The 63,123-nt window shown below is 38.0% G+C and overlaps 2 protein-coding genes, 1 long non-coding RNA gene and 1 other non-coding gene across 4 annotated transcripts in view; 3 read left to right on the top strand and 1 right to left on the bottom strand.

Annotated features, from left to right (window-relative positions):
- Positions 1–5,672, bottom strand: part of LOC142164373 (uncharacterized) — a 6,502-nt gene extending 830 nt beyond the window's left edge. The window contains exon 1 of the long non-coding RNA XR_012695152.1: positions 4,988–5,672. This is a non-coding gene — a long non-coding RNA (uncharacterized LOC142164373). The remainder of the gene's footprint in view (positions 1–4,987) is intronic.
- Positions 5,673–27,182: 21,510 nt separating this feature from the next.
- Positions 27,183–27,286, top strand: LOC142164462 (small nucleolar RNA R71). Its single transcript, XR_012695230.1, has one exon. It is a non-coding gene; the product is annotated as a small nucleolar RNA R71 (small nucleolar RNA).
- A 7,480-nt stretch (positions 27,287–34,766) lies between these two features.
- LOC107797993 (pentatricopeptide repeat-containing protein At5g09450, mitochondrial) lies at positions 34,767–38,696 on the top strand. Its single transcript, XM_016620916.2, has 3 exons — positions 34,767–34,966; positions 35,075–35,348; positions 37,452–38,696. The coding sequence occupies exons 1-3, from the start codon at positions 34,932–34,934 to the stop codon at positions 38,349–38,351; spliced, it is 1,209 nt and encodes a 402-aa protein (XP_016476402.1). The 5' UTR covers positions 34,767–34,931; the 3' UTR covers positions 38,352–38,696.
- Positions 38,697–39,953: 1,257 nt separating this feature from the next.
- On the top strand, positions 39,954–56,091 carry LOC107797991 (uncharacterized). The gene is made up of 2 exons (XM_075222345.1): positions 39,954–40,854; positions 55,622–56,091. The coding sequence occupies exons 1-2, from the start codon at positions 40,021–40,023 to the stop codon at positions 56,027–56,029; spliced, it is 1,242 nt and encodes a 413-aa protein (XP_075078446.1). The 5' UTR covers positions 39,954–40,020; the 3' UTR covers positions 56,030–56,091.
- The last annotated feature ends 7,032 nt before the right edge of the window (positions 56,092–63,123 follow it).

Consider the following 63,123-nt stretch of genomic DNA (forward strand, 5'->3'; position numbering starts at 1 on the left):
ATGTGAGGAATCAAATAAGAAGTACTGAGACAGAGATTTCATACATGGATATGGCATCATGACTGAGAACATGTGTACAATTAAGGCAAATAGCTCAGAAACAACAAGAAAATGACCCTATCAAGTCTCAAACAAATAAAGCTTAGCCTAGACATGATGTGTAACATGAATTACAACTCAAATAATAAAAAAGTGGGGAAAATGCGGTTATAACAAAGTATGATAGCAAAACAAACCCGATAATGGCCTAAAGGCCTCCCCAAACCATGAACACACCGGTGTACGTACACACGCCTGTCACCTAGCGTGCACGTTATCCTAATATCTTTCATATAATGTAGTTCTTAGGATTAAATGCCCTCAAATTGAAGTTTAGATGTGTTACTTACCTCAAAATACGCAAATTAGTACTCCAAAAAGCCCTACCCACGAGCATCGGCCTCCGAATTACCAGAATCTAACCACAAAAACTTAATATCAACAAACAATGTCGTAGGAAATAACTTCAAATAATAAAGCTTCGTTCTTTATCAAAATCAAAAGGTCACCCCTGGGCTTGCACGAGTCCAACGTTACCAAAATCATCTAATTTCGACTCCAAATCGACCTTCAAATCCCCAAAATTTATTTTAGAAAGATTTCTACAAAATCCCCGTTTTCTCTACTTCAAATCACCAAATTAATGAACAAGTATGGAATCATGATAAATGAACAAATCCGAGTAAAAAATACTTACTCCGATCCAAGACGTGAAAATTCCATCCAAAATCGCCCAAAACCGAGCTCGACAACACAAAATATGATATAATAACTCAAACCCTCGAAATGGGATTATAACAGTCTATCCAGTCATTACTCTTCGCGATCGCGGAAAGTCCCTCACGATCGCAAAGAACAAAAATCACCCACTGCTCAATCCTCTTTCTCGAACACGATGCCCAACACTCAAAAGCTACGCGATTGCAGACCTAACCACGTGATCGCGATGAACAAACGCGTGACATACTTAGGCCCTCCATTACTTCTAAGCGAACACGTCTGATCACCTGCGTTTGCGATGAACAAAAACCCCCAAGGCTTCACGAACGCATCTAACTCCTCACGAACGCGAAGAACAAAGACTCACATGCCTGAAATTACTCTACGCGATCGTGACCCTATATTCACGATCGCGAAGAAGGAAACCAGAATCACAGATTCAGCAGTTCCTCAAGTCCAAAACATCATCCGACAACCATCCGAAACGCTCCCGGGTCCCCCGGGGACCCCATCCAAATACACCAACAAGTCCGAAAATACAATACGAACTTATTCGGAGCCTCAAATCACACCAAACAATACCGAAACCATGAATCACATATCAATTCAAGAATAATAAAACTTATAAACTTCCAACTTCTAAAACCAATGCCGAACTATATCAAATAAACTCCGAATAACCTCAACTTTTGCATGAATGTCCAAAATGACACAACTGACATATTCCAACTCTCGGAACCGAAATCTGAACCTGATATCAATACAGTTAACTCTCGGTCAAACCTCTCAACCTTCCAAACCTTCAACTTTCCAACTTTTGCCAAAAGCCTCAAACCAACCCACGAACCTCCAAATCAATATCCGGACAAACGTTGAAGTCCAAAATCACCATATGAAGCTATAGGAACCATCAAAACTCCATTCCGAAATCATCTATACAAAGGTTAAATTTCGGTCAACTTTTTCAACTTAAGCTTCCAACCTTTGGAATAAGTGTCCCAATTCACTCTGAAACTTCCCCGAAACTAGTCCAACCACCCCGAAAAGTCACATAACCACAAATAAGTATAAAAGAAGGCAATAAATAGGGTAATGGGGCTACAATACAAAAAACAATCAGCCACGTCGTTACATTCTCCCCTCTTAAACAAACGTTTGTCCTTGAACGGGTCTAGAATCATACTTGGAGTCTCAAATAGGTGAGGATAAATTCTCCGCATCTCCCGCCCGGTCTTCCAAGTAGCCTCCTCAATTGGCTGATCTCTTCATTGAACTTTCACTGATGCAATATTCTTTGATCTCAACTTTCAAACCTGCCAATCCAAAATAGCCACCGATTTCATATCATAAGTCAAGTCCCCATCTAGCTGTACTGTGCTGAAGTCCAAAACATGTGATGATCACCATAAAACTTTCGGAGTATAAAAACATGAAATACTGGGTGAATGCCGATAGACTAGGTGGTAATGTAAGTTTGTAGGCCACTTCCCCAATCCTCTCAAGCACCTTAAAAGGGCCAATATACTGAGGGCTCAACTTGCCCTTCTTCCCGAACCTCATCACACCCTTCATGAGCGATACTATGAGAAAAAACTTCTCACCCACCATATATGCAACATCACGAACCTTCCTATTAGCATAACTCTTCTATCTGGACTGCGCTGTACGAAGTCGCTCCTGAATAACCTTAACCTTCTCCATAGCATCACGAACTAAATCAGTTCCTAACAATCTAGCCTCCCCAGGCTCAAACCAACCAACCGCAGAATGACATCTCCTCCCAAACAAGGCCTCATAAGGAGCTATTTGAATATTCAACTAAAAGTTGTTGTTGTAGGCGAACACTACTATTGTTGTTGTAGGCGAACACATGCACGTAACATGTCCTCCAAGATCTGAATAGTGCGCTCAGACTATCCGTCCATATGAGGATGGAATTCTATACTCAACTCAACCCGTGTGCTCAACCCTCGCTGCAATACTCACCAAAACTGTGATGTGAACTGCGTGCCTCAGTCAAAAATATGTAAACGGGCACGCCATGCAAGCGGATGATCTCCCGAATGTAGATTTGAGCCAAACGCTCTGAAGAATAGGAAGTCGCTACCGGAATGAAGAGTGCGGACTTAGTCAACCGGTCCATAATAAGCCAAACTGCGTCATATTTCTTCAAAGTCCGTGGGAGTCCGACAATGAAATCCATGGTGATACGTTCCCACTTCCACTCCGGTATCTTCAGCCTTTGAATCAACCCTCCTGGTTTATGATGTTATTTTTCCACCTGTTGATAATTCAAACACCGAGAGGCATAAGCAACGATATCTTTCTTCATTCTCCCTACCAATAGTGCTGTTTCAAGTCATGGTATATCTTCGTGACACCTGGATGAATGGAATAGCGCGAATTGTGAGCCTTCTCAAGTATTAAATCTCTTAACCCATCAACATTTAGAACACAAATCCGGCCTTTAAGCTGCATAATACCATCATCATCAATCACAACCTCCTTAGCACCACCCCGATGCACCGTGTCCTTCAACACCAACAAGTGAGGATCATCAAACTGGTGAAACTTGATACGCTCCAACAACGATGACTGAGACACAACGCAAGCAAGAACACGATTAGGCTCCGAGACATCCATTCTCACAAACTAATTGGCCAAGGCCTGAACATCCATGGCTAGTGGCCTCTCTGCTATCAGTAAATATGACAAACTGTCCATACTTTCCGCCTTCCTACTTAATGCATCGGCCACCACATTGGCCTTCCTCGGATGATATAATATAGTGATATCATATTCTTTCAGCAACTCTAACCACCTCCACAGTCTCAAATTAAGGTCTTTCTGTTTGAACAGGCGCTGGAGACTATGATTGTCGGTATAGACCTCACAATATACACCATACAGATAGTGTCACACCTCCTTTTTCCCGAGGGATAGGGGAGTTTTTCTAATTAAAGTGAAAATATTCGAAATAATATTATTTATTTAATTAGAGTCGCCACTTGAGTTAATTATTATGGTGTCCCATGTCACTGGTTTATTTTAAGATCCCAAATCGAGGAAATTAACTCTATTTATGGTCTGCGAACACAGAAGATCGAGTAAAGAATTCTGTTAACTCGGGAGAAGGTGTGAGGCATTCCCGAGTTTCGTGGCTTTAGCACGGTCGCTTAACAATTAATATTTGGCTTAATTATCTGAATTATTATATGTTTTAGAGACTTTTATGCATTACCGCTTATGTACCACTTTAATTATTTTAAATAATTATAGAATTTATTTAAACAAGTCGCGATGTCGCGCGCTTGTTATTTTTGTACACACCGCAAATCACGCCTCGTGAAACATACCCGTGATTCACGACATATTTATCTTAATTATTTGAAGTTGGGGTCAAGTCGCGTGAAACGCGCACTTGAGTTGGGATTTATATATCACGACCATGCCACGAGAACCGTACCCATGGTCACGATAATTTATTAATCGCGCCTAAAGCAAACTACGATTGAATTATTTTTCTACTTTGAGATTATTGTATTGTGAGGCCGAGAGTTATGGAATAGTTGTGAAAAATATAGTACGATCTAATTATTAGGCTACCAATAAATATTTAAAAGAAAACTAAAACTCAAATACACTTTATTTCTAAATATTGTTTGGTCCAATTAGTTCCAACTATTCCTACAGTCAAACTATTTTCAGGATAAACTTTAGCCCAAACCAATTCTTTAACACTATGTCTAGCAATCTCGATGCCCATTTATTACCAATTAATTGATTTCAATGCGTTGAACCCATAGCTCGAATCCAGTTGTGTTTACCTAGAAATGCTATATTTCATTTTAAATCTATTTTGTGACCTTGCTTCAATAAATAAATATTAATAAATTATTAACAATATGATGAAGAAAATAAAGCAACACCATAATCTTACGTAATCACTTTAAGAAAATCTATAGGCCTACAAGGTCAATAACAATGAAAAGAAAAGTTGGAAGTGGACTAAATACTAACTCTCAAAGCAGCTTAATTTAGGCTATTAAACAAATTCACTCTAACCCACCTATAGGTTCATCTTTCTTACTTAATATAAAAACCAGAAAAAAAATTAATTTAACTAAATAAGAGCTACGAGGTACATTTCACGCAAGAGCTTCACATTCGAACATCAACAGGAACAAATCAAGGAATTAAAAATGCAGAAGAAAGTTTAGAATTGGACCTTCAATAGAGTAGAGCATTTCATATATTAATAAACAACTTCCAAACCAAGCTTTAGTACAACAATAACAATTTGTTTAGAAGAGCAAAGACGGAAACTTGGAGCTAATCCGAATCGAAGACTCGACAAGCGATCTCAACACTGACTGAAAAATTTGAATCCACTTTGTCTAGATGCGTTTTGGGTTATTTCAGATAGTTTTTGGGGAGGTTTTGGATCTGATTTCGGACTAGTTTTCAGTTGGTTTGCATGGCTGATTTTGCTGAGTTTTTGGCTGGAAAACATAGCGTGTTTTTGCTGGGTTTTAAAGCTAATTTTTGGGAGGCTTTTCAGCTGGATTTGGTGTTGATTTTGGAGCTGATTTGAGGTGTTTTGGGGTTGGATTTTGGGTGTGTTTGGGATAATGTTTATGCTGTTTTTTGTGAAGCTTTTGGCTGTGTTTCCATGGCTAGCTTTGGAGGACAATTTTTCCTAATTGAAGAAGAAAGGGCTACTGCTTTTTTCTGTTCTCTCCCTCCTTTGCTCGCCTATTTGGTGGCCCTTTTATTTTGCCTTCCCACGATCTCCCCCTTTTTCTTGTGTGTCTGTGTGTGTTTGGAGGGAAGAAAATGTGAGCGGGGGACATGGGTGGTGAAAGTGGGAGTGTGAGAAGTGGGAAGTAAGTGAGGGAAGTGGAAGTTAGGTATTGGGGAGATGAGTGGGGAAAGTGGGAAGTGAGGCATTGGTGAGATGAGTAGGAAAAAATTCAAGCACGGTAAAAAATTAGGTGCTCACAGATAGTGCCTCCAAATCTTCAATGCATGAATAATGACCACCAACTCTAAGTCATGCATAGGGTAATTATTCTCATGAACATTCAACTACCAAGATATGTAGGCAATCACCCTACCATCCTGCATCAACACTGCGCCAAGCTCAATACATGACGTATCACAATACACGGTGTAAGATCCCAAACCCGCAGGCAACACCAACATTGGGGTTGTAATCAATGCAATCTTGAGCTTCTGGAAGCTCACCTCACACTCCTCAGACCATCTGAAAGGAGCACCCTTCTGGGACAATCTAGTCAAAGGTGTAACAAATGGACGAGAAACCCTCAACAAATGGGCGATAATAGCCTACCAAGCCAAGAAAGCTCCGTATCTCAGTAGCTAAAGCCAGTCTAGGCCAACTCTAAACTGCCTCAATCTTCTTCAAATCCACCTTGATCCCCTCACTAGACACCACGTGGCCCAAGAAAGCCACTGAATCAAACCAAAACTCATACTTGGAGAATTTAGCATATAGCTTCTTCTCCCTCAAAGTCTAGAGTACGATCCTCAAATGTTGCTCATGATCTTCCTAGCTGCGTGAGTACAACAATATATCATCAATGAATACTCTCACAAAAGAATCAAGATACGGCTGGAACACACTGTTCATCAGGTGCATAAACGTTGTTGGGGCATTAGTCAGCCCAAAATACATCACAAGAAACTCGTAGTGATCATAACGGGTCCTGAATGCCATCTTTAGAATGTTCAAATCTCGGATCTTCAACTGGTGATACCCAAACCTCAAATCAATCTTAGAGAATACTCTAGCACCGTGAAGCTAATCAAATAAGTCATCAATATGCGGTAGTGGATACTTGTTCTTAATTGTAACTTTGTTCAAATGCTTGTAATCAATACACATCTGCATAGAACCATCCTTCTTCTTCACAAATAGAACCGATGCACCCCAAGGCGACACACTAGGCCGGATGAAACCCTTATCAAGTAACTCTTGAAGTTGTTCCTTTAACTCCTTCAACTCTGCGGGTGCCATATGATATGGTGGAATAGAAATGGGCTGGGTGCTTGGCACCAGGTCAATACCAAAATCAATATCCATGTCGGGTCGCATGTTAGGTAGATCTGTTGGAAACACATTAGGAAAATCTCTCACTATCAAAACTGACTTAACGGTAGGAGTATCAACACCAACATCCCTCACGAAGGCCAAATATGCTAAAAATCCCTTCTCAACCATCCATTGTGCCTTCAAATGTGAAATCACTATTAGGAACATAATCCAGAGAACCTCTCCATTCTAGCCTCAGCACCCCCAACATCGCCAATGTCACGGTCTTAGCGTGACAATCAAGGATGGCGTGATATGGCAATAACCATTCCATGCCTAATATCATGTCAAAATAAACCATGCCGAGCGATAAAAGGTCAATTCTCGTCTCAAAACTCCCAATAGTCACCAAACACGAATGATAAACATGATACACAATAATATAATCACCCATAGGCATAGATACATGAACATGCATAACTAAAGAATCACGGGGCATATCCAAATAACGAGCAAAGTATGATGAAAAAAATGAATAAGTGGAACTAGGGTCAAATAATACTGAACCATCCCTGTGGCATAGTGAAACAATACCTGTGATCACATCATCGGAAGCAACTTCCTCTAGCCTAGCAGGAAAATCATAGCATTGAGCGTGCCCACCATCTGTCTGACCTCCCCCTCTAGGGAGACCTCGACCCGTACGTCCTCCACCCCGAGCTGGCTGAGCGGGTGGTGTAACAACTAGTGTAGGGGTAATAGACTTGCCTCCTTGCTGCACTGGACCTCTATAATGACAGGGACAATACTTCCTCACATGCCCCAACTCTCCACAGTTATAACAATGTCGAGGTGGGAATGACGATGGGGCATGCATCGGACCCCCGGAACTAGAATAGCCACTGGAAGAACCCAGTACTAATGAACCTTAAACTAATGAAGCACGGTACGAGCTCTGATCTGGAAGTGTACTGAAAGATGATTGAACCAAACGAGTACAGTATGAACCATGGCTAGTGATGTACCACGATAAACCAGACGATCCATTTGAGCGAGTCTGTAAGGACGACCTCTGTTGTGATATGACTAACCTCCAAATGCGGTACCATTGGAACCACCTGAAACACATGGCCTCTCGTGCTCCCGCTCCTCGCGTTCAAGCCTGCGAACCGACTCCAAGCGCCTAGCAATCTCGACCACCTGGTCAAACCTAACATCCATCTCAGCCTCTCGAGGTAGACTGTAATGTAAACCATGGTTGGGGCCATCAATGAACCTCCCGATCCTCTCTCTCTCTCGTTGGGAACCAACCATATAGCATGGCGGGCCAAATCTGCGAACATCTTCTCATACTAAGTCACAATCATCACCCCCTGGCGTAGCTGCTCAAAATCTCTACGCAGCTCCTCTCTGCGAGTATGTGGAACAAACTTCTCTAGAAAGAGAATGGAGAACTCATGCCATGTAAGTGGCGCAACGCCAACCGGCTTGCTCAACTTATAGGCCTGCCATCATCAGTAGGCTGCCCCTGTCAACTGAAAAGTAGTAAATGTAACTCCACTGGTCTCCAAAATACCCGCTGTACGAAGAATCCGCTGACACCGGTCTAGAAAATCCTAAGCATTCTCTGACTCCTCCTCGCTGAACTCTAGAAGCTTGAGCCTCCGAACCGCTCCAATATCTTCTGCTTCTCATCACTCATAGGTGGTCCAACCGCAGCCTGAGCAGCAACAACTAGCTGAATTGGTAGTTCCCCTAGTGTCTGATGGCCCGGAGCCAGTTGCTCTGGAGTACGGGCAGCAGGAGTCTGAGCCTGTGAGGTAGCTGGTGCAGCTGGAATCGAAACCGCCTGGCCAGGCTCGTACATACCATCAAAATATGGGCTAAAGCCTCCTGAAGGCCAGGAATAATGTCACGACTCAAAATCCCACCACATGAGTCGTGATGGTACCTAGTCTCTAAGACTAGGTAAGCCGATTTCCATTGCATTTTTGAAGCCATTTTTTTTAATTAAATAAATAATCAAAACTAACAGCGGAAATAATTACAATATAGAACCTCCCAAGACTGGTAGTACTGAATCACGAACTCTAACTGAATACATGGAATGATCACGAGGACCGAATATACAATACTGTTTGATTACAAATTAACAGTACAATGAAATGAAACGACTCCAAGGGACTGCGACAACCAAGCAGCTCTACCTTGAATCCTTATGACCCCGCTTTAATTCTGCTTAAGTCCGTTATCTTCAATACCTGGCTCTACACAAAAATGTGCAGAAGTGTAGAGTGAGCACACCACAGCGGTGCCCAATAAGTATCAATACTAACCTCAATGGAGTAGAGACGAGGTACAGTCAAGACACTCACTAGTCTAATAACCTGTGCAATATAATATACAAAATAATAAGAAATAAATAATAATAAGGGCAGGATAAAACAACCAGTGATATGTACAACAGACAACAAGAATACCATTAATATCACTCAAGAATACAAAATTACACCCAATTACTTCAAATAAATGTCTTTCACATATAATTCTTCCAGATAACTCTCTTTCAAATATAATTTTCTCAAATAATAACAATTATTGTTTTTTCAAATATAATTCTTTCAATAAATCTTTTCAAATATAATTTTCTCAAATAAATATCTTTCAAATACAATTCTTTATTTTTAAAAAAAATATAATTCTTTCAATAAATCTTTTCAAATATAATTTCCTCAAATAAATATCTTTCAAATACAATTCTTTCATGATAAAAACCTTTCAAATATAAAATTTTCAAATAATTAGCCTTCAAACATAGTTCTTTCAAGATAAATACTTTTCAAGTATAACCCTTTTCAATTAAATATCCTTCAAACATAGTTCCTTCAAGATAAATACTTTTCAAATAATATCCTTCGAGTATAAGTCACCCTGTGACACCTAAGCATGGAAGATTAGCAGCTCCGAACACAGATATAACCACAGGGGAATCTACCGGGATACCGTCCCGTAGTCCCGAATTAATTATGCAGTACGAGGGGGATCTCCCGGAATACGTCCGTAGTCCCAAAATAAATATGCAGTGCTGGGGGATCTCCCGGAATACGCCCGTAGTCCCAAAATAAATATGCAAGACAGGGGGATCTCCCGAAATACGTCCGTAGTCCCAATTTAAATATGCAGTGCTGGGGGATCTCCCAGAATACGTCCATAGTCCCAAAATAAATATGCAAGACAGGGAAATCTCCCAGAATACGTCCGTAGTCCCAATTTAAATAGGCAGTGTTGGGGGATCTCCCGTAATACGTCTGTAGTACCAATTTAAACATGCAGCGCAAACAACAGAGATAACAACTATAACACGACAGAAACCTCGTACATCACCACAGCAAGTGCAAAAGCAACAATGACAGAGATGCAAAGTACGGTGAACAAATCAACTCAAGAACTTAAATCACAATAACGGTGGAACTCATTCACAAGGAATAACCACAGTAAAGAATGCTAGGCACAAGGAGAACAGCTTAACAAGGGAAAACAAAACAAAATGTAGCAACGATTCCACAATATTCAAGTCAACAATAAGAAGCCAACACGACAAATAATATCAAATAATGGCAAGTCAACTAGGATATAGGTTATCTAAACTCCTTTTGAGGTTGAGCAATTACGAGGAATATTCAACAATTCAAGTAAGTATTTAGGCACGACAATTAGATGATTAAATATATACCAACAATTACCCAATTTAGCACACAATATGCTCAGGACTTTAACTCAATAAACTTTACACATATAAGCCAAGTACGTACTCGTCATCTCGCATAAATGGTTTTCAATTACACAAATTGCACATAAGACTCAATGCCTAAGGGGTAATTCTCCCACTCCAGGTTAAGCAAGACACTTACCTTTTTGAAGTTAGGTTGATATTCCAAAATAGCCTTCTTGCTTGAATTGACCTCCGGACAGCTCAAATTTATCCAAATTAATTGTATAACTTCATTAAAATTCATCGAAAATAATTTCGGATAATAATGCGTCGACATAAAATTTTATTCCAAAAAGTCAACAAAAGTCAACGCGGGGCCCGCCCCTCAGAACCCGACAAAATTTTTATGAAATCCGAACACCCATTCCGATACGAGTTCAACCATACCAATTTTATCGAATTCCAATAATAACTCGACCTCCAAATCTTAATTTTTCGTTTTCAAATCCCTAAGTTCAAACCCCCGATTTACATCTCAAAAACATATAATCCAATCGGATTATTTGATGATAATTCAATATTATGGAGTAGAAATGATCATAAGGGACTTACCTCAAGTTTTTCCATAAAAACCTTGCTCACAAATCGGCCAACCCGAGCTTGAAATGCCCAAAAATGGTAAAAGCTCGGAACCCCTCTGTTTTTTTATTGCCCAGGGATTTTCGCATCCGCGGTGATTTCTTCGCACCTGCGGTAAGTTTTTCGCACCCGCGGCTTTTGTATCCGCGGCCAATTTTTCGCACCAGCGGCCAATTTTTCGCACCCGCGGCAACATTTTCGCACCCGCGGTGTCTGGCCAGCCCATGAATTTTCCGCTTCCGCGACTCATTTCTCGCATTTGCGAGCTCGCACCCGCGGCCCTTTTTCGCGTAGGTGCGATCACACTAGCAGCTCAGCTGCTTCAGCTGCTCCTCTAAATCCAAATTCGATCCGTTAAGCATCCGAAACTCACCCGAGGACCTCGGGACCCCGGCCGAACATACCAACAAGTTCCATAACATAAAACGGACCTACTCGAGGCCTCAAATCATATCAAATAACATCAAAACAATGAATCTCACCTCAAATCAAAATCTATGAACTTTGAACTTTCAAATTCTATATCTTGTGCCGAAACATATCAAATCAATCCAGAATGACTTCAAATTTTGCACACAAGTCATAAATGACATAAAGAAGCTATTCAAATTTTCAGAATAATATTTCGACCCCGATATCAAAATTTCAACTCCACCGATCAAACTTCCCAAAAATTCAACTTTCGGCATTTCAAGCTTAATTCCACTACAGACCTCCATATACTTTTTCCGACACGCTCCTAAGTCCAAAATCACCATACAGAGCTATTGACATCATCAAAATTTTATTCCGGAGTCATTTTCTTAAAGGTCAACTCTTTCCATTTAAGCTTCAAATTAAGGATTGTTCGTTTAATTTAATTCCAAATCTTTAGTAAATCAAACTCGACCACACCCGGAGGTCATAATACATATTGCGAAACTGCTCGAGACCTTACATCATTGAACGGGGCGTAAATTCTTAAAACGACAAGTTGGGTCGTTACAAATAATAATAGGTACTGCTGGTGCCTGAGCGGGTCCTACCGGCTCAAGAACATTTGGGACATGCTCCTCAACTGGAAAAACTGGTGGCTCCACAAGCATTGCTCTAGCTGTAGTGCGAGACACACCGTAGCATCTACCTCGACCCTGACCTCTCGTGACCCTAGCTGGTGGTACTGGTGCCCATCCGCTTGAATCGATAGTACGTGTCCTCACCGTCTCTGAGAGAACAAAAGAGTCAAGTTTCAAACTTCAAAAATAACAAATTCGCACAATAAGAATGAAAGAAAGTGAAGTTTCCTAATAGTTTGGTAGCCTCATAAAGATAAGAACAGACATCTCCGTACCGATCCGCAAGACTGTACTAAACTTGCTCGTGACTCTAAGATCTAACCAACCTAGTGCTCTGATACCAACTTGTCACGACAAAAAATTCACTAGTTGTGATGGCACCTAACCCCAACCCGTTAGGTAAGCCAACAGTCACATAATAACAATAAAATCGACTAAACATGGTCTAAAACCTCAATAGTGGAAAGATATCATGAAATATCTGATAAAGATAACTGAAATACTGCTACAATCATCCCCAAAATTTGGTGTCAACGAGTACACGAGTACTGCTGAATAACAAGACACAAGGAAAATCCTAAAATACAACTGTCTGAACAATAGAAAAATAAAGATAGAAATAACTAAAAGAGAACTTCAAGGACTATGGATGACATAGCAACTACCCCGCAGTCTCCCAACAGCTAATAGCCACTCAACTCTGGAAATCGCCCCGGCCGAATGCACCTGGATCTGCACACGATGTGCAAAGTGTAGTCTGAGTACAACCGACCATATGTATTTAATAAGTAACAACACTAACCTTGGGTTGAAAGTAGTGACGAGCTCAGAAATAATAGTCAGATGCCAATATCGATAACCAGTAACAATTTAGAATATAAAGGGAAAATAGTAGAACAAGTAGCTCAATGATATTGTGTTCAACTTGTTCACATTTCAAGAAATTTAGGCATGCTTTCAAGTATAACAGTTAAAGCCCAACACAGATAAAGCATTTCAATTATCAGTTAGAATGAGAAAAGTAAATCTCTATGCCTACATGCTGAGTATAGATGTCAATCAACACAGTGGATCCATCAATTATTTACACTTAGAACTTTACGAGTGTCTGTCATAACTGTCCATTATCAAGCACGCATATAAAATACTATGCATGCGCCCACTGCTGGTATGTCAGACTCCGGAGGGCGGATCCTTCCTAATTGCTAATCATAATCATTTAGCTCAATAGTGAGGCCGGTGCATGCGTCGCCCCAAAATAATAACACTTATCCCAATATGGGTCTGACGTACGCATTACCTCAAAATCAGTACCAAACCGGCTCTATGACCCAAACTCAGCTGTTTACCGTTCAAGTCTCAGATAAATACATCTCACGATACTTAGTTCAACAATATTACAAATAGGAGGCATCAACAACATGTGAGGAATCAAATAAGAAGTATTGAGACAGATATATCATATACGGATATGGCATCATGAGTGAGAACATGTGTATAATTTAGGCATATAGCTCATAAACAGCAAGAAAATGGCCCTATCAAGTCTCAAACAAATAGCACTTAGCCTAGACATGATGTTTAACATGAATTATAGCTCAAATAATCAAACAAGTGCGGAGGTTATAATAAAGTATGATAGTAAAACAAGCCCGGTAATAGCCTAAAGACCTCCCCAAACCATGAACACACTGGTGCACGTATACACTCCCATCACCTAGCGCGTATGTCATCCCAATATATTTCATATAATGTAGTTCTCAGGGTTAAATACCCTCAAATTCAAGTTTAGATGTGTTACTTACCTCAAAACGCGTAAATGAATACTCCAAAAAGCCCTTCCCACGCGTATCAAAACTCACAAATTTCGAACACCCATTCCGATACGAGTCCAACCATACCAAAATCATCCTATTCCTACTCCAAATCGACCTTCAAATCACCAAATATATTTTAGAAAAGTTTCCACAAAATTCCCATTTTCTCTACTTCAAATTTCCAAATAAATGATAAAAACAAGGATGGAATCATGATAAATGAACAAATTCTAGTCAAAAACACTTACCCCGATCCAAGACGTGATAATCTCCTCCAAAATCGTCCAAAATCGAGCTCTACAACTCAAAATGTAATAAATAACTCTAACCCTCGAAATGGGAGTATAACAGTCTGCCCACTCATTACTCTTCGCGATTGCGGAAAGTGCCTCACGATCACGAAGAACAAAAATCACTAGCCCCTCAATCTTCTTTTGCGAACGCGACATCATAGTCGCGAACGCGATGCCCAACACTCAAAAGCTACGCGATCGCGATGAACAAACATGTGACATCCTTATGCCCTCCATTCCTTCTACACGAACGCGTCTGATCGCCCGCATTCGCGATGAACAAAAACCCCAAGGCTTCGTGAACACATCCAAATCCTCACAAACGCAAAGAAAAAAGACTCACTTGCCTGAAATTACTCTACGCGATCACAACCCTATATTCACGATCGCGAAGAAGGAAACCATAAGCACGGATTCAGCAGTTCCTCAAGTCCAAAACATCATCCAACAACCATTTGAAATGCCCTCGAGCCCCCCTGGGACCTTACCCAAATACACCAATAAGTTCTAAAGTACAATACAAACTTACTTGAAGCCTCACTCACATCAAACTATACCAAAATCACGAATCGCACATCAATTCAAGCCTAATGAACTTATGAACTTCTAACTTTTAAAACCAATGCAGAACCATATTAAATAAACTCCGAATGACCTCAAATTTTGCATGTAAGTCCCAAATGAAACAACAAACCTATTTCAACTCACAGAACCAAAATTCAAACTCGATATCAATAAAGTTAACCTTCAAACCTCTCAACCTTCCAAACCTTCAACTTTTCAACTTTTGCCAAAAAGCCTCAAACCAACCTACGAACCTCCAAATCAATATCCATACATATACCTAAATCCAAATTCACCATACGAAGCTATTGGAACCATCAAAATTATATTCCGGAGTCGTCTATACAAAAGTCAAACTCTGATCAACTTTTTTAACTTAAGCTTCCAACCTTGGGACTAAGTGTCCCAATTCACTTCGAAACTTCTCCAAAACTAGTCCAACCACCCCGGTAAGTCAAATAACCATAAATAAGCATAAAGGAAGTAATAAATTGGGTATTGTAGCTATAATACACAAAATGATCGCCCGGATCGTTACACTTAGTCTCTTAGGTTATAAAAGAGTTTTGTATCTAAACCTGCTCCTTGTTTGTAGTGAAGTTCGTGAAAAACTCCCAGACTTGGATCGTGATTTTTAATCCCATGAACAAGGAAGTTTTCCATATAAAATTCATGTCTTTTTTATTTTTCGCATTTATTAGTGATAGAAAGTGCAAGAACATGTCGAAGAACCATGTTCTGGAGAAAACATAAAATTCTAGAAGAAAAAATTTAATTGGTCGGTACACTATTCACCCTCCCCCTTTAACAATTGGTATCAAGGCAGGCTCTCAACTATGAGACTTATACATTTTAGATACTTACAAGATGAGTGCACCCTAGGATGAATGAGGGTAAGTTTACCACGCGTATACCTTCGTTCAATGGAAAGTACTATAACTGTTGGAAGGATATGATGGAGAACTTCTCAACCGCTGAAGATTATAAACTATGGAATATCATTTTGGATAGACCAAACATTCCAATCAAGCTTGATGCTGGAGGAAGAGAAATTCCCAAGGAAAGAAGCAAGTTTAATGATATTGATTGCAAACTCATGGAGAAAAATGTCAGAGCCAAAAAGATATTCATATGTGTCTTGGGTTATGATGAGTGCAACCGAGTCTCTGCATGTAGATGCAAAGGAAATTTCGGATACCTACAAACTGCACATGAAGGAACATCTCAGGTAATGTTTTAAAAGGCGTAGGCGTAAGGCGGTGCATTTTACATATGCCTCAGCGGGGCGTAAGTACCATAGGTATTTAATTTTTAATATTTTATAAAATAATATAATGACAGTTAATATTTATAAACAGGTAAAAGTGCATAAAAATTGAAGAAAACTATATATATGTGTCCTCCATCCCCACAAAAAACTAATCAAACAATCTATTATACGTTACTTACAAGCACAAGTTATTTGAATCTAAAAGAATAAAGTTTTCTATATGGAGGAACAAAAAGGATGATTAACCTGCAATTTAAACTTTGAATTTGCTGCTATGAAGAAAAATATAGTTCTCTTTGTATTTATAAAAAAAATTAAATATCCGCTGCTTTTGGGAGATATTAGCAGACTAGCTTACAAGATAAAAAATTGAGAAAATCATGAATTAGAGCTTAAATCAATAAAAAGGTCTTTACTTTTAAATTTAATACTTTTGAGTTCCTTTTTAAACCTTTTGAGTAATTACCAAACTGACTTTTGAGAATTTGGGTATTATATGAAGGACTAATTCAATAAATTTTATTTTAATTTGAAAAAAGTCTCTAGGGCTTACTCCTTACTAAAAAAAAATGCACCTCGAATGCCCGGGCGTACGCCCCAAATTGCGGGGCGTACGCCTGAGACTTTCGCCCCACACCATCGCCCCGGGACATTTTTGGTACGCCTCGCCCCGGGGCTCGCCCCAGAAACGCCTTTTAAAACAGAGATCTCAGGTGAAGTAATCCAGGATTGAGTTTCTCTTGAGAAACTATGAATTGTTCTGCATGAAAGACTTGGAAACAATCCAAGATATGATCACTATGTTCACATTCATTAGAAACGAGTTGAGATCACTTGGGAAGACCTTTACATCTGAGGAATTGATAAGAAAAGTTCTCAGAATACTTTTTGCCTTGTGGGAAAGTAAAGTCATTGCAATCCAAGAAGCGAAGGAATTGAGCACAATCACCCTGGATGAGTTGGTTGAAAATATGAGAACATGTGAGATGAGAAAAATGGAGTTGAATAAAGATGACTTCAAGAGAGTCAAATTGTCATCACTGGACAACATTTTGGCTGGTGAAAGGATAGAATGGAAACCTTTTTGCAAGCTGAGGATACATGAGATGAGGAAAATGGAGTTGAAGAAAGATGACTCCAAGGTCTATTTATGCCGACAAAGAGTGATGACAAAGGAGAGGAAGTTGCTAAATCGAAAGAGGAATTCAGTATTGATGATAGGATGATGCTCGAGAAAAATGCCAAGGCTAATTTGATTCTTTACAATGTATTCAGTCTTGAGTATTTAAGTAGGATCTCCACATACAATACTGATAATGAAATTTGGAAGAAGCTGATCGCAATGCATGAAGAAACTCACTCAGACATGGAACTAATGGTCTTGATAAGTGCTGAGTCTGGAGAGGTCAATACTGAGGAAGTTATATCCATGATGGCCATCTGTGACTCTGAATCTGAAGCTGGTAACGAGGAGATAAATATCCTTGACCTTAAACATAACTTCTACCTACTTCCTAAGAAAAGACTATTTGCCATGGTGCTCCTATTAATTAATCAGATTGAAAAATTGAGTGCTGACAAAGAAGAATTATTTAATAATTTTTCAACTGTTAAGTTTCAATTTAACAATCTTGAGTTCAACATGTCTGAGCTCAAAATGGAAAAACAAGATTCCGAGAAACAAACTTCCATTTTAAAATCTAAAATTAAAAATCTCAAACTTGAAAATGAGAAGTTAAAGAAGCACCATGAAAAAGAAAACATAAGATCAGTGATAATCAAGAGTATTTTGAAAAGGATTTGAAACAAACAAAGGAAAACTTGTACAACAAGATTGAACGAAATAGAATAATTCAAGAGGATATAAATAAGGTTAAATACAAACTAACTAGAATCTCCAAGTGGAACAGGTCCTCAAAATCTCTAGAATAGCTGAATCAAAATCATAGAAGAAACAAGACTGGGTTAGGTTATTATAAACCTCTCCCTAGGATAAATCTTAAGTATGCAACTTCTTTATCTAGCAAGCTATGTACATATTTCGATAAAACAGGCCAGTACAAAAAATTTGCTTATCACTGTTCAATGCTCAATATAAAAAGGTTCAAGTGCAAGGTCAAACTAAAAGAAATACTTCCTTTGTGATGAAGTCTAACTTACCAAGCTGGACTAAAAATATATCCGATTCATCATTTCAATCACAAATGGGGACCTAAACTTGTTTGGGTTTCTAAATCTAACCCTTGATTTGTACATTTTTAATGCTAAAGTGAGATGAAATAGCCAAGACTGGTATATCGATAGTGGCTGTTCAAGGCACATGATACGAAGTAAGAAAAGCTTCCTCTCACTAACAACTTTTCAAGGAGGGAGTGTGGATTTTGGTAACGGTAAGAAAAGTGAAAATCACATGAATACGTAATATTGATAAGTCACTCTCTTAAGCTATAGAAAATGTATATTGTGTGACTTGATTGAATTATTTTGCCGAGTGTTTCTCAGATATGTGACAGGGAAAATAGAGTTCTGTTTGGCTCTACAGAGTGTCTTATCACTAGTGCAAAATATGGTGAGACAATACTCAAGGGAAAGAGTCATCACAATGTATACATTGTATCCATTATGTCTCTACCTGATAATTAGGTTACATGCCTCAGTGTGCTTGATGATGATCCCTTGTGTGGCACAGACAACTAGGTCATATGAGTCTTGGTCAGCTTAATCAACTGGCATCAAAAGACCTAGTCGTGTGATTGACAAAATTTAGTTTTAAAAATGATAAAATGTGTAATGCATGTGTTACAGGCAATCATGCTAGATCCTCCTTTAAACCTAAAAAGGTAGTCAATACCTCTAGACCTTTGGAGCTATTCCATATTGACCTTTGTGTTCATGTTAGGGTCATGAGTAGAGGTGCCAAAAGATACATTTAGGTCATAGTTGATGATTACTCCCGGTATACATGGACCCTGTTTCTTTCCAGTAAAGATAAAACCTTTGATGTTTTCTACATTTTTCTCAGAACAATCCAAAAGAAACTGGGTCTTAAATTTGTCAGCATTAGATCTGACCATCGTTCAGAATTTGAAAATGTTAGATTTGCTGGATTCTGTAACATGCATGACATTGATCATAATTTCTCAGCTCCCAGAACTCCACAAGAAAATGGAGTAGTAGAAAGAAAGAATAGGTTTGCAGAAGATATGGGGGAGAACCATGTTGATCTTCAGTAGGGCAGAAGCTATTAATATTGCATGTTACCTATTGAATAGATGTATGGTTAGTCCATTATTGGAGAAAATTCCCTACGAATTACTTAAAGGAAGAAAACCAAATGTATCACATCTTAGAGATTTTGAATGTAAATGTGACGTTCACAATAATAGCAAGGAAGCTCTAGAAACATTTGATGCTAGAAGTGATAAGAGAGTTCTTGGGTTATTCGCCACATAGTAAGGCATGTAAAGTGTTTTACAAGCGAACTATGTGTATTGAAGAAAATGTGCATGTGGTATTTGATGAATCTAATCAGTCCATTGAGAAAAATATGCATAATGATGACCAGAGCTTGATCTAGCAAGAAAGGCTGATCTTAATGGTCAATGAGACTTTCTTGATAGTGAAAAATAGGAGAAAATGAAGGACAACATTGGTGAAGATGAAGCATCGCATTTAGGGAAAACCTCAATTCCACCCGATGAGGAAGAAGATAATGGATTAGAAGAACATATTCTTTCTGCTGGTCCTCAGAATGAGGAGATTCCTCCTCTTGGGCCTCTAAATCAACAAGGTCAGCAGGCTCAAATAAGGGCTTGGAAATATAAGGGTTGTCATCCTCTTGAGATATAATCTCGGACCCCAGCTCAGAAACAGACTAGATCATCTCTTAGATATCTATGTACATTCAATGCTTCTCTATGCACCATTGAATCAAAGAATGCTAATGAGGCTTGTAGGATGCAAATTAGATAGTGGCTATGCATGAGAAATTACATCAATTTGAAAGAAGCAATGTATGGCACCTGGTTCCCAGACCTAATGATAGGACACTTATTAAAACTAAGCGGGTCTTCAGAAATAAACTGGATGAACAAGGAATTTTGATATGGAATAAGGCCAGACTTGTGCTCTAGGGGTACAATCAAGAATACGGGTAAATTATAATGAGACCTTTGCTTCAGTGGCAAGGATGAAGGCTATTCTCATGTTGATTGCCTTTGCAGCATATATGGAATTCAAACACTTTTTCTTGTTGGTTGAAATTTATAAAGAAAAAAAGCGAAGCAAAACGTATTCTTTTATCCAAACTTTCCCCTATGCATTATCTCCCCCATCGTAGATAGTTCAGCCATACTCGGACCATGAAGAGAGGAATCTTGTTTTCCTTTTCCCTTCAGTCCAGTTTAAACCTGTCCCAAAATGAAATGGTTCCTCCATATCTAGTCATCCATAATATCAAATAAATTATTTTTGTCTTTGGTAAGTTTGGATTGTTGGTGCTGCCTAAAATGTCTTAAATGACTTTGCCTGGTGATTCGTATTTTGTATTGTTATTCTACTTCTTGATGGCTAGTATTCTTAGATTGACTGTGCTTAATGTCTTTCTCTTATTTGTTGGTTGTGTAGCTAAGTGGCCATAAGAAAACTATTCTCCAAAAAAACTATTTGTTAACCTTATTTTATCTTTTCGATGATGCCAAAAGTGGGAGGTGAGATGCACAAAAGTGAATAAAAATTAATTGATGAAGGAGTTTTATATTCATCTATTTGTCATTATTAAAAAGAGAAAATTTGATGGAAATTTGATTTTGATGATCAACATACATGTCACGTGCTAAATCTCAAACCTTGGTCCTACTGGTGGTTCTTGTATAGCTCAGAGTCCTAGTGAGAATGTGATTCCCTTTTGCGCATGACAATCGCCTATTTATACTATGTTGACCTGGCCATCACACGATTATGTTTGAAAATCTTAACAGATCTTTATGGGTTGGCTTTGGATCAATATTAAGGAGGTAATTATGGAAGTAAATTCTACTTTCTTGGAGGATCAAAGAATTTTTTTGTTTACTTTCTTTATTAGCTAGAGTTACGAGATTTGGTGTAACTTGATGATCACTCTTCTACTCCTAGCCGTCTACTATATATATATATATATATATATATATATAGTATGAGAATGCTTTTCTATTATGTGATGCACCTATGCACAAATAAGAGAAATCCTTCTTATGAGCAGCGACTTTGCGAGAACTAAGAGTAAGGCAAATGTGACGATCTGATAAGTTATTTTAAGTACTAGCACCTTTTTCTATATTTAGAGACCTCTCATAGATTTATTTGATAGTCTATGACTTTCGTGCGTGGTCTATGTCATTTTTCAGAAAGCTATTATGTGAAATTTTAAAGAAATTATAATTTTTGACTTAAAATGAGGCTTCGGTTGACCATGGTCAACGTTTTTGGTAAACAACCTTGGATCAGTATTTTGATGATTTTGATAGGTTTGTATGATATTTTTAGAATTATACGCGTGTTTGGTTGGGGTCTCGGATGACTCGAGCATGTTTCAGCGCATTATGTGATGAGTTTCAAATTTAAAATTTTGAATTTTGATGATCGATTCTTGATAATTAATGTTATTTTGATAAATTGAGTTAGCAAGCGAGTTTGTATGATATTATTACACTTGTGTGTACGTTTGGATTAGAGCCCGAGGGGTTCGGGTGAGTTTTGGATAGGTTGCGAATTGTTAGGGACTGCTCTTGGAATAACTAGTGTCAAATGCTTGCAGATATCGCAAATGCGAGGCACTGCTCGCAAATGCGAGCCTCGCTTTTGCGAATGATTGCTCACATTTGTGAAGGGGACTTGGGGGGGGGGGGGGGGTAGAACTTTGCTTTTGCAAAGTCAGGTCGGTTTTGCGAACTGGGCAGGGATCGCATTTGCGACCGTTGTGTCGCATTTGCGACACTGGTAGGACGTAAGTGGCTTCGCATTTGCGAAGCCTTATCGGCATTTCTCATTTGCGATAATTGTAATGCTCGGACATTGTTCACATTTACGAACAGTGAATCACTTTTGTGACATCTGCAGCTGGGTAAAAGTAAAAAATTTCGAGACTGCTAATTTTACACCATTTTTCAACCCTAAACTCTCTAGAGGTAATTTTTGAAGAGGATTTTCTTCCCAAATTCATTGGTAAGTGACAAGCTCGAAATACACACCTAAATTTTGCTCGCAAATCAAATATAGTATAGTATAATATCGTATTCACAGAGATTGGATTTAAACAATATTCTCATAGTTTCTAGCTCTGTTCATATCCAAGATGATCAACAATTGAGATTTCTATAATTTCTAACTACAATTAACCAAGAATCTAAAGCTATTGACTAATGACAATCGCAACAAAGGTAAGCAAGGAAGTTATCAATGGGAGAAAATAGGGGTTGATAGGATAGGTGCAAGATAATTATTTGGGATCTAACTCTAGGTAATTCACTTCTAATATTTAAGTGAGTCTCTCGAATTCACTCAATTATTAGTTCAAACGTTCAGCAAAAACTCCTCTTTCGATTAAGTCTTAACTTCACAAGATGAACCAATTTAAGCACGTGAAGATATGTAAGAATGTGTAGTGGATTGGTCTTTAGGAGAACCTCTCTCGATTATCCTCCTAACTAGGTTTAATCAATGATTCAACTAGCCTTTTTCGATTACTAAGAAGAATTAATGAACTCAACCAACAATATAATGTAAAGATATCACAAGTTATGCCTCTCTCGATTACATGAACAAGTGACTATAGATGCAACAACTAAATCATCCAAAAATGCTTCAATACATAAAGCAAGAGTTATAATCCACAAACAATCATCAATACACCAAATCCATCAAATCCTAAAGAGAACTACTCCATAGATATGGAGCAATTCATCACAAATAAAGTTAAAGTATAGGAAAACATAAATTCAATCCAAACTCGTGTCTTGAGTGGGGAAGGAATGAAGAAATCTATGTGCTCGTGTTCTTTCAACTCCTCCTTAGCCTCCTTAGGTCATATATGTGTCAAAAGTCCAGAAAATATATTTTTTCATGTATTTATACCAAGTAGGGTCGGGCCTAGACGAAACCACCTTCTCCTAGCCAAAATAGGACATTGGTTTTGTAAATATTGCACAGGCGCGATGCATGGGGTGAAGCGCCATGCGGGGCATTAGTGGGGAAATCTAGAGAGCTCAACAATTCATCAGCCTGCAAAAATACACTGCTGCATTGCACTATGACTCGCACACTATGTCACACTAGTGAAAATTTCATAGAGTACAGCTCAAATCTTGGGTTTTGACATCTAGACTTGGTCCTCGACCACCGAATACGATCCCGACTTAATCTCTTGGGCTTTTACTCAGACATCAAAGCTCCAAATAGCTCCACAATATCTACATCACTCGACATCACTCCTACAAGGCATAAAACACACAATAAGTGCAAAACACTACCAATTAAAGTTCAAAACAAGTGAAGTGCAGTGAATTAGAGTGCAATAAGCGACTAAAATATGGGATTATAGCCCACCATCAACACCCCATACTTAAACCATTGCTCGTCCTCGAGCGATCAAACTACACTTCACATAGAACATGACCTTTTTCAACAACTCTCATAACTCATCACACCAAGAATATTTAAAACAGATTAAGTATAATACCGTAACATTCTAGCCTCAAGATTTGACTCACAAGTACCACAGACTTTTCACAACTCGCTCACTTACTCTAACATAGAGGTCAATAGCATTACCTTTCCTTCATGAATTAAGTGCTCTCACACAACAATAGAGAGTAGTTCCACACACCATAAAAATTAAGAGCAATCAAGAACTCAAGATAGAAAGAATTCACTAACTCTCAAAAACAACATTCATATGCCACAAAAGACGTACCATAGGCTTGCTCGTAGTGTAATACTCAACTAATCGAGCTCATTCAGTCAAGGATCAAGTAGGACTTTAATTGGTTGAAATGTAGGCTGCAGGATGGGTAGGATATATTTCGATATAAGAGTGACTACACCTCCCTAAGCACTTTGATACATACAATTTACCTTTCAAAACCCCACACTTATGTCAAACCATAACTCCACCTTCACATCAATATACATTAACTCCCTAATTCTTTAAGCACAAATACATCAAGATTACCACTATCAAGGAATATTTTTCACAACAAAACAACTATTTTTTCTTTTTCTTTTCTTATTTAATTCAAGTGACTCTTACTTTTTCAAAATAGTTTACCTTTATCCTTATTTCAATAGTTCCATTCAAAAGACAAACCTATCCACCCGCACTTCAACTTTTATAAAATTCATAGCAACTTCAAGTGCTCACGAGAGGTACAAGGTTCAAATAAATGGTCAATTCAAACAAATGGATAAGGCTTGTAATGTGGTTGCCAAAGAAACATGATTACAGGCTCAACGGGGTTAACTAAGGTATATACAATTAGGTGGGTAAACATATCATTGGTTCAACAAAGAAACGCCTATATCACTTCCAAGACTGAATAAAACTACTATTTCACTTTGCAAATACACGGGGCAAGTTCTAGACATCAAATGCAATGCACAGAATAATACAAAACCTCACACGTACATAGCACATAACTCACTCAGGATCGGATTCATCAAGACACTCTAGTCAAAATAATTAAACAAAGTTAAGATCATACACTTTAAAGTACTTATACAAGAGTCAAAAACTGAGCCTAAGCGTCACAACTAAGAACTTACTATTCTCAAGGTATAATAAAGTTAAAAAATATTGCCTTCAATCCAAATGATAGCACAAGGTTTTCTATTCCTAACAAAAATAAAAACTAACTACACCCGGTTCAACAAAAACCCTTGAAAAAGAACCGCAATACAAAAAAAACCAAGATGGAATTATTATACTACCTACAAAAGAAAATCTTTGTCTTTTTCTTTCGACTTTAATCCCTCAAGAAACCTGTCGAATGATATCCATTGTCGGAAAAAATCTAAAATTTTAAAATTTTAATGTTTTTCCAAAAAACATTTTCTATCTACTAAAACTAACAAAACAAAAAAAAACTAAAACTAATATACATACATACATACATACATACAACATATCCCTCACCCCACACTTTAAGTCGTGGAATATCCATATGCCACACAATTAAAAAGCAAAAGGTAAAGGAAACTTCCCTGAATATCTAGTCGGGGGTTGAATCGAAGTCATGCTCCATTCCTCACGCCCGAATTAATGCCCACATCCATGCGAATAGCTTCTTCTTGGCCTTTCTTGGGTACACCCCATACTTATCTTTCTCGCTCACTACAACATTCTCTTTCGAGCCCTTCACTTTCCACTCAACACTTGCAACTGGTTTTTCCTTTTGTGCCCCTTTTTCTACATCCATATTGAAAGTCACAGTCTCCTCACCCACTCTAAGCATGAGTTTTCTTTCGTGTATATCCAATATTGTTCTATCCGTCGATAAGAATGGTCTTCCTAGGATGAGGGGGACCTCCTTATTTTCTTCCATATTCACCACTATAAAATCCACAGCAAATACGAACTTGTCCACCCGAACTAACACATCTTCCCCTATCCCCTCGGGTATTAAAGTCGTTTGGTCTGCTAGCTGCAAAGATATTGGTACTGACCTTATCTCTCCAATCTCCTTCTCCAGTTTCCTGTAAATAGATAGAGGCATTAAGTTAATTGAGGCACCCGAATCACATAAAGATTTATCAAAATTGATAATTTCTAATGAGCAAGGTATAGTAAAACTTTCTGGATCTCCACACTTTTGTGAAAGTTTGTTTTGCAATATCGCGATGCAATGCTCTGTGAGCTTGACCACTGAGGTCTCCTCAATTTTCCTCTTATTTGTAAGGATCTCCTTCAAGAATTTGGCATAAGCAGGCATTTGTGAGAGCACTTCTGTGAATGGTAAGTTTACATGAACCTGTTTCAGCATATCTAGAAATATCCCAAACTGTTTGTCCACCTTTTCTCTATATAGCTTTTGGGGGAAAGGTAGAGCAGTCATATGCTTGCTCTAATCATGTTCCTCACTTCTCAATTTTTCTTCCTTTTTCTTTTTCTCCGCATTCATTATGCCTTTCTTCTTTTTATCAACATCACTCTTCAGCTGCTCCCCACTTTCTTTTTCAAGTTTCACATCATTTTGGATCGAGGTGGGATCTTTCAACACTTGCCCACTTCTCAGAGTTACTGTATTCACTGTTTCTTTAGGATTTCTCGCACTATCATCCGGGAGCGTTCCTGTATCCATCTCAGATAATATTGTTGCAATCTGTCCCACTTGTCTCTCTAAGTTTCGAAAACCAGTGCCCAATTCTTTGATAGCTTCTCCATGGGCGTCCAGCCTCTCATCAGTCTTGATAATGAAGGACTTCATTAGATCCTCTAGACCAGGCTGAATGGGCTATTGTGGCTAATATTGCTGCCTCTGCTGATTTTGGTATGCTGGAGATCCTTATCCTTGGGGTCTAGAGTTATTTTATTTCCAAGCATTCGCTGTACCTCCAGGTGAACTCCATGAAAAGCCGGGGGTGCCTCTGACCTATTGCATTAAAATTGTAGTTTCCCACAACATTCACTTTCTCAGTTGAGGCTTGACACTCATGAGTATGGTATCCTCTTCCACATATATCACAAGCTGCGTGAGGCTCATTTTGTATTGAGGCTAAGGTCAGCTTCCTTATTTCCTTAGCCATAACATCAAGTTGTACCTGCACAGATATGTTAGCATCAACTTGGTGAACACCAGTTGATCTTCTTCTTTCAGCACTCTCAGAGGGCCACTGATTTGTATCTTCAGATAACTCATCATGAAATTATAACTATCCCCTCTAGAGTCTTCTTCATCAAAGGTCATCCAACTGCATTGCTCAATGTTCTACGTGATGCCGGTGTCAATCTTTCCCAAAAGTCTCAAAGTTGAATCTAGAGTTCAATTCGGCTATGTTGACACTTTGTAACTATCTCCTTAAACCTCTCCCATGCTTCAAAAATAGTTTTAGACTCTTTATGGCAGAAGTTATGGATTTCTCTTCTAATCTTGCCCGTCTTAGCCGAGGAGAAATATTTATCAAGGAATTTTCTAATCATCTCCTCCCAAGTTCTGATTGATCCACTGGGCAAGCTTCGAAGGCACTCTTTAGTATCATCTTTAAGTGAAAAGGGGAATGCCTTTAAGTACACTGTATCTTGTGACACACCATTGTATTGAAAGGTGTTCATAATCTCCTTGAAGTCCATTAGATGTGTATTTGGATCTTCGTTTGGCTTCCCTCTGAAGACACAACAATTTTGAAGGGTTTGAAGCAACCCTTGCTTCAACTCAAAATTGTTTGATGCGATTGGAGGTGGTCTAACACTGGATAATCCTTGATTGTAGACCAATCTAGCATAATCTCTGAGTGGTCTCCCAGGCAATTGTTGATGTTGATTAAGTTTGAGCCCCCTCTCTTCTTCACAGATATTCTGTGCATCTCTAATAGCTGCTTCCTCAGCATCCCCTGCAGCTTTTTCTCGTTGTTGGGCTGCCTCTCTTGCATCCAAATCCACATTATCTTCATCGTTTCCAGCCATAAGTTATTTGGTTGAGGATTTCCCAACGTTTCCTAACGTCTCAATGAGATTTCTTTCCTTCCTCTGCTGTCACAGTTGTTTTTCTATCTCTGGATCGTATGGTATCACTTTTTTCGTAGAAGCACTAGTCATGCACCAATCTAAACCTGTAACCTGCGCACAGTCACCAACACCAAACGTAAAAAGGAACAAACAAAATAAAATAAAAAGAAAAAAAATTCCTGAATTAGTACTATAAACTATTTCAAACACTATTGATTGCCAATCCCCGGCAATGACGCTAAAATTTGACGAGCTCAAAACACACACCTAAATTATGCTCGCTAATCAAATATAGTATAATATAATATCGTATCCACAAGGATTGGATTTAAACAATATTCTCATAATTTCTAGCTTTTTTGCTATCCAAGATGATTAACAATTGAGATTTTTATGATTTCTAACTACAATTAATCAAGAATCTAAAGCTATTAACTAATAACAATCGCAACAAAGGTAAGCAAGAAAGTTATCAATGGGAGAAAATATGGGTTGATAGGATAGGTGCAAGATAATTATTTGGGATCTAACTCTAGGTAATTCACTTCTAATGTTTAACTGAGTCTCTCGAATTCACTCAATTATTAGTTCAAATGTTCAGCAAAAACTTGTAACGACCCGGCCGGTTATTTCGAGAGTTGTAGCCCCGTTTCCCCATTTAATTCTCATTTTATGCTTTACTGTTTTATGGGACTTGTCGGGGTAGTCGGTTCGGGTCCAGAGAAATTTCGGAATGAATTGAGACACTTAGTCTTAAGGTTGGAAGCTTAAGTTAAAAAGGTTGATCGAATATTGACTTATGTGTAAACGACTCCGGAATGGAGTTTTGGTGGTTCCGTTAGCTCCGTTGGGTGATTTTTCACTTAGGAGCGTGTCCGAATTGTGATTTGGAGGCCCGTAGTTGGATTAGGCTTGAAATGGCAAAATTTTAAAATTTAGAAATTTGACCGAGAATGGACTTTGTGGTTACCGGGCTTGGATTGGAGTTCCGGGAGTTGGAGTAGGTCCGTAGTGTCATTTGTGACTTGTGTGCAAAATTTGGGGTCAATCGGACGAGATTTGATAGGTTTCAACGTCGTTTGTAGAAGTTGGAATTTTCTTAGTTTCAATAGGCTTGAATTGGGGTGTGATTCATGTTTTTTGATGTTGTTTGAGGTGATTTGAGGTCTTGACTAAGTTCGTATCGTGTTTTAGGACTTTTTGGTATGTTTGGTTGAGGTCTTGGGGGCCTCGAGTTGATTTCGGATGGGCCCGAGGGTCGGATTTTGAATCGACTTTTATTTTTTAATTAATAACTTAGTATTTTCTTATGGAATTTATTCCTTTAGCCCGTGTTGGTTGTATCAAACTGTTTGTGGCTAGATTCGAGGCATTTGGAGGCCGGTTCGCGAGGCAAGGGTGTGTTGGAGTAGGGAATTGCACGACTTGAGGTAAGTAACAGTTCTAAATTTGATTCTGAGGGTATGAAACCCCGTATTATGTGTCATGTGATTGGTTTTGAAGTGACGCACATGCTAGGTGACGGGCTTGTGGGCATGCACCGTAGGAATTATGACTTGGTAAATTCCTAGGAACTGTGTAGTTGAATAATCTGTTGTTATCTGTATATTCTCCAAGTGTTATAGAAACTAAACTGCAAATCATGTTGGAAATCATGTTTAGATTATGTGTTGGCACAGTAGGGACCTACAGAGGTCGTGTATATGTTGAATTATCTGCTAAATTGTTGTTTTGTACTCAGTCACAATTTTACTTGCATATTACATCTCAATCTCTGTTGTTCATTATTAATACATTATATCATTATTGTTTGGACTGATTATCATGATTACTGAGAGCCCGAGAGACTGGAGAGGTTGATGACTGAGTGAGGTCGAGGTCTTGATTATGAGGATATTTATGGGATCGGGCTGCACGCCACAACATGTTCTATTGATTTATGTCAGGATTGGCTTGATATAGCGCTTGGGCTTAAGGATCCCTTCTGGAGTCTGTACACACCCCCAGTGAGAGCAGGTACCTACTGAGTACGAGTGCCGAGTACGAGAGTTGAGCGATTGAGAGGAATGAGAGACTGTAAGGAATGAGCGACTGTGAGGTTGGAGTGCATGGGAGGACTGAGTGACTGCTGCTTTGAGATTTTGCACTTGATTTCATTACTGTTGTACTTCAGCTGGCATATATCATTGTCATGTAATTTCTGAGAGATAATATATCATGTTTCAATTGAACTTGACATGAATTAACTGTTTGGCCTTAATTGTCGAATTTGAAAGCATGCCTATCTTTCTATGTTGTAATTTCTATAATTTAACTATATCCGTGAAGCTCGTCACTACTTTCAGTCCAATATTTAGTTTTGTTACTTACTAAGTTGGTTGTACTCGCGCTACACTTGACACTTCGTGTGCAGATCCAGGTGTTACTGGTCACAGTGGATGTTGATTTCTTTGCACAACTTGATCGTTTGGAGATTCCAAGGTAGCTACCTGGCGTTCGCAGACCTTGTCTCTCCTTCCCTATCTTTGAGCTTTATGTATTTAGTTTTAGCCTTTCATAGATAGTGTTTCTAGACTTGTGTTGTATAGACGCTCATGTACTCAGTGACACCCCGATGTTGGGAATTTCCGCTATCTAGTTTTTGAGAGTTTTGATGCTTTAAACCTGTGTTATTTCATTGTTTACTTAAAAGTGTTGGAAATGTTTTTGAGGTGTCGGCTTGCGTAGTACCATGTTAGGCGCCATCACGACAGGCTAGTTTTGGGTCATGACAAAACTCCTCTCTCGATTAAGTCTTAACTTCACAAGATGAACCTACTTAAGCACGTAAAGATATGCAAGAATGCATAGTGGATTGGTCTTTAGGAGAACCTCTCTCGATTATCCTCCTAACTAGGTTTAATCAATGATTCAACTAGCCTTTTTCGATTACTAAGAAGAATTAACGAACTCAACCAATAATATAATGTAAAGATATCACAAGTTATGCCTCTCTCGATGACATGAACAAGTGACTATAAATGCAACAACTAAATCATCCAAAAATGCTTCAATACATAAAGCTAGAGTTATAATCCACAAACAATCATCAATACACCAAATCCATCAAATCCTAAAGAGAACTACTCCATAGATATGGAGCAATTCATCACAAATAAAGTTAAAGTATAGGAAAACATAAATTCAATCCAAACTCGTGTCTTGAGTGGGGAAGGAATGATGAAATCCATGTGCTCGTGTTCTTCCAACTCCTCCTTAGCCTTCTTAGGTTATATATGTGTCAAAAGTCCAGAAAATATGTTTTTCATGTATTTATACCAAGTAGGATCGGGCCTAGACGAAACCACCTTCTCCTAGCCGAAATAGGACATTGGTTTTGTAAATATTGCACAGGCGCGCCGCATGGGGTGAAGCGCCATGCGGGGCATTAGTGGGGAAATCTAGAGAGCTCAACAATTCATCAGGCTTCCAAAATACACTGCTGCGTCACACTATGCCTCGCACACTGCGTCACACTAGTGCAAATTTCGCTGAGTACGGCTCAAATCTTACGTTTTGACGTTCAGGCTTGGTCCTCGACCCCCGAACACGATCCTGGCTTAATCTCTTGGGATTTTACTCAGATTTCAAAGCTCCAAATAGCTCAAATTAGCTCCACAACATCTACATCACTCAGAATTACTCCTACAAGGCATAAAATATATAATAAGTGCAAAACACTGCCAATTAAAGCTCAAAACAAGTGAAGTGCAGTGAATTAAAGTGCAATAAGCGACTAAAATACAGGATTATAGCCTACCACAGTAAGAAACTTTAACTAGTTTTCAATCAATTTCAATTACTTTTCCATGAATTTCTTCATCAAATCTATAAGTTTTAAGGTAGAAATTAGAGGTTTTGGGTATAATTTTTGGAATTTTATAAAATTATGATTTAGACCTCGAATTGAGGTCGGATTTCAAAACAAATCACATAACTAAGCTCGGGAGTGAATGAGTAATTGAAATTTGGTCTGAATCTTGAATTTCAACCTCATGGGTCCGGGGTTGACTTTTGTTGACTTTTTAAATTTAGTTAATATTGAACCCTTTTCATTTGTGGGTAGTTTATAAAGCTTAGATTGTTTGAATTATAATTGGCTAGATTCGGTTAGTTTGGAGGTTTGTTCCAAAGGAAAAGTCGTGGTTGATTGTTGATTTGATTTCGAAAAGAGGTAAGTATCGTGGTTAACTTTAACTTGAGGGAAATATGACTTGTTTGGTCTATTTGCTACTTGACTTATGTGTGAAGATGATGTATATGTAAGGTGACGAGTTTATATGCGCTGTCATGGATTCAAGCATGCGGGGTGTGCCATTTACCATCATGTTATCATTTATTCCATGTTATATCTTGTTACATATTTTAATTGTTATATCTTCTTACTTGTTATTTAGGCATTTACTTGTTACCTTTCATTAATTGTTATATGTTTCTATTTATTCCTTCCTTGAGTATTATCTGTTTTTACCTGCTATATGCTCTCACCTGTGTTAGATGAATGTCTTTACTGTTTCAAGCCTGTATTGCCTTTACATGTTACTTATTGCACTTTATTATGTTATATTCGATTGTGTAAGCCCTTGCCTATTCTTGCGTTATATATTTGTCGAGGTTCGTGCTGGCTTACGATGTGAGGATATTATATGAACTTGAGTTGTTGGACATTTTGTATTTGTACTCGTATTACCTTAGTGATTATACGCTTTAGTTTCCTTTTTGGTTGTGATTTTGGAACCCATTGTCTTGAGTTGTTAATATTAATGAAATGATATTGAGAATGGTTTGCACGCCGCAATATAATATTTTTTCTTATTCTTCTGCTATTTCATTTAGGGTTTATTTTTCTTTTAGCGATACATATGAAATATTTCTTTATACTTTATTAGAGTCCTGGCCATAGCTCATTGAATAGGCTTTCTACTCCATTCATGTCGTGAAATCTCTAGCAACGCAGACAGAGGAAAAGAAGAAAAATATTTTTAATCAAGTTTAATATGAAATGGCTAAATTCTAATTACTTCTGAAACTATGGCTAAATCCTAATTAGCAGACAAAAAAGTGGTTGTTTACCTATTTTATCCTACATCAAATCCTGCTAATTGACCACAATTAAGTGATAAATTAAGATAAGCATACATGTCAATTTTGGCTAACTTAAAAGAACTAAAATTGCTCAGAAGGATATATATCAGAGTTAATACCCTCAAACCCGTCTAAACTATACGATCTTTGTCAGTTCCATACCTAAACTATCGACTATCCCCAAAACCCCATGAACTATATCTCTTCATAATAAACCCCCATGTCTTAATCTTACTAGTGCGTATGATACACACTCTAAATAAATTTTAAAACCTTCCATGTGGTATGCCACGTGGATAATTAATTACCTTAATCTTAAAATGGACTTAATTAGCATACGTTAATTTAATTATATGGTAAAAATTAAAAAGGAGATTTTAACTTACTAGTCGATCATTTCTTCTCAGTAAAAATGGTCTCTTTGCTCTCATTTGAAAACTTCTCTCATCGGAGATGAGGGACACCTTCGATTTCTCTTCTTAATTACCTTAATCTTATTGTTGCTACCATCGATTTCTCTTCTTATTATTGCTGCTATTTCGAATCGGGAGTAAATATAGGGTTTTGCTGGTGAATCAGTATAAATAATTAGGGTTTAGGGTACTGAATATTCATTTAGTTCTGAAGATTGTTTGAAGATTTTGAAGATTATTAAAGAAGATAGCTTTAATACAGGTCCTATTCTTGAAATGAAGCAACATATGTCAGATAATTGAAAAAGTTCCTAACTTTTATAAGATAGATGTTTTGTTGTTTGATCAAGAACTGTAAATATGGTTGCTTTTCCTTTAAATTTGCTTCATTTTCAGTTCAATCAATTCTTCGATTTTTTTTAAAATCTAAAAATTGTATTTTTTCTGTTTTATTTTTTTTGGGTTTGTGTTGAAAGAAGCAATAGAACACAGAAAATTGAAAATTGCTTAATTTATTTAGGGCAGAGGTTTTGCTATTTGGTCACGAACCGGAAAAATGGTTACTTTGGTTGGGAGTTGTTGCATTTGGTGTTCCAAAATTTCACTTTGGAACCATTTTCTGTGTAAATGAGAGCAAATGAAGCAAAAATGTTACTCCCTTTCTCTTGTATTCCTTTTAATGTAAACTATTTAGTGGAATTTCTTGCTTAAATAACACAAATAAGGTTTCTTGTAAGTTATCATATGACCCTTTTTAGTTTCTGCAATCCTTTTTAGTTCCAGAAATAGAAGTGTGTCTTTTTACTTGAAAGGGTGTTCTTCTTTCTAATAGATTTAGGTAACAATGAAGGATGGATAAAATGAGAAAGATAAAAAATAAACTCAATCAAGAGAGGGAGAATTTCAAATGGATTAAGATGAAGAAATGGAAAAGAAAGGTAAAGAAATGAAGAAGAAAGGTGAAATAATGGAGAAGAAATGTGTAATATAAAGAAAAAGAGGAGAAAATATAAATTTTTTTAAAAGAGGGGCTAATTAGCCGTTAGTTCATATCAGGTGGGCCTATTTTAATGACGCGCTCTTAGGCTACTTATTTTATACAATATACCATATAAGTGACGGAGTGTTTTATTATTAAGGGAATATAGTTCAGGGTTTTTTGGGACGGTCGTTAGTTTTAAGTAGAAAATCGACAAATATTATAGTTTAGGCGGGTTTGACATATTAACTCTGTATATCACATGTACTCTTTTAAACCTACCGCAAAACATATGGGCAATATTTGTCATTTTCTCCATTCCTTCAGCTATAGTTAGTGCTCGCTGATTCCCGAGGGCTCGAAGACGGTCGTTAGTTTTAAGTAGAAAATCGACAAATATTATAGTTTAGGCGGGTTTGACATATTAACTCTGTATATCACATGTACTCTTTTAAACCTACCGCAAAACATATGGGCAATATTTGTCATTTTCTCCATTCCTTCAGCTATAGTTAGTGCTCGCTGATTCCCGAGGGCTCGAAGAAGCGTAGTTTCCATGGCTGGTCGCTCCATTTTCGCCACTCTCACAAGGTATTCACCTCCACCCTCTTTTTCTCTCCATATTTCTGCACTTATATTGTTTTATGTTTTTCTTAAACTTACCTGATTAAGTAGCTATTTTTCTGTTGGAAAATTCAGAAAAGCTGGTGGCAGAGAAAGGAGTCTATTCAGATCTTTTAGTTCAACAACTGAAGTTGTCTATGAAGACCCCTCCTCTAACTGTGCGGAGGAAGAAAATGGTGAAACGGGAGATGATTTAAAGAGCAGAATATTCAGTCTTAGATTACCCAAAAGAAGCGCCACCAACGTCCTTCAGAAATGGGTCACTGACGGCCGACAAGTCTCCATCTCTGACCTCCGTCACATCTCCAAACAACTCCGCAACTCACGCAGATTCAAGCACGCCCTCGAGGTTTCTTTTTCTTCTTTTCAATCTTCTCTAGATTTTTGTCTTTCCCCCTTTTGTATCTTTTACTTCCAGGTAAAAATAAAAGGAAATTACCAGTAATTAGACTATTTCATCCAAAGATTTCATAAATGAGATTAACATAATTTGATTAAATGCTTTTAGCAATAAATCCAACCAAAGTTTGAGGGGATGTAAGATTAAGGAATTGTGGTGCCAAAGAAGACATTTGGGGTATTTAAGTTCAGTCTTCCAAGGAGAATAGCATGATAGATGAAGAGGTAAAATAATCAATTATTCAACTATGTACTTCTCGATCCCAATCTTGTTAGGGTCGACTATATTAATCCTCGATGCTCATTCCACTCTATTTCAAGCAGATGAAGATGGAACACATAGAATTAAAATATAGTGAGTGAAATGGAAGAGCGCACCGAGAGCACTATGTAGATCTCTTATGCACTGATGTAAATGCAACACTCATGATTAGAGGCAGGGAACAAAGTAGACCTAAAATAATACTTTATGAATGGAAGCATCTTAGGGTAGCTTACCTGTCAATGAAATTGGAATGAAGATCATGGGAGACCAGCATCACAATACCAGTAAAGGAAAAAAGGTTAGCTGATTACTTTCAATCTGTCTAAGTTTTAATAGGCGAAGTTACCAAGTACTTGTACTAGTGAAAGGATATGTGTACCCAATTGAATAGTCGAGGTGCGTGCAATCTAGCATAACTCCACTGGTATCACAAAAAATGAAGAGAGTTGCCTCAAAAGATCTACACATTCTCTCGAAAGCAATGCAGACAAAACTAGGAGCAGGACGCAATGAAAGCAAATGATCCATATAGGCTATACCAATTGGTTGGGATTGAGACTTAATTGTTGTTGTTGCACTTATACAGTTCCGGTGTTTGCCGAGATAAATTATTTTTCTTTTTTCTTTTTTGCATTGGAATGAAATGGATATAGAGAGGAAAGTTCAGAGAGGATCATAAAGCCCTTCCACTAGTTTGGTAGTGAAGGCTAGTTAGCGATTGATTGCGATAGATTCATCGAAGCAATGGGAACAACTGCTTTGGTCGAGAACTGATACAACTTTGCCGTTTTTAGTTTAAAAAGTGAGATTCATCTATAAGCCAGTGGATGACAGTGATGGATCAGTGAGTTTGCTTTATACTTTATCTGCTATTTCACTTCCAATATTAGGAACAGGTTGAAAATAGAGCCAAAATTGGTTAACTAAAGAACTGTAAATCTAGTTCAGAGCTTTTTAAAAAAAAAAAAAAATATGTGCACGCCATATCCTCAGCTTTTTCCTTAACTCTACTCTCTTTGCTTATGTTCTGATGTCTGAAATTTCAACTAGTTCAGAGGGTTTTCCCCTTTTTTCCCTTCCCACCATAAACTCCCTGAATAAAAACCTCTGCTGTGTGAAGATTAGTTATGCTGACACTATGTCATCATACAGTTTTGTTCAGTTAACTTTCAGGAAATTTCTGAGGTAAGTCTCTAGTTGGCCACAAGACGGAGAACATTGAGTTTTTTTAAATTATATTTTGAAGAAGAAAAGAACATGAAATTTTAAATTCCATGAATATATCTGAACATGTTAGCCATTTTGCTTTGGAAAACTTGTAGGTAGGAGATAGTTGTTTCACCTTGCAAATCATTCATTGTATAACTACTGGAAGTAATCACATCTGTAGCTGCACAAACTACCTGAGAATCAAATTCTGCCTAGAGTTCTTTATACTCTTTGACGTGTCTGTAAAACAACACCAGTTCCAAGAAATATATTATCCTTAGGGAACCTTTGGTGCTCCAATTGGATTAGGTAGGGATGCATTGCCATTGAATTAGAAATGGTTCTGTAGTGTACCTGGATTAGGGATGAGGACTGTTACGTAAGGAATTTATACGAACTGGAGTTGTATTTGCTAGGTTATGCAGTTCTCTTCCCTGGCCTGACAGTTGTCAAGGGAACCTGAGACCTCACTTCGCTTTTATCACATTAAGAATCCAGACACTAAATGAGAACTGCTAATTTAATGTAAATGTCCGTATTTGTTGCATAAGTACTGATTTGCATCCTATAGCATTGCAGATCTCAGAATGGCTGGTTTACCACAATCAGGATGAAGCATTGGACTCCGACTATGCCACCCGCATTGACTTGATGACCAAAGTTTTTGGAATTGATTCTGCTGAACGCTATTTTGAAGGACTTCCTACCACTGTAAAAACTACTGAAACATATACTGCTCTCCTCCACTCCTATGCTAGTTTGAGATTAACTGACAAAGCTGAGGACCTGTTTGAAAGAATGAAAGAAGCAAATCTTTCTCTGAGCACTATCACTTATAATGAGATGATGACTTTGTACATGTCTGTTGGACAGCTAGAGAAAGTACCTCTTACTGTTGAGGAGATGAAACTTCAAAAGGTTGCACCAGACCTATTTACTTATAATCTGTGGGTAAGTTCATGTGCTGCAGCTCTAAACATTGATGAGGTGAGACGGATTCTTGATGAAATAAGTCTTGGCTCTGACTCTGGTGAACATTGGTTAAGATATATGAATCTTGTTAAAATATATATCACCTCAGGTAACCTTGTAAACTCAGGATCGAACTCTGTAGTTGAATCTGAGAACGGTATCACACAAAGAGAGTGGATATCATATGACTTTCTTATTATTCTCTATGGTGCATTGGGAAATAAAGACAAGCTTGATCAAATTTGGAAATCCTTACGGATGACTAATCAAAAAATGACTTGCAGAAATTATGTTTGCATACTCTCATCATATCTCATGCTTGGACATATGAAGGAAGTTGGAGAAATTATTGATCAGTGGAAGCAATCTGCTGCGACAGATTTTGATAGCTCCAGCTGCAATAGATTTCTAAAGGCTTATAGCGAAGTTGGGTTGGAAGAGAGAGCTGCAGCTTTCCAATTGCTTCTAATTCAGAAAGGCTGTGACCTTATAGATGAATCACAGTAGCATGACCATGAGATCAAACATATTAATTTGGGAATGCTTGCAAGCATTTGTATGCAGCAGCATAGAGAGACAATAATCATGGATGAAAGAGTTGTACTTTTTTCTATACTAATTAATTTTGCTTCTAGATAAATTGGCAGTTCATTGTAGGCGATTTACTGTTGGGTTGCGCCTTTAGCCGAGACTGGTTCATAAAAGTTCTGCAATTATTCTTGACTTGTTTAGTCTATTTAGCCAGACTTATGTGTATTTATTTGGAATAACTGATCTGATGGGCATCCTTACTAAGTGATTGTGTAGTTTGCTCTAGGTTCAAAACATACTAATATGAATTCCATATTGTTGAAACTCTTCATCCTCATAGCTATCATTTGAAAAATAATGTTAAGGACTAGAATGTGAAGATGTTGCAGCTTCAGACTTGCTTCAATACAAGGTCTGTGATGCTTTAGCTGTGTTCTCTGTCCCTTTTCCCCTTGTTCGTTCCACTGCAGCCTAAAGAAGTTTGAGAAATTTAAAGTAGCCTTGTGATAATAATAAGAGATCTGCTAGATCTAATAATAGTTGCTGAACACCACTTCCACGCGCCATTGTAAAACAGGGTCTTTCATTTCAGGAGAGCCTTACACTGCTCTATTATCTTTTTCTTCCGAGGGGTCTTTTTTGTTTTTGGGGTGTGCGCGCGCTTGGGAGCATCACTCGTCAACTCTTAACACATCGGTTAAATAAAAAAAAATAATGTCGTTGACTAAAATAACAACAATAATAATAACAATAGACGTAACACATCGGTTAAATAAAAAAAAATAATGTCGTTGACTAAAATAACAACAATAATAATAACAATAGACGTAGGAGGTTGCCGATGGCCGGAGGGTGGTTAGTTTATTGGGTCTGAAAGTTGCATTGTAATTAAGTGGGGAATCAGGTGTACTTTCATTAATTCAAAATGGTGGCTGTGCTTTGCACTTTACACAGTCCAAACCCAAATTCTTTGAAAATGATAGGAGTACTACAGTAATAAAATAATGGTTAAACTCCTATAGTACTTTTAATTAGTAGCATCTCTTCTTTTGTTTTTTTTTTTTGGTTAGCCATAAAACGTCTGTTTCCTTTTCATCCCTTTAAAGCTAATGGTGACAAAATTAGGCTCATATCCTCACATTACCCACGTTCCTACTCATAAGTTCTCCTGCACAAGGAATGCATGTATATATACTTTTATTTTTGTGTTTTTTCTCAGTACTCAAATCCATTATCATCAACAGATATCTCCATTTTCAAACTTCATTAAAGCTTCACATTTAATACCTTTCCTTTTATTATGCCAAAAATGACCAGATCAGTAGGCTTATCACAACAAGAAAGAACCATCAGTAATCATAAGTATAAGCCTTACCATCCCAAACAACATTCTAAGACATATTCACTCTTTTCAATCTACTCACCCAAATTCTCCATCTATTTCCTAATCACTTGTGCCATTCTTTTCATTGTTTTCCAAATCCAATCTTTACAAACCCCATCTTCTTCTCCTTCCACATCTCTCTTGCCATCATGGACATTCTTGAATCAGTGGCAAAAAGTCATCATCAACACAACTACAAGCATATCAACTTTCAATAATGACCACAACTGCAACAATGATCAAGATAATCTCACCAAATCAATGACCATGAAACTCCGCGAGTCGGTTACATTTCTTCCTCTGAAAGACTTACGTTACTCCTCCACAGCTCAACAAGGACACACATGGTTCATGAGTTCCATGTATGACACACATGAAGAAGGTGAAGTCCAATATCAAAGATTCCCTTCAAATGCATCAAAAGGTAGAGTTTTGTGCCTTAAAGGTAATGACACTCATGATGGTGCATGGAATTACTATGCACTAGCATGGCCTGAAACATTGCCTTACAATTCCACCTTAAAAAAAGGTCTCATATTTGTATCTTACAATCACTATAATTATGATAACATTTGGCATGGCTTGTCAGCTATGGTACCATTTGTAGCATGGCATATTAAAAACCAATGTTCACTTGTTCCATCTAGATGGATTTTGTACCATTGGGGTGAACTTAGGATTAAAATGGGACCTTGGTTGAAATCTTTAATGGAAGCTACATTTGGTGAACCACTTCATATTGAAACAAATAATTATGGAAATGAAGAATCTGAAAACATGAATGCTTCTTGTTTTGAGGATGCTGTGGTGATGAGACATAATGAAGGGGGCATGTCTAGACATAAAAGGATAGAGGTATATGATTTACTAAGGTGTAAGGCCAGAATTTATTGTAATGTGAGCTTAGAAGTTAGGTTGTCGGAGGTGAACGAAGGGGGATTGCCGGTGATCGGAATGACAATGTATATGAGGACTGGACCGAGATCTTTCAAGAATGAATCAGTTGTGATTAAAATCTTTGAGAAGGAATGTCAGAAGGTGGAGGGCTGCAGATTCATAGTTGCTTACTCCAGTAATCGCACTTTTTGTGAACAGGTAAACTCTATGTCTATCATTAAATACTTTAATTTTCTATAAAAGATAAGTATAGGTTGCTTTTGTTGAGGTTTTAATTTTTAAGATGAAATAGTTTTAAAATGAGGGTGAATGGGAAATGGAGGGAAAATGAAATTTTTGAGTAAAATTTTAAGTTTCCCCCTCTTGACAATGAGATATTGTCCCATATTGGAAGATGAAGAGATTTTTGGTGGGTATATATATAATGGCTCGGCTTCGGCTTCGGCTACGGCTACGGCTACGGCTTCGGCTTCGGCTACGGCTTCGGATTCGGATTTGATTGATTGATTAATTTTTTGGACCAAATTTATTTGTTAATAGTAAATATTAACGTAAGATTATCCGCATTTGTAACGGATATTTTCCAATCCGTGTATTGACCATTTGGCAGCCGCCTAATGCTCTTCCCACCATGAATGTGCTTGCTCCACAAATATGAATGTGCTTGCTCCACAAACAAGCTAATGCTTGCTCCACCATGGAGGGTGGACGGCACTCAACACACAAACTGAAATCCCGAAATCGCTCAACAGATTTGGCTATACATTGCACTCCTTCCTCTCAGCATTTCTATACGATTTTCTGAGTTTCTACTCCTTCGTTATGCATTGTTTTAACTTCAAACAAAGCAACTGTAAGTGTGATTTGCTACCGAACTTTGTGTTCGCTGAAACACTGGGATTTGAAGTACCTCTACACCAGTGTGTGATTCGTTCTATCCTGGGAGGAAATAATCCATTACCTTGGGTACTAGGAGGGGATTAAATTCCTTAAGGAAACACTGTGAATTCAGTGGGCTCGAATTAATTATTGTTTCATTACGCTAACTTATATTTTGCAGAATTATTATTTACAAATACAGCAATATTGACGGGAATAACAATCTTAAGGAATTTAATATTTATTTCTGTATTTGTGTTATTCTTATTATTCTGCAAACTAAAACCTTTGTGGTTTTGTGTACTCCCATTTTGGAGAGTAAAGCATTCGTGGCGTTTTGTTGGAAGATTAAAATCTACGTGATTTTTACTCCAGTTTGAAAACGTTTATTAAACATTTGTTTGTGTCATTCTTTTACAGAAAAAATGACGACTGAAAGCGAAAATCAAGCTGTTCCGATGGTGACTGCCAACGCATCGACAAGCCGAACACCGGCGTTGGCACCGACAGAAAAACCCAGAAAATTTTCCGGGATTGATTTCAAGCGCTGGCAGCAGAAACTGTTCTTCTACTTAACTACGTTTTGTCTACAGAAGTTCATCAAGGAAGATGTTCCTGATCTGCCAGATAAAACTCCAGAGAATGAACGCTTTCTCGTGATTGAAGCGTGAAAGCATTCTGATTTTTTATGCAAGAATTATATTCTTAGCGGACTGGATGATAATCTGTATAATGTATACAGTAGCATGGAGACGTCAAAAGAATTGTGGAATGCGCTTGAAAAGAAATATAAAACTGAAGATGCCGGGATGAAGAAATTCGTTGCCGCAAAATTTTTGGACTACAAAATGGTAGATAGCAAGTCTGTTATTACCCAAGTCCAGAAATTGCAAGTGATTATTCATGATCTACTTGCTGAAGGTCTTGTCATCAACGAAGCATTCCAAGTAGCAGCAATGATTGAGAAGTTGCCTCCGTTGTGGAAGGACTTCAAAAATTATTTGAAACACAAACGAAAGGAAATGTCCCTTGAAGATCTCATTGTTCGGTTGAGAATCGAAGAGGACAATAAAGCTGCTGAAAGGAGAGGCCGTGGAAATTCAACAATAATGGGAGCAAATATTGTTGAAGCTAACAAAAAGAGGAAGAAGGCTTCTGGTCCGAAATACAACCCAAGCAAGAAGCGGTTCAGTGGAAACTGCTACAACTGTGGAAAAACCGGACACAAATCTACGGAGTGTCGTGCTCCGAAGAAAGACAAGAAAAGGGGTCAAGCAAACATGGTAGTAAAGCATGATGATGTTGATAACTTGTGTGCCATGCTTTCTGAATGTAACTTGGTGGGAAATCCTAAACTGTGGTGGTTTGATTCAGGAGCCACTCGCCATATTTGTGCAGTTAGAGAAGCTTTTGCTACTTATGCTCCTGCTGGACCCGGAGAGACAGTTTATATGGGAAATGCTTCAACAGCAAAAGTTGAAGGATATAGGAAGATATTTCTGAAAATGACTTCTGGCAAGGTCATGACTTTGAACAATGTCCTTCATGTTCCCGAAATGAGAAAGAATTTAGTCTCTACTGAACTTCTTGTTAAGCACGGTTTTAAGTGCATTTTTGTGTCCAACAAGGTTGTCATTAGTAAGAATAAAATATTTGTAGGAAAAGGTTACCTCACCGAGGGCCTTTTCAATCTGAATGTAATGGTTGTGAAAAATAATAATAATATTTCTGTTTCTTCTTACTTACTTGAGTCAAATGATTTATGGCATGTACGTTTGGGTCATGTCAATTATAAAACCTTGCGGAAAATGATTAACTTGGAAGTACTGCCCAAGTTTGAATGCGAAAAATCAAAATGTGAAACATGTGTGGAATCTAAGTATGTTAAACATCCTTATAAGTCAGTTGAAAGGAATTCAAATCCTTTAGACTTAATTCACACAGATATTTGTGACATGAAGTCAATACCATCTCGCGGTGGAAAGAAGTATTTTATAACTTTTATTGACGATGGTACTCGATATTGCTATGTTTACTTACTGAATAGTAAAGATGAAGCAATAGACACATTCAGGCAATACAAAAATGAAGTTGAAACGCAACTTAACAAGAAAGTAAAAATGATAAGAAGTGATAGGGGTGGTGAATATGAATCTCCTTTTGAAGAAATATGTTTAGAATATGGAATTATTCATCAAACAACAACCCCTTACACGCCCCAATCTAATGGGATTGCGGAAAGAAAGAATCGCACATTAAAGGAGATGATGAATGCGTTGTTGATAAGTTCTGGTTTGCCACAGAACTTGTGGGGGAAGCCATTCTTACGGCTAATCGAATATTAAATCGAGTGCCCCATAGCAAAACACAATCCATTCCATATGAAAAATGAAAAGGAAGGAAGCCCAACTTGAATTATTTTAACGTGTGGGGGTGTTTGGCAAAAGTGCAAGTTCCTAAACCCAAAAGGGTAAAGATAGGACCGAAAACCGTTGATTGTGTTTTTATAGGATATGCGACAAATAGTAAAGCATATCGATTTCTGGTTCATAAATCAGAAAATCCCGACATTCATAATAATACGGTTATAGAATCAGATGATGTTGAGTTCTTTGAAAATATATATTCATATAAAAAGGAATGTGAGTCGTTTGGTGAAGGATCTAAATGACCTCGGGAAGAAACAAAAGAAAGTACATGTAATCAAGAGGATCCAAGACGTAGTAAACGTCAAAGAACATCTACTTCATTTGGACCAGATTTTGTGACTTTCTTATTGGAGAATGAGCCTCAAACATTTAAAGAAGCTATGACTTCTTCGGAATCATTGTTTTGGAAAGAGGCAGTCAATAGTGAAATAGAATCCATATTGAACAACCATACATGGGAATTGGTTGATCTTCCTCCTGGAAATAAACCTTTGGGTTCTAAATGGATTTTTAAGAGAAAAATCAAAGATGATGGCACTATTGATAAATTCAAGGCAAGGCTCGTAGTCAAAGGGTATAGACAACGAGAAGGTCTAGACTACTTTGATACATACTCTCCAGTTACAAGAATTACGTCCATACGGATGTTAGTAGCATTAGCTGCAGTATATGGTCTTGAAATTCATCAAATGGATGTTAAGACGGCCTTCTTAAATGGAGAGTTGGAGGAAGAAATTTACATGGAACAACCTGAAGGGTTTGTGGTTCCAGGTAAAGAAAAGAAGGTATGTAGACTTGTTAAGTCTCTTTACGGACTAAAACAAGCACCCAAACAATGGCATGCGAAATTTGACCAAACAATATTGTCAAATGGTTTTAAGATAAATGAATGTGATAAATGTGTGTACATTAAAAATGTTCCAAATCACATAGTCATTGTTTGCCTATATGTGGATGATATGCTGATAATGAGTAATGACATTGCCAACATAAATGCTACTAAGCGTATGCTCAATAGCAAGTTTGATATGAAAGACTTGGGAGTTGCTGATTTAATTCTGGGAATTAAGATCCATAAGACTCCTCAAGGTCTGGCATTGTCACAATCTCATTATATTAAGACAGTATTTGAAAAATTCAAGCACTTGGGCTTTAAAGTTGCAAAGACTCCAATTGACGTGAATCTTGCATTAGCAAAGAACAAAGGCCAAAGCATATCACAATTGGATTATACTCGTGTGTTGGGATACTTAATGTATATCATGAATTGTACACGACCAGATATAGCTTGTGCTATAAGTAAACTGAGTCGATATACGAGCAATCCAGGCCAATCTCATTGGATGGCAATGAAATGAGTTTTGGGATATTTAGAACATACCCAGAACTTTGAATTGCACTACAGTAATTTCCCTGCGGTGATTGAGGGATACTGTGATGGAAATTGGATCACCGGTTCAACTGATTCTAAGTCCACGAGTGGATATGTATTCACTATTGATGGAGGAGCGGTATCTTGGAAGTCGTCCAAACAAACATGTATTGCCCGCTCTACAATGGAGGCTGAATTCATAGCCTTAGATAAAGCTGGTGAAGAAGCTGAATGGCTCCGGAATTTCTTGGAAGACATTCCATTTTGGCCCAAACCGTTGGCACCAATATGCATACATTGTGATAGTCAAGCGGCAATTGGAAGGGCTGGGAGCGTTATGTATAACGGTAAATCTCGTCATATACGATGAAGACATAAAACCGTTAGGCAATTACTCTCTAGAGGAATTATCACGATTGACTATGTAAAGTCAAGTGATAATGTGTCGGATCCACTTACAAAAGGCCTAACTAGAGAGGCAGTTGAGAAATCATCAAGGGGAATGGGGCTATGGCCGAGAACAAGTTATTGTGGCGGTAACTCTACCTAGAAGACTGGAGATCCCAAGATCTAGGTTCAAGGAGATCAAACAAAGTCATTAATGACGGTTCAACATTGTCAAATAAAAGTTTAGTCTGTTCTCGTGATGAGACAATGTTCAGTACCAAGGATAAAGCATTAAGGCTTTTTAATGATTTCTAAATTTGATACGGGGTATATCAAATAGTGTATCTACAGGATGACACGTTTAGGAATCACCTATGTAAGTGTGAAGTGTTAGCCGCTTCAAGGAGAACTTTGTAAGGCCAGTTCTCTACGCACTTATGAAACCAGGCGGTGTTCATGGCTAAAACGAACACAACAATGAGAACCAAAGACGGTTAAGGGTTGATTGTGTGACTTATGGTTGTCTAGGTATACACCAAAGATCGACGGTTCAAAGATATCAAATCTACCGATTGACCGAGTATATCCGACATAAGTTTACTACGGAAAGTTCAAAGGAAAACCTACTTATCCAGATGCGATTAATCCTTGCTTGTAAATCACACAGTTTTTTCATGCATACTTCCGTGATATAGCCATTCCCCATTCATGTGGGGGATTGTTGAGTTTTTTATTTTTAAGATGAAATATTCTTAAAATGAGGGTGAATGGGAAGTGGAGGAAAAATGAAATTTTTGAGTAAAATTTTAAGTTTCCCCTCTTGACAATGAGACATTGTCCCATATTGGAAGAGGAAGAGATTTTTGGTGGGTATATATATAATTTCTCTTCTTGTAGCTCTTAAAGAGTTAAGAATAAAGCAAGCCTCGCGCCGTCGTCGTCGCTCGCTCGCTCGGCTCGGCTTCGGCTACGGCTACGGCTTCGGCTTCGGCTTCGGATTTGGATTTGGATTTGGATTTGGATTTGGATTTGGTCAAATGATCGATTGATTGATTAATTTTTTAGACTAAATTTATTTGTTAATAGTAAATATTAACGTAAGATTATCCGTATTTGTAACAGATATTTTCCAATCCATGTATTGACCATTTGGCAGCCGCCTAATGCTCTTCCCACCATGAATGTGCTTTCTCCACAAACATGAATGTGTTTGCTCCACAAACAAGCTAATGCTTGCTCCATCATGGAGGGTGGATGTTTGGTCTTCTTCAACACTGGCTGCTATATATATGTGCAACAGATGTTGAAGAAAGACACTCAACACTCAACACACAAACTGAAATCCTAAAATCGCTCAACAGATTTGGCTATACATTGCACTCCTTCCTCTCAGCATTTCCATACGATTTTCTGAGTTTCTACTCCTTCGTTCTGCATTGTTTTAACTTCAAACAAAGCAACTGTAAGTGTGATTTGCTACCGAACTTTGTGTTCGCTGAAACACTGGGGTTTGAAGTACCTCTACACCAGTGTGTGATTCGTTCTATCCTGGGAGGAAATAATCCATTACCTTGGGTACTAGGAGGGGATTAAATTTCTTAAGAAAACACTGTGAATTCAGTGGGCTCGAATTAATTATTGTTTCATTATGCTAACTTATATTTTGCAGAATTATTATTTACAAATACAGCAATATTGGCGGGAATAACAACTTTTTCATAATAATGGGTAATGTAAAGTTCTTTTACCTTATCAGTACATGTAAGATACCCCCCCCCCTCTATTTTTTGGCAATAATATGTGAATATTTACCATAACAACCAAATGATTTACTAACTAGGAGCATCCAGTTATTCCAATCCTATTTGATCAGAACATCTAGATCTTAAGTACCAGCATAACAGCTACACCACTCTAATTAGTCTTTGTATCAAAACTAGACAGTTTCTACCTCTCCTAGAACCTGCTAACATACTAGTTCTCTCCCTAAGTTCTTTCTGTATTTGTGTCACTATAAAAGCACTATTTACATTTATCTTCCTGAAAAGTTTCCAATTCCGAGCTTGTCAGGTATAATAGATCATGGCTCCAAGTATTGTTGCTGCTACTTCTTTCCTAAACTGGCTCCAATGCCTATTCTTGATCCATTGTAAGCTTCTGTTAACAGTCTGTGATGGAATAGGTATTCCTGACCAATTGATCATTGCTTCCCTTACATTATTTATCTATTTACAGTCTACAAATAAATGTTGATGAGTTTCAGGAGCAACTTGATCACATAACAGGCAATTGGTATCTCCATTTATAGGTATATTCAGTCTCACCAGTCTTTCTTTCGTCAGTAGCTTGTCCTGGAGTGCTAGCGCCAAGTGATCACTCTTTGTCTAGGCAGCATCACCGCACTCCAAATCAGCTCTCCTTCCCTCAACCTAGTCATATTCCCCATCAACGCTATGTAGTTGCTTGACACTGAGTACATGCCACTAGCAGTCAGTTGATAGACACCTCTACTATACCATTTTGATCCATATGCTCCTCTAGAGCATTCAATTTTTTTCAATACCAACTACAATCTTGCGGGGGATGATGATCCCAAATATTTCGACATGTCTTCATATAAACTTCATTTACCCACTTCACCCATAGGACACCTTTCTTGGTTGCCACCTACCATAACAGTTTGCCAACTGAAGTGATATTCCACTGCTTACATTCCTTAATGTTCAAGCCCCCATACTTCTTAGGCATACAGACCCTTTGCCATGCGACAAGGGATAACTTCCTTTGGCCTACAGAGTTTTTTCACAGGTATTTTCTGCATATCCTGTCAATATTCTTAACCACACTTTGTGGCAAGATGAAAATAACTCCCCAAAAATTGTAAATAGAGAAGAGAACAACATTGATAACTTGTATTCTGCTAGCATAAGAGAGTAATTTGGAGTAACCACGTCTTATTTTTCTGTGATTTTGTCCACCAGTGCATGGCATTCCACTTTGTTCCATTTCTTAGAGGAGAGAGGCAAGCCTAGGTATCTTATAGGCAGTGAGCCTAAAGAAAATCCTGTGTTGCTTAGTATTCTCTGCTGGTTATCCTCATCAACACCTGCCAAGAATATGTTAGATTTTTCCAGTTAGCTACAAGCTTATTCTATTTATAGAAGATATGTTCCCTTCGCAAAACAACATTAGATCATCAGCAAAGATCAGATGTGTTAGTTTGTTTTCTTTACACATTGGATGATAATGGAAGTCGGGCAGCTCACTCATTTTGCTAAGAGCTCTAGTCAAGTATTCCATTAAAGACACTAAACTAACTTCCTTCTTAAGGAATTCACTGAAATAATAAGAACTAAATTTAGAAAAAGAAAATTCTCCTTCTGTAATTAACAAGGTATGGAAGAATCAAATTGGTATATTATTCCATGTAGTGATACATATATATACATGTACATCAGGTGCTAACTAAGGAAAGAAATAAAAGAGATTCCTACAAATCTGCTATCTATATATGGGTTATGTACACTACTAAGAAACAGTCTATGTTCATTGTGTAAAGTGTCTAGGTTCATTCTGTAACACTCCCCCTCAAGCTGGAGCATATATATTGATCATGCCTGGCGTGTTACAAAGGTAATCAACTCGAGTGCCATTCAATGCTTTAGTGAACAAATTAGCTAGCTGCTCTCCTGTCTTCACGTAGCTAGTGGAAATCAAGTTCTCCTCAATCTTCTCACGAATAAAATGACAGTAAACTTCAATATGTTTGGTTCTTTCATGATACACTAGATTTGAGGCTATATAAAGTGCTGCTTGATTATCACACCAAAGTTTTGATGGAGTAGGATGCTTCAACCCAATTTCAGTTAAAAGGTGATGTATCCACATTATCTCACATGTTGATTGTGCCATAGCTCTATACTCGGATTCTGCACTGCACCGAGATACAACATTCTATTTCTTACTTATCCATGATACCAAGTTTCCACCAACAAATACACTATAACCAGTAGTAGATCTTCTATCAATCATGGATCCAGCCCAATCTGCATATGCAAAACAATCAATGCGAGAATGACCGTGATTGCTGTATAATATGTCAAGTCCAGGAGCTCTTTTTAAGTAACATAGGATCTGCTCCAAATCCTCCTAATGTTTAACTGTGGGCGCACGAACATGAACTTGCTAACCATGCTCACTGCAAAAGCAATATCTGGACGAGTCACAATGAGATAGTTTAATCTCCCAACTAACCTCCTGTATCTATCTGGATCATTAAATGGATCGCCATCATCTTTCATAAGATGCAAATTAGGAACCATTGGAATACTGCAAGGCTTGGCAGCCAACTTACCAATTTCTGCTAGTAAGTCAAGAATATACTTTCTTTGAGATAGAAAAATTCCCTTCTTGCTTCTAGTTATTTCTACTCCCAATAAGTATTTCAGTTGTCCCAAATCTTTTGCATGAAATTTAGTATGTAAGAAAGACTTGAGAGAAGAGATTCCTGTATTATCACTCCCTGTAATAACAATGTCATCTACATATACAACAAAGAGAATAGATCCAGCCGTTGATTAACTTTAACCGTGAAGACCCACTTGCATCCCACTGCTTTCTTTCCACTGGGTAAATCCACCAAATCCCAAGTGTGATTTTTCTTTAAGGCATGTATTTCCTCAAGCATTGCTTCAGACCATCCAGGATGATTCAAAGCTTCCTTTACCGTTTTGGGTATAGAAATAGAGTCTAGAGACACAATCAAAGATCTAGATGCGGGAGACAAATGGCCGTAGGAAACAAACTTAGCAATAGAATATGTGGATTTGCAAGTACGTATACCTTCACGAAGAGCAATTGGAAGGTCAAGGTTTTCTGGAGGGTCAGGTGGAGGCAAATCTGATGATGAAGGAACTGATGACGAAGGAACTGGTGCAGAACATGTATCATTCGTCTGTTGCCTCCGCGAGTAAACTTGAACAATTGGCGGTCTTGCTAACACAATTGGAGCAGGTGCTGAAGGCAGAATAGTGGATTGGTGCTCGATAGATGAACTAGGAGATGGAGGAACATCATCTCGTTGTTTTGTCAAAGTACGGGTAACCTGATATACTAGCCACTCATCTTCCTCCCCCTGACTTGTAGAAATGGGAGGTGCATAGAAGAATGGTGTAGTCTCTGAAAATACCACATTAGTTGCCATCAAATATTTGCCAAGTTTAGTAGAATAACACTGATACCCCTTCTGAAGGCGAGAATAGCCAAGGAAAACACACTTCAATACCTTGGGATCCAACTTGGTAACAGATGGTCGAACATTTCGAACATAACATGTGCTTCCAAATACCTTAGGTTCCACCAGAAATAATGCCTTGTTTGGAAAAAGAACATTGTAAGGCACATTACCACCAAGGCACCAAGAACAGTAGACGACATGCGATTAATCAGAAAGCAAGCTGTAGAGACCGCATCAGCCCATAACTGTTTAGGAACCTTCATTTTGAACAAAAGTGTCCGAACTGTCTCAAGTAGATGCCAATTCTTCCTCTCAGCAACTCCTTTTTGAGAGGGTGTATCAACACATGAAAACTGATGTAGTATACCATGTTGTCTCATGTACGACTTAAATAACTCTGACATGTATTCTTTAGAGTTATCACTTCTTAAAATACGCACCGAAGCATCAAATTGAGTTTTGACTTCAACATAGAAGGTAGAAAAGTGAGTAAACACTTCAGAGCGGCTCTTCATAAAGTAAATCCAAGTCATTCGAGAAAAATCATCTACAAAAGTGACAAAATACTTATGCCCAGTTTTGGAAACAACGAGACATTGTCACGACCCATTTTCTGAACAAGGCGGGACCGGCGCCCGATCACTAAACATGGCCGAGCGAACCATCTACGCTTATCAAATTTATTATAACTTCAAACTTTATATGCCACAAGGCAATACTGTAACCAAATACTTTTAATTAATTTAAATATTTAAAATAAACCAACTCCAAAATTTTATTCATAGTAACCAATGGAATATTGCTAAGTTATTATCAAAAACATCTGAATCTTAACCCACCGACTGTATCTATGAAATCTCTACTGATAAAGTGATGCACTGCTCAGGACATGAGATTTCATGGCCAGTTCTCTAAGTAAACAAAGAAATAGTTAAATAATGACGACTCAAAGGAGTACTCCACGAACAAAAGTGGAGTTCACCAATAGCACTGGAAGTGAGGGAAGTCCTAACCCGTAGCCTGCCAAAATCGGTTCCTACGTTGTACCGCAGACCAACGTAGGTTCCCAAAAGAGAACGTCAGTACCATCCATTGTACTCAGTGAGTCTCAACGATAGGTGACGAAGCTTTAATCACATATACATTACGAGCAAAGATTCTAAATGCATGTAAAACATAAAGTTTATAAGAACAATTCTAAAATAATTGCATAATAGCAGTTTATGAATATTCTAAAAGAAATTGTTTTCTTTTTCTTTCTTATAAAAAAAATACTTTACTTTATACTTTGGGAGTTCCAACTATCCTGACCTATTTCTGTCTTCGTCACCGTGTGATCGGCACAGGTTCGATCCCAACCTGATCGAATAGGCCCAATCCACGAGGTGCCACTCGCTTCATGGTTCTCAGCGCTCATGTATCATACCTTAGCCTAGCTAAGTAAATTCTCAGCAACGAGACCCTCAGCTCGTGTGCTCCCTATTTTGGCACAAGTAGTTTCAGGAAGTCAACGCCTTGATCAGGACCCTCGGCCTGGATGATAACTCCTTCTCAGAATAAAGGATACTTCCAAAAATCTTTTATTTCTAAAACTTCTTCTTTTGACTTTTCAAGTCTAAATCATTTCTGGAACATCCTATACATACTCATACTAGTATCCTTAAATATAAAGCATGGCATAAGAATGAAATAGATATTCAAAAGTATTTCTAAAGATTCTTGCTTCTTCATAAATTTTTAACATGAAAATGGCATATAAGAATAACACAAAAATCTGAAAATTTATGCACATATATCATAATAAATCATCTAAACTTTTTGTAGAATAATTCTAAGTTAATAGGTACTCACTCGCTCTAATTAAGTAAATATAAACTCTTTTTAAGCAATTCATCAAACACCTTGTATGCGTACTTTTGCGAGTTAAACCACTTTAGTAAAGGGTTATATCAACTCACCTCAAAACTTCTCGAGCCAATACATATGCCCCAATCCAATTGACACCAGTCAAACAATCGATTCTACAACAATCAATGCATTTTAATTAATTTTAAAGTTTCGCACCTAAACACGGAACTTTACTGTTGATACAGAGAAAGAAGGGAATTAACTATTCAATTCTTATATACCACTACCTTAGGATAATTGACAATAGAAAATTTTATATACCTGAGTTCAAGAATTAGTGATTTGTAAAAAATCATAGAATTTTTTATTGCATGCGTGAATTTCGCTGCCTCTGTTTCTTGAGCAAACAAAATGTTAATTCTGTTTGGTTCTTGTAAGGCTATTTACGCCTCTTATAAGGCTATTCTATTTGGTCCAACAACCCTTTATGGGCTTAGCTTGGCACGTGCTTCCTTTTTTTTTTTGGACTTAAGTAGTATTTAGTTATACCTGCTTTTAATAATTAATAATATTAAAATTATTAATATTCCCCTAATTGTATATCCAATTATTTATAAATAGAGAAGTAACTAAAAAAAATAATCACAAGGGTTTAAATCCATAATAGAAGTATAATTTAAGATTATAAAATTATAATCTATATTTAGCGTGTCTTGAAACTTTTATAGATTTGGGGAGTGTTACATACATTGTCCCCAAACATCAGAATTATCTAAATCAAAAGCTGACTCAACTCGTTTATTAACCCTTGGACTTAACGAGATGCGATAGTGTTTTGCAAATCGACATGACTCATAATCCAATGAAGAAATATTATAAAACTGGGGATAGAGCTTCTTCAACAAAGGCAAAGAGGGGTGTTCCAATCGACAATGTGCTTCAAAGGGAGACACAACACTAAAGCATGCAATAGATTGTGGCTCCCATTCATCAAAGATGTAGAGATCACCAAATAAATAGCATTTACCAATAACCTGTTTCGTTGTAAGATCTAGAAACAAACAATGATCAGGAAAGAATGCAACACAACAATTAAGGTCTTTGGTAATTTTACTGTCAGAAATCAAATTAAAGGCCAAGTTTGGTAGACTTAATACAGATGACAGGGTAATAAAGAAAGTTGATTTAACAGTCCCAGATCCAACACTGCTATAAGTTGATCCATCAGCTACAATAACTGGAGAAGGTGCTTTATATGAGCGAAAGCTAGAAAAAATATTTAGATTACTCATGTGATTTGTGGCAACTGAATCAATCACCCATTTATTGGAAGGGGTGATAAGACTTGTTTTATCTAACCCAACAAAGGCAGTAACTGAAGAAGATTCCTTAACTAATTTATAATATTGAAGGAATTTTAGAAACTCATCCGAAACCAAGATTGTTGGACTAGGAGTTGTAGCATTATTATTCTTTACCATCATTTTTCCTTTGAATAACAAACTGATTAATAGAGGTCCCCAAAGCTAAAAGATACCAAAAGAGATATCTGGTAGATACGAAGTCAATAATCTATTTAACAGAACTCCACTCCAATAATCCACTCAATCAAATTAGAGAACCAAACAAATTTGTTCCCAAATCAAATCAAACCAGAGACCAACAAAGTTTCTGATAATGGAAGACCCAACAGATAATGTCAAGTCTCAAATTGTAGCAAAGTGTCTTACAAGGAAGAACCAACAAATACCAATTCACAAAACAAGCAATCAGATGCAAGAATATTGTTCCGCGACTACTTCAGTATCCCAAAAACAAATCAAATAGTAGAACTCAAACTTGACCAAAATTGGTGTTATACAACCTTGTCCGAGTCTCACGTGTTAATCTCGGAGAACAAAGCTGGACAAAGAATGGACCACACGCGCACCTCACGTGTCTGCCGGAAATTTTTGGTCAACTATGGCGAGACAAACTCAACTCCGGCGGAGCCATGTGGCTCTGATACCATGTAAAGATATGACACTTTGTAATTAACAAGGTATGGAAGAATCAAATTGGTATATTATTCCATGTCGTGATACATATATATACATGTACATCAAGTGCTAACTAAGGAAAGAAATACAAGAGATTCCTACAAATCTGTTATCTATATATGAGTTATGTACACAACTAAAAAACAATCATGTTCATTGTGTAAAGCGTCTAGGTTCATTCGGTAACAAAAATAGTCATATCACTTCCCATTATAAATCCATTATTAAAAGTATCATTATTATACTTTTTTTCTCTACTCTTATCTGCAATTTATTTTTACTTTGTTTTGGGTCTCTAATCCTTAAGAATTTAACATTTAGCTATTATCCTCAAGTATGTAAAACTGCCACTGAATAAAACTTGATGTATTTTTCTGAATTATCCTAGCTCTGTCATGATTCATGTGCTAGAATCGTAGTTCCCTGGAAACAATGGTGAAATTCTTGGTGAGTGTGTTAAGCCATATGACCATGTGCTAGAGTCATAGTTCTGTTGATTTATAGAAAAGAACCTCAAGTTTGACAGACATACTAATAAAAGAACAGTTATGCACTAATTCCAAACAAGTTATCATCAGATTAGAAGTTCTCTACATTTGCTACAAACATATAAATCTCTAACCAGACCCAAAAAAAAAAAAAACTACTAACAAACATTGGATCTAAAGTGAATGTACAAACATAATGATGCTACTTGATATTTTGCATTCATCCGTCAATTCATATACTCTAGTATATTTACATAGACAAAGCTTATTTATTACAACATGTGCAGGTGAAGGTGATGAGTATGACAGACATATTGATATCCCCACATGGAGCGCAATTAACAAACATGTTCCTCATGGACAGAAACAGCAGTGTGTTGGAATTCTTCCCCAAAGGGTGGCTCAAACTTGCAGGTGCAGGCCAATATGTGTATCACTGGATAGCTAGCTGGTCGGGGATGAAACACGAGGGAGCTTGGCGTGACCCTGATGGTGAATCCTGCCCTTACTCGGACGACGATAGGCGTTGCATGGCCGTTTATAAAGGTGCCAAAATTGGATACAATAAGACCTATTTTTCTGAATGGGCTAGAGGTGTTCTTAGTGAGGTGAGAATAAGGAAGAAGGAAGAGTTAGTCTCAAACAAGAAGAATTCAGATCATGCTACTCCTAGTGGATGTCAATGTAGTAGCTAAGTGCATTACTTCCCTCTGTGTCAATTAATTTATGTCATGTGCTTCCTTTTGATATGTCTTAAAAAGAATGACTTTAAACTTATCAACTATTAATGAGATGATTTATAACCATAAATATATGGCTTGTTTTAGACTACAATTGTTTCAAAAGTTTTTATTTCTTTCTTAAATTTCCCTAGAATATTATCTCAATTTCAATAAAATACAGTCAGTAAAGTATGAATTGAACATATATCATGAATTCTTGGTATATTCTAATTTTAAATTTATGGCCCAAGGCGTTTATTGGGCCGAATTTGCTTCTTTGGACTAAAAATGCAAAGAAACTCTCAGTAGTCACCACCAAACACTTTCCGGTTTTCATATGATTAGGCTGGTTTGAAACACGAAGCTGGCAATTGGCATCACTATCATATTCATATTCATGTTCATATTACTAACTCTAATCTAATGGGCTCCTCCATTGGTTTAACAACATATCTTGTCACACCAATATCCAACAATCTTTATAGATTAGCACGTGCAATAGCTCACTCCAATTATCCACCTCTTTTCCCATACATACGTCTTCTTTGTGTCAAGATGGTTATTGTCTTGTCACTTGGAGGTGTCAAATGGGCATATATAATGCGCCAATTTGACCACTTAACACAACACAAATTCGAGTCGTCACTTAATCTGTTTCAAGTTCATTTAAATCATAGTGAATCAAACTTAGACAAATTTCACTTGCTAGTTTAATTCACAAATGATTAAACAGTTACTACTATTTTCTCATGATAAGAGGAAATGTACCTTTGTTCTTGCAGGATACAAGGTAACAGTTGTACTAACAAAGCTATCACTTAATTCTGCAATGATTGATAGCTTCTGCCGATTTGCATCAACAAATAATTCAAAATTTATTTTTAATGAAATACAAAAATAAGTGCGGTATGGTTCTTAGTAAGTAGTCATAGTTCTATTATATTTCAGATTAGAAAATCAAATCTCTTTCCATTATCTTTTACTCGAAATGGTTCTTTTTCGCACATTCCTAGAACTGATAAAGAAGATCTGGGGTAATGCCAATCTATATGATTTCTTACATTCTTGTTCCATGATTTTCTGATTGATTGAACAATGAACTGGCTTTTTTTGGCCAGTTCCACTTTCATAAAAAAGAAAAAGAAAATAAAAATAAAGGAAAACATAAAAAAATAAAAGGGATAGGAATGAATATAAGGAAACCATGTTTGGTCCCACGAACCTTATCGCTATCAATCATTGCAGTGAAAAGTGTCTTAACTAATGGCAATGTTTGTCTTCTTCCTTTTAACTAATCTAGGAAACATTAGAAATAATTCACTCATTTAAAAAAAGGGAGTAGTGATAGTAATTTGTAGTTCACATTTTTCGAATAGCTATTGAGTTATTAAATCATGTACTTATAATAAAACAGCGATCACTGTATTGCCTGGCTGTTGTGCCACCGGTTCTAGGATTAAGTTAGCTCTGACAAAAAATTCTGCTTATCATTTTACCTATTATCAAACGTTAAGAAAATCAAACACATGCTGCTACAATTAGAGTAACTAGAACTCTTTCCTGTCTTTAATTTTTCCTTTTGAGACTGCTAACAATAGATTATAAAATTTGTAAATGAGGAAGATTCTTCTTTTTCTTCATAATCAACAAAAGACTAGGAAAGATCTAATTGGACAAGCTAGCAAGTTATTAAAAATTCAAACTCCCGACACTGTAATTGATGGAGTATAAAAATTTAACTCGCGACAATACAATTCAAAATATGATTTCGTGATAATAAGATTCAAAATGATTTGTCTACATAAATGTTCCTTATAGAGAAAAGAGTAGTATAGTAGGATTCCTACTCCAAATTATGCATTTCATACTTAAATAAAAGATATATCGGTTTAACTTGTGTACATTAATGATGTGGTATTATTCTTGTATACGGTCAAACCCGAGTTTGCCCTTCGTATGATTAATCAAGATTGGACCATGATGGACCGAGGTTCGTCATCATAATATCGAGTTCGAGACCCAGAGGCCGATCAATATCGAGCTCGAGACCCAGTGACCAATCACTATCGAGCTCGAGACCCAGGGACCGATCCATACCGAGACCGGCCAAGATCAAGATCGAGCCAAGGGACAAAAGAGCCGTTATGACCGCATTTGGGGAGAAAATCTCGGCGAAAATCAAGAAAAAGTTAATTAATTAGTCTATCATGGGATCCCCACTATGTATTTTTAATTATACCCAAAATGTGATTCCTCTACTATATTAAGAGTGGTTATCATTTGTATGGAGGGGGATTCAGACACACATTCATTCTAATATATACAGAAAACAGAGCCAATACTATTTTTTGGTGGCTTTTGGTATTTTAATCAAATTGTTTCTTCTATCAATCGTTCTTCACCCGATTTGGAGGTGATTAAACTTGAAGACTTAGGCTAATTAGTTCATCTCATTTGTACTCATTTCTTTTATAACTAATTTCAATACACATTTATGTATATTTTCCGATTTGTATCGATTTGTACTACGTATCCTTAGAACTACGTATAAATTTAACTCTATCCGTTTTTCGGGTAACACAGTTTGGCGCCCACCGTGGGGCTAAGGATAATAGTGATTATTTGGTACGAACCTTCGTGAAACACGCTATTTTACACTTGTTCTTGGAAGTGTCTTTGATTTTAGGTTAAAAACGACGAACTCTCAATTAATGGCCCTACCTATCGATAACGAAGCTGGTCTTCAAGATGAGAACAACAACTTGACGCCCGGGGATGAAAGGCCACTCGTCGACCCGGTTGGAACTCGAGCCGTAGATCAAATTGACGTTAATTCACATGTGGCAATTGAGGCGAACCAACGTTCCGACCCTGAAAACATCATTCATGGTGGAGCTCGATCTGCAGTTCAAAATGCCCAAAATGCTGGAGAAGACGGGATCAGTCTGCGTATGATTTTCGAAATGTTGCAATCTCAACAGGTAGCGATAGCTCAGTTGCAAAGCCAAACCCAGACACCGAGCAGGCTCGAGCCCGGTCCACCCCAAGAAGACACCTACAAAACGGGGCCAGCTATAGTAAGGTCAAATGAACAAGAATCGGGGACCAATCCCAAAATTATTAAAATGCTCGAGGAACTGACAAAACGAATAGAGTCAGGAGAAAGGAGGATTGAAGCAAACAACAAAAAAGTGAAAACTTATAACTCCAGGGTTGATCAGATCCCGGGGGCACCACCAATATTGAAGGGCTTGTATTCCAAAAAATTCGTACAAAAGCCTTCCCCCCAAGCGCGGCTCCAAAACCGATCCCCAAGAAGTTCCGCATGCCCGAAATTCCTAAATATAATGGAACGACCGACCCTAACGAACATGTCATCTCTTTCACATGTGCTATCAAATGGAACGATCTAGAAGATGACGAGATCGAATCCGTATTATTAAAGAAGTTCGGTGAAACCCTGTCAAAGGGAGCAATGATATGGTATCATAATTTACCGCCTAACTCTATCGATTCTTTTGCTATGCTTGCAGATTCTTTCATAAAAGCACATGCAGGAGCCATAAAGGTCGAAACCAGGAAGTCAGACCTTTTCAAGGTAAGGCAAAAAGATAATGAGATGCTAAGAGAGTTCATATCTCGTTTTCAAATGGAATGAATGGATCTACCACCGGTCACGGACGATTGGGCCGTTCAAGCTTTCACCCAAGGACTGAATGAACGAAGCTCGATGGCTTCACGACGGTTGAAGCATAACATGATCGAGTACCCGGCTGTTACCTAGGCCGACGTACATAATCGATATCAATCGAAGATTAGAGTCGAAGACAACCAGTTGGGTTCTGGGTCCGTTATTAAAAGGGAAACCGACCGAGGACCAAGGTCGAACAGGGACCGATACCGGCCGTATAATGAAGATCGTAGGGATAGAAAACCGAGACGTAACCCCGTACGAGTTAAGAAGGGAAGTGATCGAGGCCAAGGGTATCGAGGAATGATGAACAAGAGTGGGTTCGGTAGGCATACCGGACCTAAGGAAGCACCACAGTTATCAGAATATAACTTCAACATTGATGCATCCGCCATCGTATCGGCTATCGGACGCATCAAAGATACTAAATGGCCTCGACCTCTGCAGTCCGATCCAGTCCAGAGAAATTCCAATCAAATGTGCAAGTATCATGGAACCCATGACCACAGAACGGAAGATTGCAGGCAGTTGAGAGAAGAGGTAGCCCGGTTATTCAATGAAGGGCGCCTTCGAGAGTTTTTAAGCGACCGAGCCAAGAACTATTTCAAAAACAAAGAGTTCAATAGACAAAACAAATAGGAAGAGCCACAACACATCATCCACATGATCATCGGAGGGATCGATGTCTCCCAAGGGCCAGTGCTTAAACGCACTAATATGTCGATTATAAGAGAGAGGCGATCTCGAACTCAGGATTACATACCTAAAGGGACCTTGTCCTTTAGTGACGAAGACGCGGAAGGAATCATGCATCCCCATAACGATGCGCTGGTAATATTTGTACTTATGAATAAAACTCAAGTTAAACGTGTGTTAATTGATCTAGGTAGTTCGGCCAACATCATTCGATCAAGGTTCGTAGAGCAACTTGGTCTACAGGACCAAGTCGTGCTCGCAACCCTGGTACTAAACAGATTCAATATGGCGTGTGAAACTACTAAGGGCGAAATAATTTTGCCAGTAAACATGGCCAGGACCATCTAGGAAACGAAGTTCCACGTGATCGAGGGTGACATGAGATATAACGCCCTGTTCAGGAGGTCGTAGATCCACAACATGAGAGTAGTACCCTCGACCCTTCACCAGGTTCTAAAATTCCCAACACCAGAGGGAATCAAAACGATCTACGGGGAGCAACCAACTGCAAAGGAAATGTTTGCCGTCGATGAAATGATTCCGATATCATCACTATCATCGACAAATGGATCAGGTTCGAAGGAGAAATGAGACACCAAATAGCAATCACAAATGTCAGCCTCGACCCAATTAGAGAATCAAAGAACTGACGAAGATGATGATTATGGGATCCCTTGATCCTTCATAGTTCCCGATGATTCCGACTCTACCAAATCAATGGTCAAAGAACTGGAGCAAATCACGCTAATCGAACATCTGCCCGAGTGAAAGGTATACCTGGGCACGGGGTTAAATCCCGAGGTCAGGAAAAAGCTTATTCAATTTCTTATAGCTAACATGAACTGTTTCACTTGGTCCCATCTTGACATGATAGGGATCCCACCAGAAATAACCACTCATAGACTAAGTTTGGATCCGAAATTCCATCCGGTGAAGAAAAAAAGAAGGCCCCAGTCCGAGGTCAAGCATGCCTTCATCAAGGATGAGGTAACCAAACTTCTTAAAATAGGATCCATTCGAGAAGTAAAATACCCCGAATGGCTAGCAAACGTGGTGGTAGTCCCTAAGAAGGGAAGCAAACTTAGAATGTGTATAGATTATAAAGACCTAAACAAAGCATGCCTTAAGGATTCTTTCCCATTGCCTAATATCGATCGTATGATCGATGCCACGGCCAGCCACGAGACTCTCAGTTTTCTCGATGCCTACTTCGGGTACAACCAGATACAGATGAACCCGGAAGACCAGGAAAAGACCTTGTTTATCACTAAGTACGGTACCTACTGTTATAACGTAATGCTATTCGGACTGAAAAATGCTAGTGCAACTTATCAATGCCTAGTAAATTGAATGTTTGAAAAACAAATAGAAAAATCAATGGAAGTTTATATTGATGACATGTTAGTTAAGTCCCTGCGAGCAAAGGACCATTTAAACCATTTATAGGAAACTTTCGATATACTGAGGGAGTACAATATGAAGCTCAACCCCGAAAAATGTGCATTCGGAGTTGGCTCAGGTAAGTTTCTTGGTTTCATGGTATCCAATCGGGGAATCGAGATCAACCCCGATAAAATCAAAGCTATCGAGGATATCACGATAGTGGATAATGTGAAGGTCGTGCAGAGGCTAACGGGATGGATAACCGCCCTAGGACGATTCTTTTCGAGATCCTCGGATAGAAGCCACCAATTTTTCTCACTACTTAAGAAGAAGAGCAACTTTGCATGGACTCCGGAATGCCAACAGGCTTTGGAGGAACTAAAGCGGTATTTATCGAGCCCGCCGCTGCTTCGTACCCCAAAAATGGACGAACAACTTTACCTGTACTTGGCTATCTCGGAGATAGCGGTAAGTGGAGTCCTGGTTCAAGAAGAACGAGGTACGTAATTCCCTATTTATTATGTCAGTCAAACCTTAGGCGAGGCCGAAACTAGATATCCACACTTAGAAAAATTAGCGCTTGCTTTAATAAGCACCTCTAGGAAACTAAAACTATATTTCTAGTGTCATCCGATATGTGTTGTAACAACTTATCCTCTTCGAAATATTTTGCACAAACCCGAGCTTTCGGGTCGATTGGCCAAATGGGCCATAGAAATCAATGGGTATGATATTGAGTATCGACCCCGAACCACCATCAAATCTCAAATCTTGGCGGACTTCGTGGCTGACTTTACACTGGCCTTCGTACCCGAGATCGAAAAAGAACTACTAATAACATCGAGTACCTCTTTGGGACTCTGGACCCTCTTTACGGATGGTGCTTTGAATGCGAAGGGGTTCGGACTAGGCATCATACTAAAATCACCCACATGTAATGTAGTTAGACAGTCTATCAGAACTACAAAATTGACTAACAATGAGGCCGAGTATGAAGCCATGATTGCAGGTCTCGAACTAGCTAGAAGTTTGGGAGCGGAAGTCGTAGAGGCTAAGTGCGATTCCCTCTTCGTGGTAAACCAAGTCAACGAGACTTTTGAAGTCCGAGAAGATCGAATGCAGAGGTACTTGGATAAACTACAGGTGACTCTACATCGATTTAAGGAATGGACCTTGCAATATGTACCCCGAGAACAAAACAGCGAGGCCGATGCCCTTGAAAACTTAGGTTCATCGGTCGATGATGACGAACTTAACTCGGGGACTGTCATACAACTCATGAGATCGGTAATCGGAG

This window comes from Nicotiana tabacum, chromosome 9, assembly GCF_000715075.1.
Source record: "Nicotiana tabacum cultivar K326 chromosome 9, ASM71507v2, whole genome shotgun sequence".
Taxonomy (NCBI): domain Eukaryota; kingdom Viridiplantae; phylum Streptophyta; class Magnoliopsida; order Solanales; family Solanaceae; genus Nicotiana; species Nicotiana tabacum.

Coding starts and splice junctions, on each gene's coding strand:
- LOC107797991 (XM_075222345.1), top strand. CDS start 40,021: ATGACCATGAAACTCCGCGAGTCGGTTACATTTCTTCCTCTGAAAGAC. Junction 40,855..55,621: donor ATCGCACTTTTTGTGAACAG/GTAAACTCTATG, acceptor CAACATGTGCAG/GTGAAGGTGATGAGTATGAC.
- LOC107797993 (XM_016620916.2), top strand. CDS start 34,932: ATGGCTGGTCGCTCCATTTTCGCCACTCTCACAAG. Junction 34,967..35,074: donor ATTTTCGCCACTCTCACAAG/GTATTCACCTCC, acceptor TGGAAAATTCAG/AAAAGCTGGTGGCAGAGAAA. Junction 35,349..37,451: donor GATTCAAGCACGCCCTCGAG/GTTTCTTTTTCT, acceptor ATAGCATTGCAG/ATCTCAGAATGGCTGGTTTA.